At 38.3% G+C, this 72,089-nt stretch overlaps 4 protein-coding genes and 1 long non-coding RNA gene across 7 annotated transcripts; 2 read left to right on the top strand and 3 right to left on the bottom strand.

Annotated features, from left to right (window-relative positions):
• The first annotated feature begins 11,906 nt into the window (after window positions 1-11,906).
• Window positions 11,907-17,442, top strand: LOC141643108 (expansin-A4-like). The gene is made up of 3 exons (XM_074452141.1): window positions 11,907-12,142; window positions 12,427-12,745; window positions 16,907-17,442. The coding sequence occupies exons 1-3, from the start codon at window positions 11,995-11,997 to the stop codon at window positions 17,214-17,216; spliced, it is 777 nt and encodes a 258-aa protein (XP_074308242.1). The 5' UTR covers window positions 11,907-11,994; the 3' UTR covers window positions 17,217-17,442.
• A 121-nt stretch (window positions 17,443-17,563) lies between these two features.
• On the bottom strand, window positions 17,564-21,234 carry LOC141643107 (factor of DNA methylation 3-like). The gene is made up of 5 exons (XM_074452140.1): window positions 21,142-21,234; window positions 19,288-19,912; window positions 18,500-18,804; window positions 18,072-18,305; window positions 17,564-17,955 (listed from the first exon to the last, which is right to left on the bottom strand). Exons 2-5 carry the CDS (start codon window positions 19,880-19,882, stop codon window positions 17,731-17,733), a joined length of 1,359 nt encoding a protein of 452 aa, XP_074308241.1. The 5' UTR covers window positions 19,883-19,912; window positions 21,142-21,234; the 3' UTR covers window positions 17,564-17,730.
• A 4,414-nt stretch (window positions 21,235-25,648) lies between these two features.
• Window positions 25,649-33,037, bottom strand: LOC141643109 (protein INVOLVED IN DE NOVO 2-like). Its single transcript, XM_074452142.1, has 8 exons — window positions 32,644-33,037; window positions 29,616-30,574; window positions 28,886-29,067; window positions 28,571-28,660; window positions 27,446-27,733; window positions 27,140-27,349; window positions 26,413-26,650; window positions 25,649-26,060 (listed from the first exon to the last, which is right to left on the bottom strand). The coding sequence occupies exons 2-7, from the start codon at window positions 30,529-30,531 to the stop codon at window positions 26,420-26,422; spliced, it is 1,917 nt and encodes a 638-aa protein (XP_074308243.1). The 5' UTR covers window positions 30,532-30,574; window positions 32,644-33,037; the 3' UTR covers window positions 25,649-26,060; window positions 26,413-26,419.
• Window positions 33,038-36,652: 3,615 nt separating this feature from the next.
• On the top strand, window positions 36,653-42,174 carry LOC141643110 (uncharacterized). Of its 3 annotated transcripts, XR_012543640.1 has the most exons (4): window positions 37,405-38,036; window positions 38,180-38,257; window positions 38,840-38,922; window positions 42,079-42,174. It is a non-coding gene; the product is annotated as an uncharacterized LOC141643110 (long non-coding RNA). The 3 variants fall into 3 exon arrangements; XR_012543641.1 differs by lacking the exons at window positions 37,405-38,036; window positions 38,180-38,257 and adding an exon at window positions 36,653-36,780; XR_012543642.1 differs by lacking the exons at window positions 37,405-38,036; window positions 38,180-38,257 and adding an exon at window positions 37,175-37,292.
• Window positions 42,175-48,091: 5,917 nt separating this feature from the next.
• On the bottom strand, window positions 48,092-49,678 carry LOC141641445 (uncharacterized). The gene has a single exon (XM_074450104.1). It carries the CDS (start codon window positions 49,676-49,678, stop codon window positions 48,092-48,094), a length of 1,587 nt encoding a protein of 528 aa, XP_074306205.1.
• Between the last annotated feature and the right edge of the window lie 22,411 nt (window positions 49,679-72,089).

Below are 72,089 nucleotides of genomic sequence, written 5' to 3' on the forward strand. Positions count from 1 at the left end.
AATCAACTTCCGTGGACGAAGACGCTTTTGGTGCCTATTCATGGTTATTTACTAACCCTTGGTACCAACGAGCACAACGAGCACATAGAGAAGAAGAACCACCTTTAGAAGCCCCTATTGAAGAAGATCCTATTGACGTAGAGCCAATTGAAGTGCAATACCCTTCAATGGCGAATGATACTAGAACTATTAGGGAGCTCCGGGCAAGGAATTATGACACTCAACCTCTTTGCATAGCCTACCCACCCATGGGGGCTAATGCCAACTTCGAATTGAAGGGCTATTTCATTCACAACCTCCCAAGGTTTCATGGACATGCGGGAGATGACCCAAATCGCCATCTTTCCGAATTCCATATGATGTGTGAGGGTGCAATTCCAAATGGTGTCACGGAAGATCAATTTAAGTTGAGAGCTTTCCCATTTTCACTTCAAGATGCGGCAAAAGATTGGTTGTTTTAACTTTAACCGGGTACAATCCATACTTGGAAGGACATGAAAGCGGCTTTTCTTGAGAAATACTACCCCGACTCAAGACATAACCATGCAAAGAAAGCCATCACCTCTCCGGAGCAAGATGCAAGTGAGAGCTTATATGAGTATTGGGAGAGATTCAAAAAGTTAGTTGCTCAATGTCCTTACCATGGCCTTAGTGGTGATGACCTTTTGGTCAACTTTTGTGATGGTCTTACACAACAATACCAAATCATGGTTAATTCCGCTACGGGTGGTGGAGTTGACAACTATTCCGTGGCGGAGGCAAATGAGATCATAGAAAGGTTGGCCGCTAGCACAAGGAACTATGGAAGAAGCCGAGGGTCAAAGAATCTTAACTTCATTGAGACACCTTCTCCTTCTACCCACAAGCTTGAGAAAACCGTGGATGATCTCACAAAAATGGTTGCTCAACTAGTGGGGAACAATCAAGGAGGAGCACAAGGATCCAATGTGGAGTGTAATTTTTGTCAAGGGCCACACCCAATGGAAGCTTGTCCCATCATGGAAGAGCAAGGAATAAGCAAGGAGAATGTAAGTGCAATGGGGTATGGGAATTACAATGCTAGAAATCCTCAAGGGGGAGGATACTACAATTATGACCCTAGTGGCAATACTTACAATGTTGGGAGTAGAGACAATCCTAGACTTGGTTGGGGTGGTGACACCTCAAAAAGTTTTGTGAATGGTCAATTCAACCACTTGAGGGACCAAAATTCTCGACAAGGTCAAGGTTCAAACTCTCAAGGAAATAGGAATGGGAATTTCAACAACCAAGGTAGAAACCAAAACCAAGGTCAATCATCCCAATTTGGCAATCAAGGTAACAACAACAATTCTCAAAAAGAACCAAGTGTTCAAGACTTGCTTAAGACCATTTTGCAAGAGCAAGTCAAAACAAACAAGAGGCTTGACAAGATTGATGCCGACAAGAATGTTAGTGATGCCAAGGTTGCCAACCTTGAAGTCCAACTTGGCCAAATTGCCCAAGAACTTGCCAAGAAAAATCAAAGGACCTCAACTTCTATTCCCTCCACTACATTTCCCCCTAGAGAGAATGCTAGTGCCATGACATTGAGGAAGGGGAGAACTTTAGAATCCCCTCCCAAGAAAAAGAGAAGGGGCAAGTCACAAGAAAAGGTTATTGAGGTTGAAGATCAAATTGAAGAGGAACTTGTGGTTGAACAAGGGAAAGGATCATCTTCAAAAGCTAATGAGGAAAAAGAGAGGAGTCCTTTGAGCATTGACAAAGGAAAGGAAGGAAGCACCAACACAAAGGATTCACTCCAAGAGATTGAAAAGGAATATGAACCGGAGGTACCATTTCCTAGTGCCCTCACAAATCCCAAGAAGTTTGATAAAGACACCGATCTTTATGAAACTTTTAGGAAATGTGAGGTCAACATCCCTCTTTTTACTATCATCAAAACCGTTCCTAGGTATGCAAAGTTTCTCAAAGAACTTTGCACCCCTAAACGGAAGCCAAGGAAAGGAGTAGAAAGGGTCACGGTTAGTAGGCATGTCTCGGCCATTTTCAAACAAAATCTTCCCAAAAAGTGTGATGACTCGGGCATGCTAACTATACCGTGCTCAATTGGAGGCAAAGATTTTGCTAGAGCTATGCTAGACTCGGGGTCCTCTATTAATGTCATGCCTTATTCCATTTATGAGACCTTAGAATTGCATCCCTTGTCTAGGACCAATGTTGTGATCCAATTGGCGGACCGTTCCACAATTCACCCTAAGGGTCTTGTAGAGGATGTGTTGGTAGAAGTTGATAAATTCATATTTCCGGCCGATTTTTATGTTTTGGATATGGAACCGGACTCTAAGGCTACACCCCTCTTGCTAGGGAGGCCTTTCATGAGAACCTCTAAAACCAAGCTTGACATGTATGATGGAACTTTGACCATGGAATTTGAAGGGAAAGTTTTGAAATATAATGTGTATGAGACGATGAAAAAGACCGATGATTTGAGTTGTTGCTACTTTCTTGACAAGATTGAAAGTTTGGCAAATCGGGTTTACCAAATTGGTCATAGGGACCCACTTGAGGTGGCCCTCACTAACAATGTCGAGAAGGAAGGGTTGCGGTTTTTGTTGTCTCATGATGTGCAGGAAAGTATAGAAGCATTGGAAAAGGAAGAACCATTAGAAGAATTAAAGGAAGAAAAAGAAGTGCAAGAAATTGAGGACGAAATGTCGAGCGGAGCGCGCACTGCGCAAGATACCCAATGCGCGACTGCGCAATCTTCGCGACTGCGCAACCCCTATGCGCAGCCTGCGCAATTTCCAGCCCCACTAAATCGTGTTTTTCTTCCTATTCCTATGAAAATCCATCCACATTTCTTCCTTTAGAGGCTTCCCTTGAGAGACCCCTTCCATCCATCATTAAACCACCCACCCCCAATCTCAAACCACTCCCCGACAATTTGAAATACATCTTTCTTGGGGCAAATGACACTCTACCCCTCATAATTTCAAACCAACTTGAAGGTGATCAAGAAAGGAGATTGGTGGATGTTTTGCACAAGTACAAAGAAGCATTTGGATGGAGCATCGCGGACATCAAGGGGATAAGCCCAAGCACTTGCATGCACAAAATTCGATTGGAAAAGGATGCAAAACCCGTTCGGCAACCACAACGGAGGCTTAATCCACCTATGATGGAAGTTGTCAAGGAAGAAGTTATCAAAATTCTTCAAATGGGTATTATCTTTCCAATTAGTGACTCCCAATGGGTAAGTCCTACTCAAGTTGTGCCCAAGAAGGGATGGGTGACGGTAGTCAAAAACACTCAAGGGACATTGATCCCCACCCGTTTGCAAACGGGATGGAGGGTGTGTATTGATTATCGCCGCCTCAACCAAGTCACTTGGAAGGACCATTTCCCCCTACCCTTTCTAGATCAAATGCTAGAGAGGTTAGGTGGGAAAGAGTACTATTGTTTTTTGGATGGATATTCCGGGTATTTTCAAATCCCCATTCACCCGGAAGATCAATCCAAAACAACCTTCACTTGCCCATTTGGTACTTATGCTTACCGCCGCATGCCCTTTGGATTGTGCAATGCCCCCGGCACTTTCCAACGATGCATGATGAGCATCTTCTCGGACTATGTGGAGCGCATTTTGGAAGTCTTCATGGATGACTTCACCATCCATGGGGACTCATTTGACTCGTGTCTAGACCATCTCGCTATGGTCCTATCACGGTGCATAGACTCTCACCTTGTTTTAAATTCTGAAAAGTGTCACTTAATGGTGAGTAGTGGAATCGTGTTAGGACACATAGTGTCGAAAAGAGGGATTGAGGTGGATATGGCAAAGGTGGATGTGATTAAAACCTTACCGTATCCATCTAATACTCGAGACGTGAGATCATTCTTGGGACACGCGGGTTTTTATCGAAGGTTTATTAAGGATTTCTCCAAAATAGCTAACCCCTTGTGCAAACTTTTGCACAAGGATGTGGAGTTCGTGTTTGATGATCATTGTAGGGAAGCATTTGACTTGTTGAAGGAAAGACTTGTATCGGCCCCAATCATTCAAGCACCCAAGTGGGATCGGCCTTTTGAGATCATGACCGATGCAAGCGATTTTGCCATTGGAGCCGTGTTGGGACAAAAAGATGACAAAGCTTCATATGTGATCCAATATGCTTCTTCACTCTTGAATGACGCTCAACGGAACTACACCGTCACGGAAAAGGAATTTTTAGCGGTGGTGTATGCCATTGAAAAATTCCGGGCTTATCTTTTGGGTGCAAAGGTCATCATCTATACCGATCATAAGTCTATAAGGCAACTTGTAGACAAGAAAGACACCAAGGCAAGACTCATGAGATGGGTGCTTTTGTTGAGCGAGTTTGACATAGAGATCAAGGACAAACAAGGGAGTGCTAATGTGGTGGCCGACCATTTGAGTAGACTTCACATCAATGAAGATCTCGTGAAGACTATGGGGGTAGTTGACGGTAGCTTACCACATGAATCCCTTTACTCCATGAAGGCCGTTGAGCCTTGGTATGCCAACCTTGTCAATTACATGGTCACCAAGAAGTTTCCTACCTCACTTTCATCTAGTCAAAGGAACAAGATCAAGTCCGATTCTAGATTCTATATATGGGATGAGCCATATTTATGGAAAATGTGTCAAGACCAAGTCATCCGACGTTGTGTGCCGGATGTGGAAATTCCATCCATCCTAAAGCATTGTCATGAGTACGCTTGTGGGGGTCACTTTGGGCCTCATAGAACGGCACATAAAATCCTTGAGTGTGGTTTCTATTGGCCCAAGTTGTTTAAAGATGCTCATATTTTCGTTACTACTTGTGATAGATGTCAACGTTTTGGCAACATATCACGTAGGAACGAAATGCCCCAACAACCGATGCTCTACTTGGAAATTTTTGATGTATGGGGAATAGACTTCATGGGGCCATTCCCTAACTCCTATGGATACATCTACATCCTCTTGGCGGTCGATTACGTGTCTAAGTGGGTGGAAGCCATCCCCACGAAATGTGATGATGCAAAGACGGTGCAAGCATTTGTCAAAAGCAATATATTTTCAAGATTCGGCTTCCCAAAAGCCATTGTGAGTGATAGGGGGACTCATTTTTGTAACAAGGTGATCTCAACCTTGCTTCAAAAATATGGTGTGCTTCACAAAGTTTCTACGGCATATCATCCCCAAACAAATGGCCAAGCGGAAGTCTCTAACCGGGAGGTTAAACACATCTTGGAAAGAACGGTCAATCCCGACCGAAAGGATTGGAGCAAGAGGCTTGAAGATGCTCTTTGGGCTTATAGAACGGCTTATAAGACCCCAATCGACATGTCCCCATATAGGCTTATTTATGGAAAGGGATGCCACCTTCCCGTAGAAGTGGAGCACAAAGCCTATTGGGCAATCAAAGCTTTTAATCAAAATGTCGATGAGGCGGGATTGCACCGGAAGCTTCAAATACAAGAATTGGAAGAGCTTAGGCACAATGCCTATGACAATGCTAGCATCTACAAGGAAAAGGCTCGGTCTTGGCATGACAAGATGGTCACAAGAAGAGTTTTCAAAGAAGGAGAAGATGTGTTGGTCTTTCAAAGTCGCCTCAAGAATTTTCCCGGCAAGTTAAGGTCAAAGTGGTATGGACCTTACAAAGTTAAGAAGGTTTTTCCCCACGGAGCGGTGGAGGTGGAAGACCCGACCTCGGGGAAAGTGATAAAAGTAAATGGGCAAAGGTTGAAGAAGTACTACAAAGGAATCGAACTACAAGGTGAAGAGGATCTTCTTTTAGAAGATCCAATTTATAAAGATTGATTCTCCAACATTGACTAAGTCGAGCCATCGACGTTAAATAACGGCAAATTTGTAAATATTCTATCCCAATTTCATTGCTTTCTTAGAGTAGTTTATTTCCGCAATTTAATTCCGCAATTTATTTACTCGCATGTTAATTTTCGTTGAATTAATTTCATTTGCATTTGACATGTAAAAAGGCACTTGAGGTTTGTTTAATGATATAGTGATTTGCAAGAGCCCTCTTGGAAGGCGTGCCCAAGAGGAGATGAGAGTCGGGTTAAATAGAAAAGATCATCGGAAGAAGTGTTGAAGAAGAAACAAAGGAAAAAGAGCAAAAATGAGGGCTAAGGAACGAAATTGGAATTAAAAGAATCAACATCAAAACTGCGACACCATGCGCAGCCTGCGCAAAAGGCTTGCGCAGGTGCGCAATTTTTTGCGCAGCGGGAACGATGATTGCGCGACTGCGCGCAGTCGTAATCCCGGATTCTTTATCTTCTCTTATCCCGTGTTTTCCCCTCTATTTTACCAACACTTTTTCGACACAAACCCCATCTCCTTCCTCTCATTCACTCAAAATCCAACCAAATCACCTTTTATCAACAACAAACCTCCTCCTCATCACCAACTTCTTCCTCATATTCATCCTTGGAATCAAAAACACCTTTAAATCTCCAATTTTCTGACAAAAATCCCCCAATCTCCCAAACCCTAGAATTTTTCCGGGTTGATTTGAAGCTTGTTCAAGTGGATTTCTGGGTTATAAAGAGGTTTTTATGCAACATTCTTCCGTATTCAAGCAAGACTGAGGATTTTTTTCGGGAAGGTATAACAACTTTCTTCACTATCCTTGTCTTAATTTTTTTTCAATTCGATTTCCTTTGAGTAGTTGAGTTGATTTCTTGCTTGTAATTACTTGTTTGGGGATTGTTGGCAATCAATTTCTGTTAGGGAAGGCAAATATTCAACAAAATTACCTTAGCTACACCATTTTGTGCTAGTGCTCACAAGGTGTTTGTTGAATTGCCCCTTAGAAAATTTTTCAGATTTTTGGTTGTTTTTAAGTGGTTGTTTTTGCAAATTTAAAAGAGAACAAGATGGTTTTTGGTCTTGGCAAGGGAAAATCTAAGAAGAAGGGTGACTCATCCAACCAACCTCCACCAAATGCACCACCCAAACCTTTTAAGGGGGATGAAGGGTTGCCAAACAACCTTAAGACTCACTTTAGGTTCCTTGAGAGTAAGCCCCTACCGGTCTCCAAATTTCTTCACCCGGAAACCTTGAGGGATTTGGGTATTTTCGACCACACCCTTGCCTTCCTCACCAAGGTGGGGTTAGAGAGGTACATTAACCTTCAACCTCGCACATACCCCGCCTACACCTTAGAATTCCTCTCGACCGTCCAACTCACGGGGGAAAGGGGGAGTGAGCAAGTGAGCTTTAGGTTGAACAAAACATGGCATACCATACCCCTTGAGAGAGTGAGAGAAATTTTGAGAATCACCAAACCACCCTCCTCCTTAAACCTACCGGGTACGGCCTTGGATGATACTTGGTTTGGGCTCACAAGGAAAGCACCCCGGACGAACAATGACAAAATTTCCTCAATCACAAACCCCCCCATCCGGATTCTTACCCGAATGATTTCATGCTTTTTCTTTACGATGGGGGAGCCTACCAAGCTCAATGATGGAGTCCGTGAGTGTTTGTGGGCAATGTTGCCCGAGGGGGAGGGAGTGCCGGATTGGGCAAGGCTTTTTGTGGTTGGTGCGACCAAGCAACGTGAAAAGAAAGGAAGTATCAATTGTGGAGGTTTGGTCACTCTTTTTGTGGCTAGTTTGGTTGGGGATATTCCGGAAGAGCAACCTCAAGTGTGGGGGAATCACTTATACAATGAAGCGGGGTTGATAGAGACTCACATGATTCTTCCATTGGATACGGTTCCATGGAGTTGTTATTGGTTAGGGGAGGGGAAAGTGCAATACATGAAGCTTCCTTTGAATGGCCCCCTCCCGAGTGGACCACGTGCCCGGGATTTCTTTTGTCCTCCCGAGGGCAATCTCCCCAACCCGCCCCCACCAAAAATTCGGAAGAGGAGATCCGTTGAATTTTCTCATGATCCCCTACATGAAGAAGAAAGAGAAGTTGAGATTATTGAGGGGGGCTTCCATGAGACCCCCCACATTCCTTCCTCCTCCCATCCGCCTCAAGACACCCCTATGTTTGAGGCCGGAGGTTCCTCAAGTCCGCCTTTACTACCTTGGCAACACCAAATGTTTAAGTACTTTGAGGACACCCGGGGGACGTTGGAAGCGATTAGTGGGAGGGTTGATAGCTCTCATGCTTGGCAACAACAACAAGCGCCAAGGCTTGAGAGTTTGGATCAATGGAGGGTTGCTAGTATGGAGCACCAAAAGTTGAGTGCGGAGGCCGAAAGAGCCCAAATGAAGATGCTTCAAGAGATGGCTAAGAGGCAAGATGAGGCCTATGCTTGGCAACAACAACAAGCCAAGTACATGGAAGAGCAACAAGCCATGTGGAAGGCCCAAAATGAATGGAGAGAGCAAGCGACTCAACAATTCGGGGTGCAAAATGAGAGGCACCACCAATATGTTGACGACTCCTATGAAGATGCTCAAGCTCACGAGGATTCTTTTGGACTTATCCGTGGCCTTTTCGGCATGACCATCCATCAAAATGACCCCACCTACCAACCAACCATTGCCGAGCCACAAGTTGAGGAGGCCTATGAGAGGGCCAAGAGAGTGAGAGAAAGAAGAGAAAGAAGAAAGAACCGGGGGGCATATGAGCAAGGCGAAGGCTCGGGCCCCTCCAACTAATTTTTTGAAGAAGTTGGCACTCCCTCACATTGAGGACAATGTGAAATTTAAGTGTGGGGGAGTGAGAATTGTAACATATGTAAATTGTCTTTCAAACAAATGCAAATGCAAATGCAAAAAAAAAAAAAAAAAAAAAAAAAAAAAAAATTGAAAATTTCGGCTAGGTGAAAACCCACAAGGGTGGGCGCCTAGGCAAGATTGGGAAGGTGGCCGAGGACGGGATGAAAACCCGAAAGGGCATTCCGGGCAAAATGAAGAAATGAGTTGCGAGTCACCATGAGAGGAAAGGAAAAGCTAAGGTGAAAACCCGAAAGGGCACCTTAGGCAAAATGAGGGATTTTCACCAAAAAAAAAAAAAAAAATATTGAAAAATTGAAAATTGTAACACCAAAAAGATGGAGGGATAAGAAGGGAGTGATAAGGAGGGTCTTGGAAGGAGGCTAGATTAGGATTTAATTTCATTTTGAGTCACAAAACTTGTTCCAAATCGGTGGATTTTTGTTTTGGCTACTTTGGTTGTTGATTTGCTTCGGAGTTTGGCCAACCAAGTAGCATGATCATACTTAGTTTGGAGTGATAAGGGGGTGATATAAGTGGTGAATTAGGATGTTTTAGGAGTTGTGTAGGCCACTTTGCTTCCACCTTGGGATAAGGTGAGAGTGGCCATCTCTTGTAGGTGATATAAGAAGGGTGGAGTTGCGTGATGAGTCGGCGTTGGTGGTGTGTCGTGTCTTGTTCGAGGGAGAAATAAGGAGGGTGAGTGAGTGAAGAGTGTGTGCAAAAACTTTGAGTCATGTCTTTTTCTTTTTAATCGGTGGTTGTGTTTGAGGGAGGCATAAGAAGGAAGAGGAAAGGGAAGAGAGATCATTCCCTCCCACACCCTCTTGTAGACTTTACGGTTGCTTGTTTCGGGTTTTGCTCGGGACTAGCAAAAGTCTAAGTGTGGGGGAGTTTGATAGCATTGTTTTGTGTCGGTCTAAGAGGGTGATTTTATCACCCTCGTGTCTTTTAATATGGGTCTTTTGGTTCACTTTTCCTAACAATTGGCAATCGGTTATATGGTGGTAACTTGTGCATTTTTTACTCGGTTGAGCACATAATCCTTATGCATGGAACCCGAGCGGCAATAGAGCACCTTTCAAAGGTCAAGATAAGGCACAAGAAGATCACTTGTAACCCGGAAACAAGTTGGGAGAAGTAGGAATGAAGACTAGAAGAAATGAAGGCAATTGAAGAGGTCTAGCTCGTGGAAAATAGAAATCCCAAAATGCGAGCCAGTGCGCAGCCTGCGCAAACAGGGTGCGCAGGTGCGCATTATTGCGCAGCAGTGGAACAAGATTACTTGCGCGACTGCGCAGCTACGCTTTGCGGGTTTTTCTAATCTCGTTTGTGGGCTTCTTAAGTGGAAATCTTTCTAGGTTTTCGTGAAGCCCTATATATACCCGAGAAGTTTGAAGACACGGGATTATCACCTACCATCATATCATCTCTTTTAATCTCATTCTTAGGGTTTAATCTTGTAATAATTTAGAAGACTATTTGGATGCAAAGTTGTAATCTTTCTTTATTTCTTTGGGTTTTGAAGACTATGGAAGGCTAAATCCTTCCCTACTTGGTGTAATCCATTGCAAGTTACCATCTTTATCATTGTATTGACTTCTTAATCTCTACTCTTTCATTTATTTCAATTTCTAAGTTTTAATGACATGATGAATGTTTTGTTGTGAGAAGTAATTACCCTTGCATCTTTTTCATTCATCTATTGCTTGTTGTTGCAAAGTTGCTTGCTTTTGTAATAACTTGTTGAAGCATCTCATGATTGTTGTTATCTTGGTTTAAAGTATCAACCTTTGTGAGTAGAAATTGATTGTATCATAGGATTTGTTGGTTTAAACATATCTTTGTGATATTCCATTTACTTTCCTCTTGGTTTTGTTCTTCATGCTCTTGGTTACAATTCTTACATGGTTTAATGTTAGAATTTGTAGTTGAAGTAGGATTATCATTGTTGGCTTAGATAGTGGTAATCACTTGCTTGAGGATTGTTGTTGGGCAAATGAAAACTAGAGAGAAAAGAGTCTTGCTTTGAGAAAAAGTTGGAACTTGTAGGATTGCACCAAGTTCTCCTAATTATTGAACCATCTTGCTCATCAAGTGCTTGTGTTATTGCTTGTTAGAATAGGATTGCAAATTTCACTTTGTCTCATGTCACAAATCAACTCTAAAACCCCCCTTTTTATGTCTCTCTATTGTTTGCCATTGTGAATAGTCATTGTTTGTCTATAGCTTTGTCTTTAATAGTCAATAGTTTACATTTCAAGTTTTTAGCTTAAAAGATCTTCTCTTGGGTTCGACCCTTACTTGCACTATATTACTTTATCATTTAGAGTAGTCTAGAGTATAGTTTGGTTTTATAAATTGTTAATTTGATAGGGTAATTCTAGCTTTTTACGACACCTAGTTTTGTGCTTATCATATTGTTTATAGCACAAAGCTAATGATTCTAATTTATAAATTCTCTCTTTTTTTGTTATGAAAGTAATCAAAGCGATTTATAATTTTGTTTATACATAGTATGAAGAGTATGAGTCAAGTCATTATCAAATAATTACATCAATAAACAATTTAATAGTTTATAGTTTTATGATATGTATACTTTAGTTAAAATATTATAGTTTAGTATTTAGTGATAATTATATAATTTGATGAAAAGATTAATTAATTTTAAAGAAAAGAATTATATAATGAAATACATTATAATTATTAGTTTCCTTATTTAGTTAATACAATTAAATTATCAATACCTTCCTTAATTAAAAAGATGCTTTTTGGAGGGAAAATTTGTAGGTTCACCTATTCTTTTAGTAGATATGGGATTATAGATATGAGATGACGTTACCAAAACTCAACACCATCTAATAACGCAACTTTATTTTCCTAAATTTATCATGTATCTAATTTAAAAATGTTAAAACAAATCCCCTATAGACTAAAAGAATAACAGACCCGTGTTATTCCCGCTCAACTGCCCCCATATGAAATATTCTCTTCTAAAATATCCCCTTTTAAAATATTGTACTTAATATATTGTCACATAATTATTGTCAATCTATTTTAAACACGGGTTGTATACTAATAAACTAACAAAAACAAAAATCCGAAGAAAATTAATCACACACTGGAACTTAAAAAAAGAGTAGAGTGACCAAACCGCATTAATTATGAGTAGAAAATCAAGTCTAATTTCCCCCCTTATAAATACTACTCTGCCTATCCCTTGTTCCCACCATCTCATACCTTGAACTCTATACTTCCTTTCCCACTCCCACTTTGCTAGCTTACTTACTCCCACTCCTATCAATGGTTACCATCGTCCTTCTTATAACCCTCTTTATCTCCTCACTTTTCTCTCTAATTTACGCTACAAACCCAACCCCTTACGCCGGAGGTGCTTGGCAAAGCGCCCATGCCACTTTCTATGGTGGCTCTGACGCCTCCGGGACCATGGGTACCTTCTTACTTTCTTTATTCACACTTTGATACTTGTTTCAATTTTGATAATAACACGTGAAAGAATGATATTAAAATTGATGGAACGCATTCTTTAACACAATTACGTCTGTCTGTTTTGGAATGTCTTAATCATCATTTCTAGTGGCCCGTAGGACGTACACGTTAATTAAGACATTCCAAACCAGAGTCTACGGACCACTAGAAATCATATATACTCTGTATCATTCTAACGAGTATTGAACTAAATTTAAGGTAGTATTTGGATGTTGGTGTATGTAGGGGGAGCATGTGGATACGGAAACCTGTACAGCCAAGGATACGGGGTTAACACAGCAGCATTGAGCACTGCCCTGTTCAACAGTGGGAAGAGTTGTGGAGCCTGCTTCGAGCTCAAGTGCGCAAATGACCCGCGTTGGTGTCATCCAGGCAGCCCGTCAATCTTCATTACCGCCACCAATTTCTGCCCGCCCAACTATGCCTTGCCTAGTGATAATGGTGGGTGGTGTAACCCGCCCCGCCCTCATTTTGACCTCGCTATGCCAATGTTCCTTAACATCGCTGAGTATCGTGCTGGCATTGTACCCGTTGCTTTTCGCCGGTATCAACAACTCTCTCTGTTTTTTTTGCTCTGTTTTCTGTTTTCGACTTCTTTTGCCATTTATGAATGTTAGGAGATTACGCTATAGTATGATAATCAGAATAATATCGATATTATGCAATAAGTTAATTATCTTTACCATGGTTAAGATATACTCTGTACTATTATTATTATTATTATTATTATTATTATTATTATGTTCAGATCTTAGAAGTACTATAAAATGCAAACCATTGTAATGAACCTAATAATAATAGTATTTTTTAACAATGGTAAAGATAATTAACTTATTGAATAATATCGATATTATTCTGATTACGGTATATCATACCGTAATCTCCTAACAATGAACTTTTTTTTTTTAAAAGATGCCAATAATTTTGAGAGACCATTTTGTTTATATTGTTAAAATCTATTTACTCCGTTCCGATCATTTGTTTACCTTTGATTTTGACACAAAAATTAAGGGGAGTAAGGGAGTATATCACAAATAATATGAGTGATAAACATCATGTTCTAATTTCTATGTGTATCGTGTATGTATGATAGATACTTCATCTCCCAATATATTACTCTCTTATATTCACTATATTCTTCCCCTTTACTTTTTGCACAAGAAATAAGAAAGTGAATTTGGACCACACAAAACACACTACCCCGCATGCAATTTAATTTGGACCACACAAATCAACCCAAAAAAGGAAATAGGGAAGAAAACCCGAATAATCCGAATAAGGAAATAGGGAAGAATATAGTAAATAGGAGGGAGTATTTATTTATTTATTTTTCATAAGTAGTATTACAAAGATAAACAATAATTGGAAGGGAGGGAGGGAGCGAGGGTAAGGATTTTTTCATTTCTTGATAAGAAATTTAAGAAATAGATGTCTATTATTTTTTAATGGTTTAGATTAAGCTTGGTTAATCGGATGATTGTAGATTTAGTTGAGAATGAAAAGGCAAGTGAATGAGATTGAAATATAAAATATAATAATATTTGTGAGAGAAAATTGACCCATAAAAAAGTGAAGAGGATCCATTTTCGGGAGTGAGGGAGTAATAGGCTCTGTTTGATAAACGGCAGAATAGATTTATGATAGCAAATACAGTTAGCAAAATACGGTTGACAGATTTTAGTAGCAGATTTTACCATCATATTAAATTAAGAGAATTAAGAAAACGTGTTTGGTAACTAGCAGATTGTACGTCAAGGATACCATTTTCATATATAAACTCAATATGTAATTACAATATGCTACTGTTAGCGGTATATTCAACAACATTAGATTTCAGCCAATAAGCCAATATACTATCTGAATATATCATTAATCAAACACATGAGATTAGTAAATTAAATGATCAAACTACTACTCCATTTAAGTCAAAATTTACTAGTTTCATCTAATATTCTGATATACTATTTACCAAATCAATAAGTCTTGCTTGCGACGGGTCAAATATTACACACATTGGTAGATAAGACAAAATAGAATGTTATTCCCTAGGCAATTTGCTTTGTCTTATCTCCTCATTTGGCTAGTATTTAACCCGTCGCAAGCTTGGGACGGGTATGCCCGTCACAAACGAGAATTTGTGATACCAAATAGGGCTTAGAGCATGCACAATAGAGAGGATTGTGCCTCCTCTTAGCACACTCTCTCCTCTTAGAGGAGATCCTCTCTATTGTGGAACTAATGTAGAGGATCCTCTTAGTAAGAGGATAAAGAGGACTTCCTTTAATTTTAGAGGAAGTTGTATCTTGGCCCTTGTGCTATTCAACCAATCAATATTTTTATATATTATTATTTTTTTATATTTTTTTAAAAAAATTAAAGGTTAGAGTGTAGTGATTAATATAAGAGGAAGAGGAAGTTTTTTTCTTTATTGTGCAAAAATATAAGAAAAATATAGAGGAAAAGAATGAAGATAGTGGAGAATGAGGTGGTTAAAAAGTGAATGAGGTGTCAAAAAAAATAGAAGAGGAGAAAAAAAATTGGATCGTGATCAACCCACGTCATCTAGTCTACCGTGATAAATTGGCCATTTAGTGCATGACATTTGGAAATAAATGCCTGATATAAATGAAATTATCTTTTTTTAGGGAGATATAAATGAAATTATCATTTATTTTTGAATAAATTTGTTAATTTAAGTATAGTGTCAGTGTATAAAATGAATATAAATACTGCTGATTTTATTGGTTGATGTTGCATTAACTCTATGGCAAAAATAAATGATAATTTCATTCATAAATTGAGAGACTATTTTACAATTGTAAGAAAAAGTGATACTAAAAATAATAAAATAAGTACAAATCATGATTAAAGATAAAATGGGTATATTTATTATGTAAATAGGTACGAAATTATTATGTCACAATCAATAACAAAAGGGTTACGAAATACAAATAAAAGGGTACGAAAGACTGATCTCTCAATATCTTATTGAAAGACCGTCTTTCTAAAGTTTTAGTGAAAGCCTAAATGGGGAATTGTCTTTTTTATTGTCTACCAATTCTTATGATATATTTTTATTTGAATTATTTTATTTTATTTTATTTCATTTCTGATGTTTTTTATGTGTTGTCTCATACTCGGGATTAATAACGTGACCGATATAGTCATATAGATGAAACAAAGTAAAAGTATTTGGCGTAAGGAAATTATTTAGGCTCCCCCTTCCTAATAAGTTAAATCTCGCACTTGAGAATGTTTATTTGTGCAACAAATTTTGCAATTAGGATTCTCTCCATTTCCTAAAAGAATGGAGGGTCTATTTCCTATCAACGGTTAAGATTTCATCTCACGGCGATCTAACGGTTCATGTTTTCAATCGATAAATAAAGGAAAAATGCAAAAAAAAGAGAAGTGTAATATTATATTGTAATGTGAGAGGAAATGGAGAGGATCTTTGCTCCGAATTTTGTGTAGTTTTCAATCATTTCAAAATTTACTTAAGTGATCTTGTCATTTTATTGAATTGATGACAATATCCCTACATATAAACAACACGGTTTTATATGCGAGATTTACAACTTATTTGTCTATTATTTGTGGTTATAGTAATTTGTGACATCGCATTCTCTCTCTTACTTTCATTTATATCCACATATCACCATACTACTAAATTTTACCCCAAAACTAATGTGGAAGATTATAGTGAATAGAAGGGAGTACGATTTAATTTTGATACAACTCGAAAACGTCTCCTTTTCCATTATTGTCCTTTCTTTATTTCTCTTAGACATCCTAATTTTGTTTGGCATTTCCCAAATAAAGCAAATAGGTTTATGTTAGAGCAACTCCAATGGCAAGCTACGAGGTCCTTGTAGCTTGCCTTGCCACATCGTTTTTTAAGCAACACGGCTTTTAAGCTACAACGTCCTCCAATGATAAACTACAACAAATCTGACTTAAAATGGCCCACATAACAAATAAATATCATAATTTATTTTATTTTATTTTTTTCTTAATTACTAATTTATTCCAAGCATGTAGCTTGACAAAGCTACACCTGCTTACAAGCAGAGACGTATTTCTATATTCCAATGGTGAGCATACCGCTTGAATATTTAGAATAATTGCAAGCAGATCCCTAAATTCAACCATTGGAGTTGCTCTTAATGCCTTGTCTCTTGTTAAGATATGACATTAATTTTTAGCCTGACCTAGAATATAGACAAATTTAAACGTGTCCTCCATTATACTGTGGTCCGTACCCTATATGGTAATGGTATCATCCCTTAATAATTAGATACTGATGCATAATGAATTAATGATGATGAAAGACGCAATTTGGCTACGTTTATTCAATGCTTACAACTCAAAATTCAAAAATGTTAATATGACAAGGTTAATATAACAATGGTATCTTATGCAGTTATGCTTAATAAGGTATATAGCTTGGAAAATGACATGATCTATTACTATAGTCTCCCTTAAGACGTGATTATTCGTTTTATGTTTAAGATGGGTCAAATGCATACTACTTGTATATACGGAGTATTGAAATGCATAAGGAAAAAACAACATATTTATCTTATATACACAAGTGGTAGAATACTTGACCATCCTTAAGTTTAGGACGAATAGTGTCATCTTAAATGAGAATTTGCGTTTTCATAATTACACAAGTTAAGCAAATTAATTGTGTATTATGCAGGGTCCCATGCAGAAAGCAAGATGGAATTAGATTCACAATAAACGGCTTCCGTTACTTTAATCTGGTTTTGATCACAAACGTAGCGGGTGCGGGTGACATCGATATGGTAAACGTCAAAGGTTCAAAGTCACAATGGACGAGCATGAGCCGTAATTGGGGCCAAAACTGGCAGTCGAATGCGGTTCTAATTGGTCAAGCACTCTCATTTAGGGTCACAGGCAGTGACGGACGCACTTTAACTTCTTGGAACGTCGCCCCGGCCAATTGGCAATTTGGACAAACCTTCATTGGCAAGAACTTTAGGGTTTAAACTTTAAACTCATGTTAGTCATCAATTACCAAATAGACCCCTTATGTTGTCTCTATTTTTAACTGTTTTTGGTTCCCTTGGCTTGAGGATGGATAGAGGGAGGATATGGGGGGTGTTTTTGTCTTTTCAATTATCTTCTTCTTATTTGTTTTTTATATAGTTAATTTTAAGGGAAATATAGTTAATGAAATGAAAGTGGCCAATAAAGGTTGGTCACATTTAAGAATCTGTGATAGCCAATATACTTATACATATACTCCCTCCGTCCGAGACTCACGGTCATCCAGAGTAATACTAATATATAGCCAAACAATTGGGAAAGTAGTCTAGTAATGATTCATATAAACAACATTGCCTCAAAGGTTCTGACCGATAATAGCAATCTTGTCTTAAGTATTCGCTAATGACTCATGATGCGCTAAGAACCAGGAAAAGAAGTGCAGTCAGTTGCACAGGCTACTTTGGTTTATTCCATCATATGCGAAAATGGAAACCTAATCAGGATTCTTGCACCTCATTTTTTCTTGTGAATTTTCCACTGCTTGATCACATACTGTATCACCTCTCCCAAAGTGGCTCTTCTGTTCTCTTTATAGTTCCAAAGCTCGGAAACAGGATACCTCCCACTTGCATTGTATTCATTCAGTCCGAGTAATGCCTCAACTACTCTTTTGTAGGCTTCTTCTCCCCATTCTTCCTTCAGCTCTTTCAAGGTTTGATCATTATCATCTATCACCTCCTGCATAGGATATACATCACACACAAAATATTAGTATCATCAAGTGATTGCAAGAAATTAGAACGACATGCGTAAATACTCTAAAACAGGTGATTGCAAGAAATTTAACAACATACGGTTAGTTTGCCATTGATGTCTTCATGCCTGAAGGGTTGCCACCCAGGGTCACTTATTTTGTTTTGCCACAAGGAGCATAATTCCACAGACTTCTCTTCCCAGTTTCCAAATTCATCGTCCCAATTCCCGTCATGAAACCTCTTACAACATGCATCTCGGAAAGGTTTTTGGCAGATCTCTCCAACTCTTTTGATCCCAATATTCGATCGTGGTCTCTGGATGGTTTGAAAGCTCTGTACAGAGACAGAAGATTCAAAGTTAGGCATAAATTAATGCATGAATGCTTTGTACAAATGAAACAAAGAAACAAAATATTGGAAGTCTATGTTCTACAAAATCATTTTCCATTGAAACTTGTTTTCTCCTGAAAATATTTCAATCAAACCAAATTGAGCTTTAATGAAGGGAGTGATTGTAAGAACAATACTTCAACAGCAACTCTGCGAGCAGCTTGTAGCTCTTGGTTACTTCTGAGCTCTTTGATCATCATAATTCGATTGTCCGTCTCCATGCTCTGCAGTAATTCTTCCTTTTCCTCCACTTCTTTTCTAAGTAACCTAACCTCGCCTCTCAATTCTTCCGATTCTTGAATCTTGAGAGGTTCTACGGGTTCAGTTTCTTGCACAATTTTGTTATGCTCTTTCTTCAGCATTTCCAGTTCTTTCTTTTCAGATTCCATGTGTCGCTGAAGCTTCCCAATTTCTAGCTTCACACTCTCATTCTTTATAGACTCTGAAGAACGGTGTAGAAAGTATATAGAGTTAGTCACTGAAACTGTTCTACCAACATCATAAATACTAGAGAGTGCATTCAGCAGATGCACTGATGGGCAGAACAGTTTAAATATATTATTAATCATTCATCAAAGAAATATTCAGGATATGACTATCGAACGTGCTAATATCATCAATATCATCAAAGTTCAGGCCAATAAGTTTTCTTGTTCAGTAGATAATTTGTTCGTTAATTCTTGGAGCCAGTCTTCTATTAGACGGTCTCACAAATGAATCAACCCAAATCCTCATCTATTCTTCGTTTAATTATAGGGCCCATGAAGTCATGGGTAAGTGTCAAATGTAAAGCCGTCTCATGTATACATTTTTTCGGAATTTCTTAACATGGTCTCAGCAAAATGCAAATTTCATAATAAGGATAAAAAATAATCAAACTCAATTGTCAAACCAAGGGAATAACAGTTTCAAATCAAGTACTTACCTTTTAGATAAGCTTCAGCCCAGTTATCCTTCTCCGCCATAAGGTCTCTAATAGCAGCAGAAATCTCCTCAATAACCTTCTCTTTCTCTGAATTTTGTACCATCAATGCACATATCTCAGCATCTTTTTCGCTACTCGCCTTTTCTTTTTCCATTTTCAACATGTTCAGAGATTCTGATATTTCGTTAAGCAGTCGTTCTTTCTCTGCAATCACAATGTCTTTCTCGGAATTCTGAGCTATCAACAAAGTAATACCTTCAGAAATCTCATCAAGTTTCTGTTGCTTTTCATTCAATATATTCATAACTGTGCTTTTCTCGTGAACTAGCCGTTCTTTCTCTTCTGTCAGCCTAGTAATGGCTCCAGATTTCTCATCAATCAATTTACTTTTTTCTGCAACCTCAGAAAGCAAAACACTGACAGTAGAAGATCTCTCAGCCAGTAACCTCTTTTCTTTCGTCAAGCTGTCCAAGAGATTAGCATTGTTTTCATCTTTTTCCATCAACACAAGGTTTTTGTAGTCAATCTCCCCTGCAAGTCTCACCACAAGGCTTCTTAATTTTTTAATCTCATTCTCATAGTCGATGTCCGCCATCTTCAAAACTTGCTTGTAATACAGAATGAACTGCAAAATATATTAAGTGAAAGATTATAAAGTATAGAACTTAACTTTATTATAAAGTCAGGAAACATCAAGTCAGTTCACTTAAATGGCATGAAGAAAGCTTAAAAAAAGGACAAAAATGGTACAAGGGCAAAAGAAATAATGGGCTGAAAGAAAAGCATTTACAGTACAGCAATGACTGACAATTCAGAAAATCAAGTCCAGTTGGGAAAATATGTAAGTCGTGAGGTTTTGATTCTACACTCCTTAGGCTAGATGTGAACACTTGTGACTATATAGGCACCCATCTTTCATAATTTGAATGGCTGTAATCAATTTCGGAACAATTTTTGTCAGATCATCTGGCCGTAGAGCAGCTGCATTTGTTCAGTTCCCAAGAGAGGGAACTATTATCCAAACTGCTCTCTATATACGCGAGTCTTGTACGAGATGGTTTCATGTGTAAGACCAATCCAAATCCAGAAAGGCGGAAAAAAAAAAAAAAAGAATTATAATAGTAACCTCGTCTTGGGGATCTACCATTAAACCCACCATGATACGCCATACAATTGCTATCTATAATGGACCGTATGGTTTGTCATAAACAGGAGAATTCGCGCCAACTTATTTAATTAAAGGGTTAATGTCCTAATGAATTGGTCTCACAAAAGACTGTGCATAATTAAAATAACATTACCCCAAAGCCTCAAAGGCTCCCGCTTATGTTGAGGTAAAGGGGGTTGATTGTACGCAACCTTACACAAGATGTTTTTTAGATAACTCTATAATGACGTTGCATCAAAAGTAGCATTAATAGACTGCTACTTCACAATATATAAAGTGCAGTCGGGTATTGACTCATTTAACATTATTCCATCAAGTTCCGAGGTCAAAGAATAGCGAGTCTCTGGCTTCATTGAAAATAAATATACCAGAGAAACAGAATAGAAGGAGAAAATTATAGGTTGTAAGATGCATGGCCATTTCAGTGGAGATTATACTTTGAGTAATGACAAGATGGGATTAACAAATATTTTTAGCCATCGATTCTTAAACTGGAAAGCGTAAAAACAATGGTTCAGCAATACATGATATCAGCCATAGACTTCTACAATACATGTATTAATAACATGCAACTCACGCAGTCACGCTGTCTTACAAAGATTTTGAAGATTGAAAATTCTGAAGAAATGCTGGTACAAACTTTCATAAACTTTCTTGAATTCTCTTTACTCTTATAACTATGTTACCTTAGAAATCGCGTTATTACTCACAGCAAGCTCGTCCTTTTCAAACTTTCACACGTCCTCCTTCGGAACTCCATCTCTTCCACCACAAGTAGCCTGCACCCACCGATCAATTTAGCTTTTAAATTAGAAAGACGGCAATTTTGAACATAATATGAGTTCTTTATCATGTCCTCAAGCTTTTCCAACAGGAAATACTATGAACAGTGAGTCATATCTTTCCCGAAACATTGAATATGATAGAGAGATGATTTGGAAAGATATGGCTTAGCGCTTCAGAGCTTGGCTTTATTTAGCACTTTACTTCTTCAGAGACACAAATTCTCATATAAGGCAATCTTGATGAGATCATCACAAGACTGACTCGTATAATGGGATAGTTATGGGATATTATTATTATTTTTATTCAGTTTTCTTTTTGTGGGTAAGTGAGTGGATTTTTTAGTCAGTTGGATTTGTCTCACACTTAAATACCATGAGACGATCTCTCAAAAGACGAATTGCTTCTCAAAATGGCCGGCATAAAAAATCTGGTTAAGCTTGTGTTATGGAGTAGATGGTTAGGAAATTTACCTTTCCCTTTTCCATCACTGAGCTAGTTTGCTCCTTGGCATTTTGAGACTTTGAATCCTTGAACTTCTTTCTGAGTGGCTCCACTGGATAGGACGGGGATCCGAAATCATAGTCCAAACTTTCTGTCTTGATCACAATACTCAGATTGTCATTTCTATCCTGGAGTTGCTTGGTTTGCTTCTCGAGCTCCTCCAGTTTGTATGGCGGCTCATTACACAAGTAACAGAACTTCTCAAATGGTTGCTTCCTGCACTGAATTTTTCTCTTCCCTACAAAATATTATAAATGTGAAACAACAAAACACAATGATTAAGGGTTAAATGAACTCTTCTTATCAGTAGTAAAATTTATTCTAAATGACAAAAACATAAATAAAATATGTTCAGGGGTTAAATGAACTCTTCTTATCAGTAGTAAAATTTATTCTACAAAAAACTGTGTAGTACCCTAAATAATATTGGAGTATCAATTGGCCCCCTATTATATCTTTGAGATGTGTTGCTAAAACCGCTGACTCGTAAAAAAACACATCATTTGTGTTGGGTTTGGGTCGGGTCATTAAGGGTTGAGTCATAATGGGTGCACTTTATCGAGCCCTTTTGGATACAGATCTCTTTAAATTCATGTATTTTCGGTCACTGGTAACAGGTCAGGTTAAACGGATCATTTTCAGATCATGGCTATGAAGGGTTTTGTTTCAAATGAGTCAATTTGTGTTAGAGTCTTACATGGATCAGGTCAATTTGGGTCCGGACAGTTATGTTCGGTCTACCAGTGAGTTGTCTAGGAGTATGAGACATCATACTCCTGAAATAGCTCACCTACCCGAGTATGTAGAAGTAAAACACACTCTTCTTTCGGTAATGTACAAGTACATGCGCGAAAGATTTCCTAACAGCTTATCTTTCTCTACGACTGGTGCCATCAATTTGCCAATGGTAGCATATGTCTCACTAAGAAGCATGTCTTTCTCACCTGTCAAAACAGTGCCCTTTTCCAATTGCTTTAGTGGCCTCTGGTTGTCTTCCGTCGTGTTAATCATAGCTTCAGACTGCTCACTCACTTTGTCTCTGATACTTAGACAGTTGGTGGTCACAACTCCTAACCCCTCATTAGTGTCTGCCTGATATTTCACTAATTCCCTTGTTGATTGATTCTGTTTACTCTTTTCAACCTCCAAATCATGCTTAGCCTTCTTCAGTTCTAGCTTAACATCTTCAAAATTTTGCTTCCCTGGATGTTCAGAGCAACAACATTACCTCAATGAACAAAAGGGCTCCCACAAAAGGCGGGGTAGGTGGGTCGAATATATGTAGCCTTACCCTTGTGCCAACAACACAGAGGTTGTTTCCGAATGACCTATAATGAGAATTCTAGAAAATTTAACGAGTCATTTTACTTTAATCCATCATAATTCACAACCAAAGAATAGAGTCTTCATAGAGAAAGAGAAGACGGAAATAGGCTAAACAAGCAGATCAAGATATAACACTACAACCTGGTGACCAATTTCCTTCAATTTCAAAAAGCTGTGAAATATTTGTGTCCTTGACACAGTATCAACACAGATGACAAATTTCAGCAGCAAAAAATGCATCAAAAACTCATGATTGCGTCTAAGACACAAGAGAATAAAACCCATATATTAATTTAGATACACGGTGGTGCGAATAGACTCTGCTTTCTTACAATTACACCAAGTCACCCTAATTAAAAATTGCAGCAAGGAAAATATTTTGAAAACTAACAGAACTAAAACTTCTACTGCATCCAGTTGGTTTTAACCATAGAAATAAGGCAGACAGCTAATGAGTAATAAAACTGCATTATTAAACCCAAGATGTGATGAAGACTTGAACAATATACATCCTGGTTATCATACAACGGAGAAAGAAAAAGTTAAAGATAGGATCAAACCTTCGATATAAGCTTCATGCAGCCTGTATTTTTGTGCCATCAAGGAACCTATCACTTGAGATCTTTCAGCAAGGAGTCTATCTTTCTCTTCCATTAAACACGTCATCGTGGCAAACTTTTCAAGAGTTAAGCCTTCCTTTTCCATCAGTAAATGGTTCTTGTAGTCAATCTCTTTGGCAAGTTTGACCACAAGACCACGCAGGCGATTTACCTCTTCATGATTGTCATCTGCCATGATGTATTCTTCTGAAGAATCCAAGAAAATTTAGACATTTAGTTATTGAAACATGGCTGAATATCATACTCATAGCCAGTCTAGGCCATGGTAATCCCAACCCAAAACAATGTACTTTAATATTGAAACAAAAATCAGCAGCGGCCAGTGGGACATCAAGTAAGAGATCACACAATATCAGAATTAATATCGCAAAACCAACAAGTTGTGTATGAGTAGCGAGCTTACTTAAAAAACATCTAGAGACTTAAATTTTGTAAGAATCTTCGAGATTATTCTTTTCTGGCGTTCCATCGTATGAAAGGTACAAGTTGTGAGAGAAAACTTTCAATAATTCATTCATTTGCAAAAAGACTTGCAAATTTGCAATTCCTGTTCATACAATAAATCACTAACCATCCCCCATTTCAGTAATTAACAATTGCCAACATATTCGTCAGGAGGTCATCAAGCAAAAATCCATAGGACTACTTCTATCGTTATATGCCACGTGGGTGCGTGGTACACACTTACGATCCTCCGGACTTTTTCTAGTCATTTTCGACACCTTGCTAAGAAAAACTGGCTCATGCCCGTATTTGTAGCCTTCAATCACAACCGTCTCAAAAATAACAACATATCCTACAACCTATTTCAGTATAAAACCATCTTCAATCTAAAAATTTGAAAAGTTTCACCATGATCAAGACTTTTTCACCCAAATTCAAACTTTAGAAATTACCAAAATTGCCATGACTAATAGACTTGGGCCACATAACATGAATCAACCAAAAAAGAGAAAAAATACAGTTTGTAATAGGTAGTTGTTGACATGATCATTGAAGAAACAAAATGCAGGGAATATAAAGAATAACCGCATTAGAATCAGGTCCAACAAGAACAAAGGTGCCATGATACAATAATGCAAACCCTCAAAATCAAGAATTCCAACCAACCTGGGTACATGCTACTTACGAAGCATATACTCCCCCGTCCCAATCATTTATTTACGACCCCTCACAAATAATGTATAAGTTAAACCAAATGACCGGGACGGAAAGAGTAAATAAACTTGAGTAAATTCAAACACAAAATAAAGTAATAGGCGCTAGAAAATAGAAAGAAATTGAGAAAGATTTTACCTGGTGAAAGCAGGGAAATGTTTTAGGTTCAGAGAGTTGGACATGGTGTGAATTGTGAACTACTCCAATTAACGGACAGTACAGAAGTACAGTTGGGACACTTGTGAAATTGGCGCTATAGTAAATTATTTGTCTCAAACGGTATACATCTATGCATAGTCTCTCCTAAAAATATATTCACATCTACTGTGTGGCGTGGTCGGTTTTAGAGCTTCGTTATTACTTCCCTTGATCTAATACGACAACTCATTCCAGTTAGGTGATCGATAAAACGTCTTGCAATAAGTTGCTACTGTATACTTTACATGGAATTAAGTCATCAATTCTTGTTCATCATTCATTTTCATTACCACTCACTAGCCCATTTAGGCATTTACTACATAGATGGTCTCTGCCAAAAAAAAATACATTGAGGTACAGGGCAGGACAGAAGCAGACTCCTTTACTACTTTCTAATCATGTAATCAATCATCCGCACAATTCTTCCCAATTTGTGATAAATTCCACGAGTAGTTATCAATAGCTCAACATTCAAACTATATTTATCGCTTTCAGAAAGACATCAAACCCAAGGTCGATTAGCGATCCTTCTGTTACAGAATGAATCCTTGGTATTAAAGCCAAGGTTACTGGCTTAGACTGAGTCACTTGCGTTGAACTCAAGTTTGCATTCAAATGGTACATTCGCATTCCTCATAAAATCATACATACAGTTTTAGCTCTCAAAATAGAGCATCCAGTGCATCTAATAGTCAAATACAGCCGCATTTTCGGGTCTAAAAAGTTTTCACAGACCTTAAAAGTAGACAATGACTCAATAAGTTGACTAACTACTAGCACATAGAAAAGCTAACATCCAAATACATGTAATCTAACGTCTCTTGCTAGAAGTAGCAATTCCCTACGCCAACCCGGCCACAGTAGAGGTTTTATATCCAGCCCACTAAAATACAACATACGGGGACTGAATCTGGCCGGGGGAATAAATTGATGGTATTTTATTCAATTCATAATAATAATACTGTGGAATCATTTCACTTCCAAGCCCTAGTGTTCAATTGATCAAATGCTGCTCCCTGCACCAGAAACAGAAACACAAATTCCGAGTTCAGTTAATCATCCAGTCAGTGTTGAGTTGAAGATTCTTTCTGGATAAATTAATCTCATACAAAAAACTGTGGCTAATGCATCAGCAACTAGTGCAATTGCAAACACCAAAATTGATCAGCCTTTTTCAGTTCATTACTCTTGCGAGCCAAATAAAGTCGTTGGCTTTATAGCTAACGTGGCACATTTTCCACTCTTCCCAGGTGAGTTCAAAGTGGATTTCACTTTCAGATAGTTGGTGGTATTATAGAGGACCAGCCTAATTTCCTCAACAGATTTTAGTTGAAAAAGAAGGAAAAATTAGATATGAATCATCCGAACCTTCAAGTCAGCTTCTTTTGGGCCTGTTTTCCTTCCATTTGTTGAGAATATAGGAGACTCCTTCCTGTAATGTAGCCTTCCTTCCCTCTCTGTTGTTCCATAGTTCAGTAACTATGTACCTCCCACTAGGATTGTAATCGTTAATTTCCCTCAAGGAATTCTTCACGGCATTGAATACATCATCACCCCACTCTCTTTTCAGGTCACTTAGTTTCTCATCTCCGTCATTTATTACTTCCTGTACCAAGCAATACAGAATAAAGCATCATGTGCTCATTCTAGTCATAAAAAATATAAAGCATAATACTACACATATCCAAGGGTAAAACAAGCTTAAATTTTATTTACGGAAAGTTTCAAGACTAAGTTGTACTTGTGATCAACAATACAGTTCCTATTTTCCTTTTCCAGCTGATCAAATATAAATTCATCTGTTATTTGTGGTCTTTATGGTTTTTGACGCCACATATTTCCTCAATTTACCTTTTCCATCATGTTATCGGTTTCCTTAGTTCTTGTGCCATGGAAGTAGGAACTTTATATTTGATTAGAGGGTGTATAAAACATGAACATGCCAATCAATTAGAAAGGTGCAAAAGTAATATCCTTGAATTCTTTAAAGGGCAGTTGGAAAATGCAAATATTCTCTATAGCTCAAGTAACAAAAGAAGTCTATCATTACCAGTTTTGAGAATGAATAGAAACTCAAAATTCAACAGTGACATACCTTACGGTCTTCGTCAACACCAATCATCTTAAACGGATGCCAATCCGGATCCCTAAGGTAATCGTCCCACAACGAGCACAGCTCCGCAGCTTTATCTTCTGCTATATCTTCGGGGTACCTTCTCTTGCATGCTTCTTGAAAAACAGTGCTATCCAGTTCTCCCATTCTCTTGACACCAATAAGCCCGCGATTTGACATTTCTTTGAAACTCTTTATTCATGTACCATTGTATAGATTATATTAGAAGTGAGCAAATGTTATGCAAAAATTGGAATAAGTACATACAACAAGTTGATCAGTGCATACATTAATCAGTTCCTTGCGCGCTTCTTGGAGCTCTTCATTGCTCATGCGCTCCTTTACAATGAGGGTTTGGTTCAGAGATTCAACCGCCTCTAAATTTTCCTCCTTGTCTCTCAGATCTCTAAGCATTTTATCGACCTTCTGTATAACCTCCATATCTCCTTCATCTTCTACATGCTTCATAACGTTTAACTTCCCTCTGAGCTGCTCGATTTCCAGCTCTAGTGCTTGTTTTGCCTCTAGCTGAGTTTGGAGCTGCAAGATTCGCCTGTGAAGACCCTCCTTCTCTTTCTGTCATGAAAAAAAGTGTCAAACCTTTTATCTTGGACTCTAAATTTCTAATGAAGAGCAAACTTAGTACAACTGTCCTAGCACTACTTGTAGTTTGACCATGTTTGTTTTCAAATTGAATGAGCAAAGTTCTACATTGTACCCCTAAACTTCTTACTTATTTCTCCATCATGACCCCCTTCAACTCTCCATTAACGTAATCGCTTATCAAACAACTGTACTTCTGACTTTTATTCTGACTCATTAATGTCGTATCAACATCCTCTATGAGAAGCATCACAAATCACTTTTAATAGGCACAAACTACTATTAGAAACCTCCATTATGAGGCTTGAAATAATAATGGAGATTTCATGATTTGTAGTTAGAATCATATACTTTTGGTGGATAAATGGGTAATTCGGGAAACTAATAAGTAAATGAGTAGGTTATAGAGTAATTGGAATGGCAAATAGATGATTATAGATCAATTATGAAACTACGTTAGCAAAGACAACCAATAAGCTCATGGTATAGACTAATGTATTGAGTTCAGAGGTACATCATAGAATATCAAACACGAAGGAGTACAGCCATACAGCCATACAACATAGAAAACCGAAAAAATTCGGGGGTACGACGTAGAATCACAAAAAAAATTGAGAGCTTTACAAATTTCTTAAAAATGGGATCTTTATAAACTCGGCCTTATATCTTAAAATCACCACAACATTATAACCACCATTGTCCTAACTCCTAAGTCCTAACGCAAGCAATGGCGATATCGTCTTTCCCCAAGTATAACTGTATAAGTGTCAGGAAATAATTGTAAAGAAGCAAAAGGACAAAAATTCTGACCTTCTGTTCTTCTGCCAATTTTAGCACATTCTCATCAGCCCTCTCTTGGACCATTGACGCATGCTGAAGCGAGTTATTTTTCATGGCATTCTGAAAACAGAACGAAAATATAATGTCAGAACAGCACACTAGAACAATCTACAGATGAAGACTCTATCAGGCACTTAATGTACAGGACAGATACTGACAACTTTTTTTATAATTATTTTTAAATTGCTATTCTTAATAATATGAATGAGTAATAACTTTGAGGTCGAGCAGTATATTCTAAGAAAGAACCGTATAGTAATTTGCAATAGTGTAAGAATTGAACACCTTTTCAATCTCTTCAGAAAGTTTTTTCCTCTCATTTTCATTATGGGCCTCACGCTTCTCCAGCTCATGCACACGATGGTCAATCTCTGACCGTTCAGATTCCAGTTGCATCTTAATCTTAGAGTGATCATTGAATATCTTCTGGAAATGGTCTCGAGCATTTGTTTGAATCTTTTTTAACTCTGATGAAGACAAACAAACTCGTGAAACATTGCAGGCATACAAACATTACAAAAACCAATGCAGTAAACAATCATTTAGAAATAAGAACTTGTGTAAATATGGAAATGATTCGCGTTACAACAATTCAAGGAACTGTAAGTAAACCAGAACTAGCGTTTGGTAGTAAATTTGATGCAGCAGATTTAGCGGTGTAATAGCATACTGTAAAAAGCTAGGAGAGCATCCTATTGCAATAGCATACTAGACTAACCTTGGTCTTTGGGTACATAAGGGGCAGTTACAGCATTACAATGAACTCATGTTTTTTGACATTCTTGGCAAGAAAATTGTTTTTTGCATGCACATATTCACATTATTTACCTTTGTATTAAGAATGCAGTAACAGAAACTCTGAAATAACAACATGCTACAGCCTATAGATATCGTTGTGGTGTGTTATAATGAATGCAAGACTAAACGGAACTCCGAAATAATGTAGAAACAGCATGTCAAAAAGATCCAGAAACAGTGTGTCTAAGAAATGAAGAAATAATATATGACTACATGCCTTCATTATATGCCTGATGAAGCCTGTCTTTTTCTTCTGCCAGCTTGTTGAAGGAAAGAGAGGTTTCAGTGAATCTTGACTCAGCTTCTTGCAGACTCTTATTCTTATACTCAAGTAAATTTGTCAGATTGGACACAAGTTTATCAGCCTTTCGATCTTCTTCTGCCTTCATTTCAGAAACAGTTTTCAAGTCTCCAATCTTCCGCAAATGGTCACCAATAATCCCAGCTGAAATATAATCATCAGCACGTGCAACCCAGCCATAAAGTCCAGATTTCTCGGTATCCTTAGTTTGCCAGTGCTGCTTTCCATGTTGGTTCAATTCATAATCCTTCTCAAACGCTATAGCATTGTCCAGACCCAACCAATCTTTGTTGAACTCCACCACAGCAGTACCCGAATGGCCTCTGAAATTCCATAGTGGATGGACCCTCTTAGGGTTGAATCCCCTAGCTCTTAGATCATCCCTGAGCTTTGACCCACTTTCCCCAACATAACGGCCATCCTTGTAGTGAGTTGGAATGTTCACCACGATTCCTATCCAAGGCCACACGAGTTTTTCATCATAGTCACAACTCGACAGAGGATCCTCAACAGCAGCAGCCTGGTTAGGCTTTGATGAGCTCGCTCCATTTTGCACCTCCTTTTCCAAGAATTTGGCTAAGCCAAGGTGGTTTGCCTTCTCCCTCGCCCTTCTCTTATTTGAGTTAGCATTCCCTATTCCAGATGCATGCTGAAATAACTCTTTGTAAAGGTAGTCTCGCTTCCTCTTCTTTGGACAATATGGACATGTAAACTTGTCTTCTGATACCTTCAGTTCACGCTCTCCCTTTTTGAGCTCTTCATAAGTTTGTTCCCCATAATCCTCTATCTCAGATTCACTAATGTCAGTGTCCTCTTCGGAACTGTGACCCATGGAATAAATCACCCTCTTTTGATCAACCAATCAGTCCAGAAATCTGTAAGCAAGGTAAGACATTCAATGTATTACAATTATAAGGGACTAAGCACCGTCACACATACATAGCACGTCATGGCGTCAAACAGATTCCTTAAATCACACAGTCAACTAAAAATCACCCTGATAGCTTTAAGTTTTACGGGTTTAACCTGAGTTCTCTTTTCACCATAATTCATTCATTTTTCACATTTTAGAAGAGTAAATACTTGGACATGCTCATTAGAACAGATAAAATGTTAGAACATCAAGGACAGCCATTAGCAGCACCAAGATCAGTAATTCCACTGTATAGAACCCTAGCTATGAATCAATGTCAAATGTCAATTATTGTAACATCAACATACCCTAAACAACAAACGGTCATTATTCATTTGTATCCTAGAACTATTTATGAAATTCGTTAGAAGTGTTGACAATTACTCCCTTTTCACCCAGATTAAAATTGCTACTAACAAATGATAAACAACCTAAAAAAAATCTGTAAGCAAATATTACATATAGCAAACAATTAATGATATACTAACTCAGACAGCCAGCCAAAAAACCTGCAGCACTAAATGATCAAATGATCTGATCAGTCGTACAAACAGTTCCTTGGACATTTTTATTGCAATGAAGTACATATCTTATAATGTCAACAACAGCCACAAATACCAAACGATCAATAAACCCACTACACATAACCATAGCCATGGAAGTCAGTTATCAGTTGTCATTTGTCAAGTATCGCAAAACACTCAACAGCAATATTTCATTCATCTCCCAAAACCCAATTACGAATGAAGTAGCAAATATTGATGATGTATCCCCTTTTGCCCAAAAAAACCTACATTTTGCTACAAATGATGGACATAGACTTCAAAGGTCAAATTCTTTCTATTGAAACCAAATAAAAGAAACATGGACATTGTCAAAAAATGGATCAAAGCAGCTCTTTACTACTCCATTATTAACTCAAATTCAGTTTACTTTTTAAACCGTTTTACCTATTTTCTTGTATCTCACAGCTCTTTACTACCCCATTTTTAACCAATTTCTACATCTTTAATTCCCTATAGCCAAGGAAGCAGGTTCTTGGCATTGCAAAACATTAAAAATTACGCCCTTTTAAAATACAGTTTTTTAAAATTACTCCCTTATATAATTTTTTCCTAAAATTACTCCCTTAAAATGGATTTTTATCAAAAATTGCTTTAAAACCTCAACTTAAGTTACTTATTCCGTCAGTTTATGAACTTATTTCGTTTGTGATTTAGCCAATTTATACTTTGAAACCTAGTTCAAAAATTGACGTAATAAGTCACCTAAATTGGAGTTTTGAAGCAATTTTTCATAAAAGTGCATCTTAAGGGAGTAATTTTAGGAAAAATTATATAAAGGAGTAATTTTAAAAAAACTGTATTTTAAAAGGGAGTAATTTTTAATTTACTCTTCATTCATCTCCCAACATCCAATAACAATGAAGTCATCACCTTTCACCAAAAAAAATACAATATTTGACAAATGATGAACATAGACTTCAAAAATCAAAACAGCTATTTAGTACTCCAATTTAAACCAAATTCCACATTTTGAATGGAACCAGCTATAGCCATGGAGCCGTCAATTTTCATTCATTCAACTCCCAGAATCCAATTACAAATGAAGTCGTAAATATCCATGATTCATCACCATTCACCAAAAATACAATTTTTTTTAACAAATGATGAAGATAGACTTCCAAAATCAAAGTTTTTTCAACTGAAATCAGAACAAAAAAGATGAACATTGTCCGAAACAGATCAAAACAACTCTCCACCACACCAATCTTTACCAATCTCAACATTATTAACCGTATCACCCATAAACTTAAATCAGATCACCGCATGCACAAAACCAAACAAGTGGGCACCTACCATTATACTGATACATACTCTCTCCGTACCAATCATTTGTTTATCTTCCACTAAAATACTCTTTACAAAGAATAAAAAAACGTAAACAAATGATCGGGATGAAAGGGGTATTAAAAAATTGAATGAATTATATAAAATCACACTAAAATAAAGAAAAGTTGAGAGCTTTTACCTGAAATAACCCAGTAAAAACGTTGATAGAAGAATGTAGATTGGGGAAAAGGGGTTGCTAGGGTTTGAGAAAGACAAAAAAATGATGAGAGTAAATATAGAGAGAAAGATAGTGTGGTAAAATTTGGGTAAAGTTAAAAGGAAAAAGGGTAAAAAGTTAAGATTCCTGGAAATAAATGTGAGAAAGAGGTGGGATTATCAAGTAAGGAAATTGATTGATTGTTGAAAATAAGGGAGAAGTGAATCCAAGTAATAAGTGGACTGAACAAGAGAGCTGTGTAGTGTGTAGGTGGGGGAGTTGGCGACATTGATAAAAGACGCACTTTTGGGGGTTTGAGCGGAGTTTAACGTACGGAGATACTCAAATAACCGATGTTCATCAGTCTTCACATGTTACTTGTTACCTCATCAGGGTACCTAACTTTTGATTCCTTTTACCAATTCTGACTTGTTGTGGTAATTTAAGATATTTGCAATTATTGTGTGACGTAAACTAAGAGAACGGTTAGTAATGTTGAATCTGAAATATATACACAAAGTTATTCTATTTATTTATAAACATTTATATATACAAACAACACACATGGGATATATTATACATTTATTGGATCCCTATAATTATTTACATTATTATATTATTAGTTTTGAACTGGCGTGGAGAAGGTTGGCAGTCAGTCGTCGTCCGAAATGGACAGAAGCTCAATTTCGGGAGCGATTTCATGCCTGGTAGTTGTGTAGTACTCTTGTTTTAGCGTTTTATAGTTTTGCTCAAGCATCTTTAGGCTGTAGTAGTTATAATCGACGACATCAAACCCATATAAGTCCTTAAGAAATTTAATAGCTTTTCTTGAACAGCTCTGCTGCGACATTCCGACAAGCTTTGAAGGCGATCCTATAAATTTAACACTTTCCGAACGAGAACTAAGTCCACGTATTTGAACGTAGGCTCTTAATTCGTCTTCCGTTGCTGCGTAGATGCCAAATTCAGCTACAGGTAGATGGAGTTGTTTAAGTAAATCGTTTAATATAATCTTCAGATTTACCTCCATCGGACATCGCTCGATTTCTGATGCATCTGAAACATGTAAAATATTTAAAGTGAGTCTATAAACAAAAAAAGTAAACCAAACTGTAATATTAACGCATGAATATGTTAAAAGAAGGAGTGTTTTTTAAAGTTAATTTAAAAGGATTTGAGAATAAGTTTTACCCATAGGAAATGATCTTCTGCAAGTACTTCTTACCTATCTGTGAGGCTTTGTTGTGTATTTATAGAAAAATTCTTCTGCATGTTAAATGATGTGGAAGGTATTTTTTTTGGCATCTGTATGACACGTGGAAGGCTTTACATTTTAAGTAAAATGACGTGTTCGAAAAAACTATTTTCGAGATAAAGCACATATATGTGTAACGCCATATGGATAACATGTGTATCTCTATAACTTTCGCAACAGACCGATGTCTACTAATAGATAAGGTTTCATTTCCATTTCAGATTTATCTTTATGACTATAACTAAGAAAATGTGCTCCAAATAAATCTGTATGATGATGTGTACATTATTTTGTCTGTTTATGATATAAAAAAAAATTTTCCGAATAATTATTTGATTAAATATGAATTTGCTTTTATTTTTTGATTTTAGGTGTGAATGCATGTATAGCTCTCTGCACATTCGGGAACACCCCTCTCCAAAGCCCTCGGATTCCCTCGACTTGAATGAGCTTTCTTAGGGCATCAGTTGGGCCGGAGTATATGCGCTGTAGACGTTGGCTTGCCCGGGAACCATCAGCTTGCAATCGCACTTTGACTAAATCAGCTGGACTTGCCACCACCTGCAAGCCTTAGGGTATGAACTTAGGTGTTGCTAATCTTTACGTGCGACATTAACACCAAAAGACGATGACATACAGATCACCAAATAGCACATGGATACATCCGCTATCAGAAGACAACGTCACTTCAAAAAGCCTAAACAAACAGTAAAAGAACTCAGAAAAATAAAATTGAGCAAATTATGGAGTAACATATAAAGTCAAGATGTCGTTTCTATATTCTTAGAGTTACTTGCACATTAATGTCGTGCAGAACTGAAGAAAACATTGATAGTTTTGATATACAACTCAAAATTCAAACCAGATTCATTCGTCTCTAAACTCAATAATGTACTAAACATGACAATTGAGCAGTAATATTCAATCACAACAGTGTTTTCAGTACACAGCTACGCATCAGCGACATTGTATCAGCAAAGACAAGGAAGAAAATGACAGACCTAGCAAATTGTCAAGAGCTAACAAATATTCCTCACGGTTTATCCACAAGCAATCCATTAGGTTCAAAAGCAAAGCTACACTACAATGTCTTCACCTCAAATTTTCCTCTTTTCATTCATGTGATTAGCAGCCTACTCGATCTCCACATTTTCCAGTTGCCAGTTTCATTTGGAAAATGCAAGAATCTTTTGAAGGTTCGGACATTTGTTTGGAGTATTGGATTGGGTGGGATCAATAGTTGCAGCGGAAAAAGCCTACAAGCAGCATTTCTCTTAGTATTACATGATGTATCAGAGAAGTTGTAAAGGGTATCTAATTTTCCACAGTGTCGTTGCTTTATCTTTATGGATTCCACTCTCCTATGGAATCAATATTTGCCTACAACCTAATTATATCAAGCTAAAAATGAATAAGGAGAATAAAGTTCATTGGCATTGTGCTTACGGCAATACCAATGAACTTGACCATTCATCATCATTCAGTTTATTACAATGCAATAAACAAACCCTCTTCTCTACTCAATTACCAAAAATTGTACTCGGTTTTCTTTCGATCACCAATACAGTAGACTACCAACGTTTCTGGCAAATATTGGCAATACGCCGATACTTAATACTCCCTCCATTCATTTCAATTCTATACGTTCGCTCAAAATTCTCCTCGCATATCTACCCACCTTACACTAAAAGTCCCTAAGGGAGTGCACTGTTCATTTGAACAGTTTTAAACGCACCTTCTTGCGTCGTTTTGACCTCCTTTTGTTATTCATTCAGAGCCACACATTTTTCTCCTTTTTCATTTCTCCTTTCTCCCTTCTTATGCTCTTTCCTTTCTTTCTTCTTCTGCAATTTCACCTTTCTTTCCTTTTGTTATTCATTTAAACGCATCTTATTCTTTCTTCTGCTCTCTCCTTTCTCCTTTCTTCTGTTATTATGTAACTATCTCAATCACCGTCATCGTTTATTCACTCAATTACTTCGCCCTTTTTTCTGGTTCGATTCAAGTTTAATGTCAATCTAAAATTAGGTTCTCCTTTTAACCGATTTATTTCCTAATTTTTATTAATGTAGTTTGTTCTTTGTCTGAGTTTGATGGTGATGATCAGTTAATTTAGGGTTTATGTTTGATATCATTGTTTCAGGTTTAGTGTTAAGAGCAGGGAAGTAATGAAACAACAAGAGGATTTTCACAAAGGTGGCATACACAACAAGAAGATGAGGTACTTTATCGTTTGATTTGGTTAATTCCATGAATTATAACGAAACTGATTAATTTTGCTGGATTTGATTGCTTTAAATGTTCACAGTCATATAACTAAATGTTATTTGATTACTTTAGATATTCGTCGGTGCTTGCGGCATCATCACAAGGTTATGATGTTTCAAAACCCCGTTTCTTTTAGCATTACTTATATCGGTTATGAATGTCGTTTTCGTGCCGCTCGAGCATCTTTGGTGCGGAAAGGAAAAAAACTGTTGTTTAAATGGGTTCATCAAATAAGTTGATTAAATGCATTCATATGTGAATGCTTAATGCACTGATTGATTAGGCGACTTGGTTCATTAAGAACTTTGTGGTTTCATTAATTATGCACTCAATGTTGAATGACTGTTGCTAAATACTATTCGATTGTTTTTTTGGACCGCTTTTATTTTGTTCGTGGTTCCTTGCACAGCGAGATAGACTCAAATAAGATCTCAGTTGAATTTGGTGATTTGTTGTATGCATGGGCCATACTATACTATTGTAGTGTAGGAGCTGGCAAAAAAATTGGGAATGAGATAGTGAATGCTCGCTATAAGTCATGTTGTTTTTCTGGTATTGATTTCAGCGCCATTAATTGTAAAATTGTGCCTGGTCAGGTATCATCTTATTAACCCGCCCTTTCTTTACTACTTATACTCGGTATACTTCTATCTTGTGTCTCGACCTATGGTGTCCGACCTTTCGCTTACATAACAATCTCGGTCTCTAATGCTTTACTTTGATTGCACGTTCACATAACGGAATTAAAGTAAATAAATGCTGATAATTATAGTAATTGATCGCTTGGGAAGTTAGTAAATTGATTAATTGGTTTAGTTTGTTGACTTAAATCAGAATTATTACTTCTCAATCAGTTGGGATGTTAAAAGATTGCTTAATTGCTTTAATTAGTTGTTTATAGTGGGAATTTTAGTGCTTGATCACTTGGGAAATTAGGAAATTGATCTGTCGGTTTAATTAGTTGATGGACATGGCAAGTGTAGAGCTTGTTCACTTGGGAAGTTAGAAGGTCAATTAGTGATTAGTTGTTTTCAGGGGTAATTTTACAGAGGTTGATCACTTGGAAAGTTATAAGATGCTTGATGTATTCATGCAAGATAATTCGAAGGTAATTGAATCGTTGAAGTTGTTAATACACGCAGTTTGATTCATTTCGTGTCGATTTGTTGTTTTTGGCGCTTGTGTGGTTTTGTTTATGTGATCTTGATTTTATGTGTTGCGATTATCTTCATCATGTTTAATTTGGTTTATTCAATTAAAGGTTAATGCTTGTGAAATCATTTTGAAGCCTGACCAGATATAATGGAAGACATGTGAGAAATGGAATGAAATCGTTAGGGCCGGAAGACGGATTATTTCTTATTTTGAGGTGGATTTGTAGGGTCGCAAATGAAATGGCTTATCCGAAAAAGACCTTATTCTTTAAGATGAGAATCAATGATCACCAATTAAAGTGGATTATAGTGCTTAGTGGGTTTTATTGTGTTCCCAAATTTTAGATAAAACTATTTTCTGTTCAATTTCAATGGGAGTCACTGTGCTTTCGATCAAATGCCAACATGCTTAAACTCTAACTTTGCTGTCATATATACAATTAGACTATTCTTGCTAAAGTTTTCCATGGGTATGACATAATTTGCAGCTTTTATGAACGTGATTTTGGTTTTAAAGGCGATTTTTTTTTGTTTTCTTCTTACACAAACAAAAATACCCCCATCGACCCAGTTGGTCGAGTCAAGAAGGATGAATATATATGAGCCTCTACACCAGATCAGCTCGTGAGTTGACAGTTTTAGAGACGATGGCTGTATGAATGTATCTCCTGGAAGTGGAAGATAAAATGGGCAGCCTGGTATTTTTTTTACTCTTTTTTTTTGTTTTTTTTTTGTTTTTTTTAACAATGTGCTTCTCTCATAAATGATTCATATTTTGACATATAATGCTTTTTTTAGACTTTTGTTTAATGTTTCTGCTTTCTAAACTTGAAAACTGTAGTCAGAGGATACATCACATGGAGTTGTAGCAGCATTTTCAAATAAATACGACCAAGAAGCATCTAAACCTTATGATAAGGTAAACCATACACATGAATGCTTTCCTTGCTTGGGTGCATTATTTTTATTGTTTAGTGTTAAGGGAGCTACAAGGGTAGTTTTGATCTTTGTGAGTTTCAAACCCAAGTTATGAGTACCACCTCTCAATGACTTTACTTGGAACCGGTTAAACAGGTCATTTGGGTTGGATCAAATAATTTCAGTGATCCTTGCATTCAAGGTCGGGTTTGGTCATTCAAGGTTGAGTATGCTTCTTGTTACTATCGGTTAATTTTGGTATATGAGTGAGCTAGGGGTCAATAAAGCTCGGCTCGGGTTAGATCGAGTTAATTTTGAGTAAATTAAAGCGAGCACTCCCCTCATCTTTCCTTTTCATAATCAGACCTCTACATTTTTAGGGTTCTTTGCTCCATGCCACTCTTTACTCTATAGTTTTCAATTTCTTCATAATAATTTTGACTATCATCATCTTGTTATTCTTGTTTGTTTGACATCTTCTTCAGAGTGTGTTCTTTTCTCGCTCTTATCTCAGTTGTGAAGAGAGAAAGTTGTGTGTTGTACCTTTACTAATTTGTGGACCTAATCCATATCCCTGCTACAGGTTGGCGGCGATTATTTTAAGCTGTCAAGTTTGCACTCTGAGTGGAACATAGGCATTGAGCAACAAGTTGTTGGTGCTTCAGGGTACCTATATTTTCCTTTTCTCTTTTCTTTTTCCTTTATTTTGACAACAATAACATAGTAATAAACTTCATCATGTGTTGACATGATGCTGGTACATTGCCCCAGAATACTACAATGGAGGAATCATTACCGAAAAGCTTGATCTATATGCTTTCGATATAGTATTGATGTAGTTTATTCCGGGAAAGAGGATTAAGGAACTAGAACAGGACAAGCCCCTTCCCTTTCCTATTTTAGATTCAATTCAATTGACTGGTAATTATTTACTATATAGTTAGCTTTATATAACTATATAAGTATGTAATGCAAATTAGTGAGAATATATGATAGTGTGAATTATTTACTATGGTTTTGATGTGCTGCTCTGATGAGTTTGTCTATGTATAACTCCATAAAAGTAAGCCCAGTTAGGTGTACTGACTTTCTCCCTTTTTCCCGATTATTATTAATTCGTGTTTTTCTTGCTTCTGATTAGTTCTATTGTTTAATTCTAATTTATGCTCACATTTCTCCATTTTTAGCTTTTTGCATTTGTTGATGATGGATGAATTTAAAGATATCCTTTTTTCTTCCTTACATTAGTAGGCATTATGCAATATGTTTCCAGTATAGTAGTAGTAGTATTTGGTGTATAAAGTTTTTACTTTTTAATTAAACGGACTAATAGAAGCCTGTGCGTCTCTACTTTAATGAAGCACTTGATAGTTGGCATGTTCCGAAGAAGTTTCTTGCGCTCTACCCTTGGCCTCGTTATGAGCTCTAGCCTCTTAATTGACAAGTCAGATATGGTAATGATGAACAAATGTAGGCACTAGAAGTTTGAAGTTGCTACTTCGAGAAATTTGAATGTTTAACAACCAGTTTTTATGCGAAAAACAATAATATTAACCATCGATGAGCTTCACTATATCGCAGTTGCAGTTCATGGCTGTATATTTCTTTCTTACCTAACTTCTTGAGTGTGGTGTTGTTTTATCAGAAAATGAATGCTATGAGAGGTTGGCCTACTATGGAATGAGTGTGAATCTCGTGAACTATGTCATTGACCATCTGCTTTAAGGCAATGCTACCGTATCTAAGAACTTAAACAATTGGTCAGACTTGCTATATATCATGCCTTTAGTTGGAGCCTTTTTAGCTGATGCTTACTGAGGGTAGCTTTTGGGTTATAGACAATGTCGAGAGGAGGGTGATAGGGAGGAAATCAGGGAAGAGGTAATTAGGAAACATAATAGAGGAAAGGGAAGCAGAGAGGGGACAGGGAGGCATGACATGGAGAGAGTGATAGAAGAATAAAGTAAAGGAGACAACTGTAGTATCAAGAAAAAAAAAACCAAACCCAACGTTTTAGAGAAACCAAGAGTATTTTTTGCATACTGTTCATTATGAATAGTGTCCTCTTTTAGCCACGAAGGCGAAGGGTGTTGTGCTTGTGCCCATGATTAATTAGACATAGCTGCATCAAAGGTGGAATAAGTATTTTCATCGATCTTCTTTTTTGTGTTTTCGCCCTTTGTTGGTCGTGAGTTTCCTCCTGGCCTTTTCAGCTTCACTTTGCCTGATATATTATTCCATTTTGATGTTTAATTGCAAGTTTAATTCCTGTTGATGTATGCTTTGAGGAATGATAAACTCAATATTTGAGAAATAATCATACATTACATAGGTTTACAAAAATCTAACACAGATGGTAAGAAAGAACCATGTGAAATGAATTTGAAATAAGGGTTTACGAAAATTTGTCTAAATGCTTGATTCTCATCTATACGGTCATAATTGAATATGAAAATAAGCTTATCTATTTTTCTTATAGAAGATATTTTTTTACTTATTCGGAAACAGCCTCTTTGTGTTGCTAACACAAGGGTAAGGCTGCGTACATCCGACCCCCCCTTACCCTGCAATTTGTGGGAGCCATTGAGGCACTGGGGTAATGTTATAATAATGATATTTTTTTACTTGTAATATGGTCTCACAAGTCTTGAAAAAAAAGACTTTTCACTGATCCTTTATATGATTAAGTAGTTTATCATCGTTACCCTACCAGTATGCCTTTCGGTATTACCTATAAACTTTATAGTATAGATTATCAGAGCAATGGAGGGAGAAGGAGATGAAGAGGGAGAGAGGGAGGAAGGTGACTTTAACAGTTTGTTTGTTATCATCGTAGAAAATTCCTTTTGTAATGGCTAGGCGACATCATGCTGCCTCAACGGGGAAATGAGGAAATGAATTGGAAGTGCTACACGGAATTGTTCAATCTTTATTGATTTTCTAAACACTATGTTTTCTCAGTTTGTAGGTGTGTACTCATGTGGTGACGTCGTGACGAGTTACTTGTTATTTTAAGGTGATTGCAGTAGTGTAGGCCTGTTGGGCTTTAGTATTTTACACATCCAACTCCTCTACTAAATCTAACTTACTTTCTGTAATTTCATACTCCCCATCTATCTGACTGCTTTAGTAAACCGTAAATTTTTTCTTCTTTTTGGTGATCTGAGCCTTCATTATTTTTGTGTAAATGTAGACCTACTCAAGTAATTAGGAGGAATTTGTGGTTGATTAATTGGTTTTGGGTGACTAACGACTTAATGAGGCTAATCAAGCTCATATTGATACTGGTGATGATAGCATTGTTGTTGCTCCTTATAAAAGGGAGGTTCAAGTTCTTAAGTCCTTGTATTGGCCACTTATGTGGTTTTGTTGGTGATTGAAGAAACAGACTTTTACTATGGGATGCGGGGTTCTTTTTTTTTTGTTTATACCTGAGATTATTAATATTGTTTCCGTGGTCATCATGAACGATATTGGTCTTTATGATTTAGAGTACCTTTCTTTAAGAAACTTCAGGGTTCAAGCTCAAAATCTGTATTTTGTTGTTCTTTGTACTGATTCGTTGATTAGCAGTGATTTACAGGTCTCTTGCATTCTTCGACCTTGTATTAATTTATTAGTGATAAAGATGACTATGAGGTTTTACCGAATATTAGATGGAGAAAATATAGTGAGGCTTTCATCTTGATAGATTTTGTATAGGTACCAGTAATGATTGATGATTGTGTTTTGACTTTTGACTGAGTTTCTCTTGTTACATTTTGGTTGGGTTTCATTTAGAAAGATTTTCATTGAAAAGTGTAAATTGTGGTGCAAATTTAGGTGGAATTCAGGCGAAGTATGGACAAGAAGAAAGTAGAAAATGGAACAGCTCTAGGAGATATCGGCAATGTAGTGACAGTTAGAGGAAGAGGTCTCGATGAATGCGTCCGCAAAGCCGCAATCGATTAACCGCCTCTCACCCGGAGAGTTTCGTGCTCAACGCTTGCCAATGTTGGGGCTAATGTTGATAAAATAGAAGGCACATTGCATATAATGTAACTTTCTATTATTAATAGTATTAATTTACATGTGAGCAATTCAAGAATTTCATATCATATGCAGTAAACAAGGACATTAGTTGGTGAATTCTTATAATGTAGATGGAGTAAGAAACCCAACAGAAGTTGTGAGTTTGTGACTATCATGTGGTCATGTATCAACTCTATGTCATTGTCCTATATTTGCTTGATGTCAATGTTGACCGGGTGTAAACCTAGGCTATGAGTACCACATCTCAATGACTTTACCAACTAAATACTAGCTCTTGCTATATCGCAATACTCAGTACTACTATATCTTATATATTAAGAAATTAGTGCTTATATTGTTTGTTTATTATCCGCCTATCTATAGTTATGTGCTGATTTTTTGTGTTTTCATATCTGGTAGTAGGATATTACTATGAAGATCTTAAATTTTTCTTGGCAAGAATCATGTACTATGTGTGTTCTTCCTGCAAGTGAATTCAATAGCAAATGTGCCTCTTTGCCGGCCTAACTGCCTGGAGGGCACTCTTTGTCAAAAAAGCAGGATCCAGGAATCTCAAAGGTTGATATTTTTCATATCTGTGGAAATATGTCTCTTCATTGTATTCTATCTCCCAACTATCCAAGAAAAAAACTGAAAGGAAAAGCTATCACTACCTAGGAACTCAATGTCTCTTCATTGTATTCTATCTCCCAACTATCCAAGAAAAAAACTGAAAGGAAAAGCTATCACTACCTAGGAACTCAATGCCAGGCATTGTAAAGTTTCATTTTTTTCCACCAATTGTTGGTAACTTAAATGAGGTGGTTAAAATTTGGTCTGGATTGTTATTTGATTTGATCATGATCTAATTTATGTTGTTATTTTAACGTTGTTAGTGTGGTCAGAGTTTAATTTTTGATTTGTTTATTAGGTGGGTACTTTAGGGAATTGGTACAGTGCCTCTAATCTGCTTTAACATTTCACTTGTAAGACAAATAAAATTGTTTGTTTACTAGCCTACCAATCATGCTTGTGTCTCCATGATTGTGTCATGTCACAACATTTTACGTATGCTAATGACCATTAACATATGGCTACAATATATGGTCTCCGCTCACTTGTGGAATAGAACATTAAAATGTTAAATGCATGCTATAATAACATCACCAATACAAAACAATCTTTTATAATGCGGTTTAGCACTATGTTGTGTCAATATATTGCCAATTCCTAACTACACACTCATATTCATGATTGACCTTCAATTAGTTGCTAAGCCAACGATAAAATTTGTCTTGAAAAAATTAAACTACAATGAGCAAATAGCACTTTGTAAATAAAAGTAATATCAAATAGCACTTTGTAAATAAAAGTAGTATCTTTGGGTACTGCGCCCGAAGTAAAATGAAAGCAAAGTAACGATCGAATTTACGCACTCCGTGCAACAATTGTATAATATATATCCACCTAAAAATGTCCTTCTATAGAAAAATTACCGTCCTTGCTAGCTTCAATGACCATTCACAACATCAGCAACTAAAGTAACAAAACTAATAATCAACTATAGCGGTCATGAGGAAATCGCACTCCATACATGAAGCGATACTAATCAAACTAAACGAGTCATAATATCTTGGGGTATCGCGCGCAACGCGCGCGATACAACAACTAGTTTTTAAAAACGTATCTAAATGAAATAAATGTACATAGTATTACTCCTTCTGTCCCATTCATTTGTGGTCATTTTCCATTTTGGGTGTCTCAGTCAATTGTTGTCCTTTCTATTTTAGGATTGCATTTGATTAGCAATTTGATCCTTCATACTCAATTTGGTCTACCTGTCATCTTATAATTGACCCTATTCTCTTTACTTGGTCTTTGTGCCAAAAAAGACCAAAAACAAAGGACAACAATTGGCCGGGACGGAGGGAGTATACAATATCAAATGGCATTAACATAACATTATCACAAGACAATTAACCATATCAAACAATCAGAGATCATCATCAACACTCAGATATTCAAAATGTTAAATCCCTGTTCAAATAATCAAAAGCTACAACAATCAAAACAAAATTAGAGTCTTTTAATAAAGAAGAGTGGTACGATACTTTACTCGTCTTAGACAAATAGAGCTGTCTTAAATGAGAATTTGTGTTTAACATGTTAGCACTCAAATCAAAAACTCGATTCAATCAAAAGAATCAACCTTTACAACAAACCCCCGTCTTAAGTTAAGACGGTCTTAAACAAGAAATGGCGAAACTGAATACCTGAGCAATAACCCCAAATAACCCACCCACCAACAAAATCCTTAGAAAAAAAGAGAAACATCATCATCACTATCACCAATTCACCATTGAAAACAACAAGAGAATTCCTCTATTGTTCATAACCAACAATTCTAATAGGAGTATAAAATAAATGTGTAGTTAAAGCAGGTGATAAACCATTATATAAACCCAGAAAACCATCATTTTTAACAATGTTGAATGCTATTTTGAAAGCATTGGTGTTTGATAATGGCGATACTTAGTTATCATATTCACTACTAACACAAATTTTTCTTCTATTATAGTAGACTTGCTACATACTATTCTGAAAGAAATAAACGGCCGTTGGTGTTTTATAACGGTAACGGTTACGTTTACACAACTATAGAATGGATTGACTTCTCTGTTATATAATGTACCTATAAGTAGTCATTTAGGAGTATTTCCAACAACAAATAGCATAAATTTTGTCAAATTAGGTGCATACCTGTAACGATATAACTTAATCCGTCACTTGAAATCATTAATGTATCACGAGGGCATATATGAATGCTCATTTTTTAATGCGTATACGTTTACGATTAGCCAAACGACGATGAAGATCAGTCCGATGTTAGAGGACGACTGAAATAAAGCAGCAAGAAGCCGTTATTAAAATTGCAAAACCTGATACATATGTAAGTAAGCTGTGTCTTTCTAAGTAAAAAGAAAAAGGTAAACTAATTAAGAAAAGAGTTCACAGATGAAGTAGTCTTTTTTCCAACAAGAAACTAAACTTATACCGATTCGGAAAACGCTTTCGTTGCTCTAAACTTGTGTTTCTTTAATATGCTACGGGCGAAAGCGTATTTGTCTAACTGGCCCACCAACGTCGAATGACCACAGTTTTATAACAAATTCGTGATCCTTTATTCTAAGAAGAGCTTCATCGATTAAGGACAACCGTTCCTAAAAGAGAGAAATAATAGTAGTCAAAGACTATAGTATAAAATTGTAATAGATAGTTATAAATTAGTAATAGGAAAAGGTTTTCAGTATAACACTACCTCTGTTGACAGAGCTAGAACTTCAACGGTACTTTTTTTTAGAACTACTTCTACCAAAGAATCGAAAAGCGTTAAAACGCATTTCACCCGTGTTGTCGCTGAAAATAATTCTAAGAACGCAGCTATCATAAACGAAAAGTAATAATGTTAGACATTCTATATAGTGGCAGATTATAAGTTGTAACGAAAAAAATAATGCCTTTTACTTATGTGGCTTTTGAAATGCCTTCATGAGGTTTATCGGAAAGGGTACACTGAAAGGTTTCCCCAACTGGGACGGATGTTCCTTTTCTACAGACATTGCATGATGTGTACGCAAAGCCACCTGGATTTGTGATGGACTTTATTTGTCTTTGTATGAGTATAATTTTTTTCTCCTATAAATTGGTGAACAACGAAATCAGTAAATGTTTTGTAAAATATATTGTTTGGCAAGTGTCAGCCGTACTTATATTTGTGTAAAGATTTACCGCTTGATCCGCAAGAGAACTTATTGGGAGCAAAGTCTCTATGTTTTCAGTTGAGGTGCCGCGATTTGTTGAGCTTTCGCCTCGATTTGTTGAGTTTTCGCCTGCAGCATTTGCTTCATAAGTAATAGCAATACTTCTGAGGTTCTCTTTATTGTTATTTGCCCTGCATTTAGGCGGTAGTAAGATTGGGTTGAATATGAGCTTAAACCGCAGAAAACTAAATTTTATCATACCATATCCGTAATTCTGATGCGGCTGAAATATCGCTGTCTAGTACGATGCTTGAAAAACGGGTAGTACCCCAGCAACCCCCTGTGTATTGTATTGTTTTATCATATGCTTAATAAAGTTGATAATTATTTTAAAATACGGTAACATACCTCCAAATCTGGCTGCTCTAACCCGAGTGATCTGCACAACTGGCAGAGATTCTATGATACGTGCAATTTTTTCTGTAGGTTCTGAAGCATTCAAATGCCAAGCGGTTACAACGACAGGCTGCATCCTGTATATAGAGGTAAAGTGAAATAGAAGAAATTTTTTACATAATGGCCATTGAAAAACCGCATTTCTTAAGTTTTTTAGCTCTGGTCAACAACAACTATGTCTCTTGCTTGTTGGGTATCACCAGATGTTCTCGTCGTAACTGTTTTTAAGGATTCAATAGAAATAGCTACGCCAACTATATCTACATGGAAAAAAGAAAAAATTGTGAGCAACAAAATTTGCCAAACTTCTATAAAATAACAAATATGATAAAATATAGCGGCAATCACCAAATCGTTCTTTGCGATCTAGACAACTTGTTACTGCATTTACTGGAACCCAGTATGTCCTTTCATTTTCAGTGGGACCGATATCAACTACATCCATACCTCCTTTCAATGTCATTTGATAGATATTGTTTTCATATCCGAATTTTTCAGGAATGAGTTTAATGATTGGATTTGAAATTTCATACTCGTGACCTTCACGAAAAATGTCTTTATAATAAACAATATCTTCCTCATAGATAGTTGCTAACATTTCTATTCCCTGATGCATAAGTAAAAGAGCAAAATAAAAGTTAGAAAACTTTAGTAGTTCTAGCTGTAAACAATAAGTATATGTTGTATAATATTTTGATTTATACCTCTCTCTCACTGAAGAGCAAATTTTGAAGAGTTTTATCTCCTAGCCTTGCCTTTTTGGAAGCGAGTAAGGACTCCAGCCGTACGACTACTGCGAAGTTCCGATTACGATCAGTTGCAGAAGCAAGAGGGATTCTTGGAGGAGTCATTTCAATCTACAAAATAAGATAGTTTAGGTTAAGATATTGAAGCTGTGAATATATGTCAGAGAAAGTGTAAAAATGAAAGCGAAGTAAAAACAAATACAGTAGCACAAAAACAGAGGAAGTCATAGAAGATAGTGTTTCTATATTTTAGACACAACAATTATTGGCGGAACAAATTTTTCAATAGCTGACAGATGACAATTTTTTTTTTCCTTTTTAAGGGGTAGTGCAGTAGTACATGAATAAAATTTAATGATGACGCAAGAAATAGAATTATTTTAATACGAAAATCATAAAGAAATGGAGGTAACTACGTTTTACACACCGATTTTTTTGTTTTTTTTTTTGTAATCACAAAATGAAAAAAGAAATATAAAATGCCAAAAAAAAGAAAATTACATACCAATAAAGTCACAAACAAAACTGATAAGCATAAAAAATTATGTACAGAAACACTATTGGAGTAACAAATCTAGGAAAAAAATTAATTACATAAATTTTAGAAACATCAATTTAGTTTTATCTAGCATTATGTAGTACTTCATAGCATACAATATTTCTTGTACGTCTCCAACTGTAATTCAAAGTACAATGCGGAAGAACTGCTACTGTGACATCTGAACTTTGAGTTGCTCTTGAAAGAGCAACGTATAGCTGGCCGTGGGAAAATATAGGACGTGGTAGATATATACCAACTTTACCAAGTGTTTGACCTTGTGCTTTATTGATAGTCATTGCAAAACTTAATTTTATGGGAAACTATTTTCTTTTGAATTGAAAAGGAAATTTGTCAGTAGGGGATGGTTGAAGTGGAATTCTTGGTATAAAAACTCTTTCGCCCTTGTGGTGACCGACAGCAATTTCTGCGTCTATAACATTTCGATCAAAGCCTTTGCATATAAGCCGTGTACCGTTGCAAAGTCCAGAAGTTGGATTTAAATTCCTTAACAAAATAACGGGACTATTCTTTTTCAGTATCAATTCATGTGGTGGAAGACCGCTTGGCTGCAGTGTATTTAGAAATTCAATCGGATACTGCGCAGTTGCTATGTCTATTGCTTCGTCGAAGCTCCTGTAAGTAAATGGTTCACCTTCTTGTTTAGAAACTAACATAGCATTTATAGTCTGTGCATCATCAGTTTTTGGTGTCAATATTGCTCTTGACGTAGTTAGTGATGGATCTATAGTTATTAGTTGTATGTCTGGATATATTGTATCAATCAGTCGTTCTATTAGTTCATGTTCTTCCGTTCCAGATATAATGATTGATCTTGGTACTTTGATATCCTCTCCATTTTCAAAAGGATGCGAGCTGTCGCCAACACCTAAAATAAAATTACCAAATGCTGGATCGCGCATAGCACACATATTTACAGTCAAATGTATTTTTTCAAGTTTTGGCCACAGCGGAGACATCACAAAACTTGAATTGATTGCCTCTCGCAATGTAATTTTTGGTATAATAGGCAGCACCTGTAGGAAGTCTCCACCAAATACAACAATTTTGCCACAAAAAAAAAGGCTGCTTGAGCAAACATCACGAATGGTATTTTCAAAGTGTTCGATGGCTTGGTGTTTTGCCATAGGTGTCTCATCCCAAATGATTAACCTACATGCACGAATCAGTTTTGCTAGGGAACTTTGTTTTGAGATTTGCGAACTTTGATTCTCTTCGATATCAAGAGGGATCTTGAATTGAGAATTAGATGTTCTGCCACCAGGGAGATTGGCGGCAGCATTGGCGGCAGCAATACCTGAGCTTGCAACCGCAATTGCAATAATACCTTTGACTCTGAGATTCGCAAGCAATGTTTTATACAAAAAAGTTTTTCCTGTACCACCAGACCCATCTAAGAAAAAAGAACCTCTTTCATTTTTTGTAACCCTTCTGTAAATTGTGTCATAAGCGTACCGCTGTTCTGTATTAAGCATGTGCACAACATTTAATTCCTCAGAACTTATTGGAATATTAAGTTCTTCTTCAATTTCTTTAATGTTGGATCTGTCTACATCTATTTCGTCCAATTTCAAATCCCCAAAATCGAAAGTACTGAAGCTTTTACCCATTGATTTGACCATATAACAAATATGTTGAATAGTCAGTTGTAGTACTTTTCGCCTTTGCGATAGAAATGCATATGCATAGTCCTCTGAGAATACTGGGTAAAATTTATCCCAACGCAATCTATGATTTTTTGGATGACAGTAAATGAGAAAAGTTGAAAATAATCTACGAAGTGCACCTGGCATCTGATACCGTGAGGCTTCTTCTAAGCACTGTTCAATAGAATCATCTGCTTCAAGCAAACCTCGCCTGAATGCGGAGTCTTGAAATGAAGTACACATTATGCCATTAATGGATTTGAGGTCGTCAAAGGATGTAGGCCCTCGAACGTTTGCTAGAAGAAGACGTAAATAGTAGCGCTCTCCTTCAGATGGATTTGTGTACACCAAACGACCTAAGGCAAACCCTTTCTCACACGGAGTCCATAATTTATCTCTTTTTCAATCATGCCATACATAATGTTCTGGAAATTGATTGTATAACAACGCCTTAGCAAAATTGTCATTCAAATTTCGCTCGAAGAAAGCCGTTAACATTGTTCTTTTACGTGCGTCGTCATTTAAAACGTTGCCAAGGCTTTCCCAGGGGTGGAAACTAACAGTCTGAATGTTTGGTAGGTGCACTTATAATGGAACAACGTTAGGATGTATCTCATTCAAATGAAATCCAAAAATCCACCACGTAGCTTCTGGTGGAGTAATCCAGCGAGCAGATTGGTAAGCAGTAATCTCGTCAAACGAAGACTGGTTGCTAGGATCAGTAATAGCAAACGACACTCGATCGTGGCCCTTATAAACGTACTTGTACATGTATTTAACTACTTTAATGGTAGAACATATTTCTACGTTTAAGTGACAGTCATATTTGGCTAAAAGAAAAGGATTGTATGGAACTACCCATTGATTATTGAGCTCTGATCCTCGAACAATTACATGAACGCCGGTATTTCTTCTACGATATATAGGATATGAACCACGGCCATTAGTTGTCGTATATGCAAACTCACGAGGGTAGTGGTTTTTACATCTATCATTTCTCATGCAGAGATTTGAAGAGTTAGCTCTACAGCAAGGCCCGTGCATCATGTGGCGAACAACTGAAGAGTATAGATGTGGGTTTTCAGCATTGTTAGGCAACTCCGCACAGACGAAGTTGTCATATTGATCCAGAGTCCTTATTTTACTCGTCGAATCAAGAATGATTAGAAAATGGGCATGTGGCAGACCTCTTTTTTGAATTTCAACGACGTAAACATATCCAGCTACATTGCCAAATATTTTACGCACGCAGATGTCTTTCTTTAACTCAAACAATTTCGCTCGAAAGACACGCGAAATAAGGTCAGGTCTGTTCTGAGCTTCCTCAAAAGGCGATAGTTCTCACTCAATTTCTGGCCAACGGGGGTTGCATGTCATCGTCAGAAATATATCTGGCTTTCCGTATCGCTGCACTACAGCCATGGAAGAAAGATAGCGACGTCTAAAATCACGATCACATCCAATGAAGCTGGCTGGCAATATGAAGCAACGACCAATGTTCGCACCAGATCTCTGCCCAGTGGCATGACTATCTATAATTCCTTGATATAAGTCAGCTCGAATTATATTCTGATTATTTCTTATGTAATCGAGTCAATTAGTCTCAATTTTAATATACATATCAACCGTATATTGTTGCAGAAGACGACCACTTCTTAACAATATCGAAGAATCAGCGGAACGAATCTGAAGTCGATAGCAGTAATATTCTCTGCAGGAGACTTTTTTCTCTGACTCCGAAGTACCTGCCACTGTCAGTAGAAGGCAACGGACGGTATTGGATTGAGGAGAAGAGATAGGAAAAAAATATCTTGAAAAAGATAATATAAAGATGCGGACCTTGTTCTTCGTTCTGAAGCAAATTGTCCGCTGTTTGTATTAGAATTTCATTAACCGGAAAAGCTTGGCAATCAGGACGACGTCGACGATTGGAATTGAATCGATAGATACGACGCTGCCAACCTGTTTCGCCAAAAGAAAATAAAATAGGGTACTGTAATGGATCATAGCAACCGTAATAGTGTAGTATTCTGTGACTTGTTCTAGAAAGTACATGTACAACTACGTCATGTCGCGGAGGAGCTGATGAATTTTCATCATAAATCCAAATTGCAGCAACCTAGGATGTCGTCGGGGCATTATGAGTTCTTTGATCTTGCAAAGGATCTGATTTTATTATGATTCGGCTTTCGTCATCTATACCGATGTTCCTCAACGATCTAAAGAATCGCGTGTAAGGATTCAACTCCATAATTCCCATCAAAGCCTGAACTACGCGACGCTCTATATCTGATGAAATCTATAATCTGTGCCATAATTCTAAATCTGTATCGAAGAAATAGAGATGGATATAGCGCGGTCGCTCTACAGTAGGCAAAATGTCATTGAAAATGATACGCCTGTCCCTAAACTCTAAACGTATAGATGCCGCGATTTCTCTGCGCAAGTTCACGGTCCCTTTTTACTCCGAATGAAGTAAAAGCAAAAGAACTTTTGTACAACATCACGTACTTTCTGAAATTTTGGGATATAAAATCATTTGACAGGAATAGTAGATGGAGATTATTTGGCGGAACGGTTTGTGCAAGGCGTATATCTCCATGACAGCAACAAAAGCTTTGCGATTCATTTTTGAGCAGTTTTGCACCGCAGTAGCGAAACAACGACGATAAGGGAAGAACATATGGCTCAGAAGGTGGATTTGGAAAACCTTCAAAGGCGTAAAGAATTTTAGATAATGCGCATAGAATGAAGTTGTATACGATGAAGGTTAAATGATATTTACCCTTTCGAGTAATATTTGACGAAACAGGTTTTTTTTCTTCGGTTGCTGACTTGCACGAGAACACGATGCAACGTGCTTTAGTATATTCATACTAAAGAACTGTTTTACAAAGAAGAAGTTATTCAATAGAAGCAATAACTAAAATCTTACAAGGACCAAGTAAAATATAAAAAATAAACAAATATTAAAAAGCGACAAATTTCAAAGTTTTTCAAAAAAATGCTATCGAGACCGTAAATTTGTTGTAAAACAATATAAGTACATTTTTTTATTATTCAGAATATGCCTGCGGCAAATTTTAATATATTATTTTAATGAGTAATACCTACAGATGTAGCGTCAATAAAATTGTCCGAACAATTTGTTGAATAAATATTATTCTATGTGTTAGAATAACTTATTTATATAGGTTCCAATATAACGCATCACACAAACCACTACTTTTGAAGATGTCATTCCTCTGTCCGTGAAAGTTATGATCGTGTCGGCAGAAATAGAGAATTTAAGCTAAGATAGGAAATTTGAATTCCACAACAATGACAACTACAAAAAAAGTATTACTTGAATTATAATTATATAGAGGTACTAACCTTTGGATTTTGCGTACGGATTTGTTAAGGTAGTTTTGCTTTATCCCCAACAACCGCACTTAGATTTATTTTCAAATTCTACTTACTGCAAACAGAAAAAGTGAGTTAGAAACATAAACGACTGGCAGCTTCTTAACCGCAATATAAGGACGATTATTTTATTTTAAATAAAGCATATAAAATACATTCTACAAAGAAATAGTCTCATAGAAGCAAAAAAAAAAAAACCATTTATGTTAATAGTAACAGGTGTAACACATAAACTATAGTACTCTCATGCAAAGATTCGCTAGAAGAGGCAAGGACACGAATACAGGCTTTGATGTAGGGAAAAACGTGTTAGTCATGTCTTTTCGTTTACAAAGATTTAAACGCATAACATAAAAAAAAGGCGACACATGCATTCATGTGCAAATGACTACGTCCAGACAGACAGATACAGACAGATTATTGAGCAATATTAATCAAATTGTATACAGAAAAGGTAACTACCATTGAGCAAAACCATACCATATTTTCTATCGTACATCTTATTAATGGAGAAGCTTGACTTAAACTATAGTCCTAAACCACGAACTCTCACTTTGCTGTCCGAAAATGTACGCAAGAAGCCGTAGAAAAGGTAAAATGAAATATGAGACAGTGAAGTGATAGTGCGTACAGGCTAACTCTTGTATTGTATTCGATATATTTTTTTTCTGTGGCTATATGAATCTTGGATAATTTCTACAACAAGAGTATCAATTTTTGTGTTGCTTTATAGGAGTGATAGTGTGAATTCCAAGCCTGGCAACTTGTTTTCTAAGCTTGAGGCAAGTGAGGATGTGGAATATGGGGAGAACTCATTATATTGTTACTTCAGAAGCACATATTGTACTTGTCTTTGGCCATATGCATAGCAACATATTGATGTAGAAGAGACGATCACGGTGTTATATAAATAAGGTTTGTTTTCACAGAGAATTGAGAAAACAGTTGTCTTGAGTCTTCTGAATCAGTTTGCGGCATTTGTAGCCGCCAGTTATCACTCTTGGTAAACGTGTCTCAAAAATTGGTAAAAAAAATTAAGATATGAGAGTCATGACGGCAGCTCTGCAGCCTCGGTACCAGCTGTTAACTTGGTGCTGATCCTGTGTTTGTGCGAGCACTCTAGACAGAATTTAGGCTATGCTCCCTGAGTTAAATAATATTCAATTTATTTAGTTTAGACTGATATTTTGCTATTTCCTATACATTTTATTGGGGAAACTTATTTGACCTGTTTTAACCTTAAGAGGAATATTACGAATATATTCGTCTTAAGAGTCTAGCTGAACATCACAAATTAGAACCATCAGAGCTCGCCATGCATGTCTTTTAATGATTTGCATAATCTGTAAGAAAGAGAAAGGTTGGAGTAGTTAGGTGTAGGTGTCATTTTCCATATTATTGTTACTAATCAAATAATCAGCTGGATACTAAATGTTTAAGGGATTAATAAAAAATAGATCATTTGCTTAATTGACCAATGCTTCATGCCTTCATATTATTTCATTAAATTTACGGCATTGATCCAATCAGTCATGCTTATATAACTGTTAAACTGTGTGGTTGTTCTAAAATTGTAGATACCCAGTATCTGCTGAGACTCCAACAAACACCCGATGATTATCGGACTACAACATGTTTTGGAATCGCGGCGTTTGATCGACAGTTTGTGTACAACATTACGTCGGAAAACTTAAAACGATTTCGAAAATAAAATATTTCAAAACTTTTCAAAAGTACCTGGAGTGTTTAATGCATGACGACGGGGTCGCAATGACACTAACTAGAGTCAAAACCGACACCGAACCAAAAACCGACTCAAAAATTCAAATCCTGACTCCAACAACGAGTCAAACCGAGTCAACCACCAAAAACAAACCATTTCAAACCTTTTATACTAAGATTTCCCGGATTCATGAATGGTCAAGTATCAAACATGTGACTACAAATCCTAGGATAGAACAAATCATGATTGCACTTGTGTGAAAGTGACAGGACAACTCGAAGACCCGCGACGTGGCTCGCGCCTCTTTGAGCAGCCCAAGTGGCCACGTCGCTCAAAACTCACACAACCACTCATTTTCCTATAAATACCCCTCAAATGCCCCTATTTGAGAACTTACGCGAGTGTCCGCCCCCTCTTTTCTCCCTTAAAATTCTCGACTCGACTTCTTAAGTCACAATCCGACGCGTATTTACGACCTACCGATCGTAAATACAAGCCTTACACATTGTTTGGTACTGTCATCATGCATTAAATCACTTGACCGACCACTTCGACCACTACATCGTCACTAATCTTAATAAAACACTCTTTTTACTTACCAAAACGGTTTTAAACCGAGTCTTTTCCGACCAAACGAGTTGTTACACTTACATCGGTTTCTCGCCATAACCAAACATGTCAGTATGAGGGTGTAAAAATCCTTCTTTTAACTGAGTTTTGGCCTGAGACAGAAGCCCCTTATTGTGCACAAAGGCTCGCGCCTCAATGGGGTGCCCAGGTCAGAACTCAACCGTGTTTGTTCTCGTCTTTCCCCTTTAATTCACTTTCATATTTGTAATCGGTTTTACTATTTCAAATATTTTCAAACCCTTTTTTATTTTATTTCATTTGTTTTAACCATAAAACATTTTTCACCCTTGGTTCCTCATACCATGACGGTTAAATCCGTGTTTCGGTGATAATATTTGGTTAATAACATTTAAAAGGTATTTTAAAGCCTTTTATTTCATTCTGGGAGGTATTTTAAAGCCTTTCATCATTTCTTTACATTTTCAAAACAAGCATATTAGTCACCAATACAAAGTCATCCTTGGTTCTACATACCATGCCGGATTTTAACCCGGGTACGATGATGAGTATCGACTAATTATATTCAAATGAACTTAAAATAATTAGTTCATAATTATTTTCAAAACTATTCATGTCAAGCTTGTCAAGTCAAACCCGACACCGAATATCATCAAAATAATGATGATTATTCGAGTCTCGTTCCTCAAATCAACAAATGTGGTCTAAACGACTCTTTCAAACCAAATCGGGTCAAATACCCATTTTTCAATACGTTTTATAAACGTTTTTCAAAAGGTCAGAACACGGCATACAACCGTTGGTTGACCCGCGCCTAAACAGGCCCCTTCTTTCTTTTTTCCAAAACCAGGGGAGATCCCCTTGCACTGCCAACAGGCTCGCGCCTCATGTGGCCGCCTGGTGCAGGATCTGTTCCCTTTCCAGCATTAGTCTAGGACGATCCCGACTCCGGTTAGCCCGGATATAGGACGGATCCGACGACTATTTGCTCATTCAAAAATCATATTTGTAAAATGCTTTACTAAGACAAATGGATCACGTTATGCACCATAAACCTAATACGGTAAATGGATGTTTAATTTCCGTCTTGCATGCAAATCAACCATTAATCCAACTCGACATCTTATACTTGATATTTGGATCAAATCAACCGACTTAGAAAGCTCTCACATGTTAGGTTTAAATTATTGGATGCGCATTCATGCATTTAAACCGTTTTATCAACTTTTGCATTCAACCAACCAAGATCGATCAGTAGAGGCCGCTACCGCGGGCGGGATTAGGTGTCTGATTAAAGGGCTTCCCAATACGTACCTTCACCTCTTACTCAGAAACTTTGGATAGTGGACGACCTTATCCAGGGCGTACGAGAGTCATTCTAGAGATAGGATGCTAAAGAGGGACGATTTCCTTATCTTTAGTACCTATGTCAAACGCTGCTTTGTGCTTCGATTTGACCGAGGTATAAAGTGGATTTCGAACGGGTTCCAAGCATCCCACAAATGCTTGGTGGCGACTCCGAACATCTCTAATCGTTTCGAGACCCTTACCGAGACGAAACCGACCGATCTAAAACGATCCGGTCGAAAGCATTTTTACGCCGCCGAGCGTGGCTTTCAAAAGACCGTTATACGTCCGCAGATCGAACCGGACCTGCAGGTGGGCCATGTCCACAGATTGGCGACTTCGCTGGGGAGAACTAGGACACTTACGTCTTTGTGATCCCTAGATGGTGAGACTCGAACGATGTCTTGGTTGGAATGCATTAATTGATATTACGGTCACGGTCGGGTTCCTTGTCCGGGCCCACAACCTAACCTTCATTGACCAATTGGCTCGTCTCGTCGGCGTGAGTTTTCTCATCCCCGCGTTTTGAATCCCGATTGAGTCAAGCATACCATTGACGTCACACATTTCTGTTTCGTCAAAGAGCTTTCATCCCTTTCGAGCACGAGGCTAGGGTACCCTCCTTACACATTTTGTTTGGATTGATATCCCTCTCGCAAATCGGGGTTTGATTGCTTGGTGTGTAACCCACCCTTCTAAGCCAAAACCCGTGTCAGCATAATGCATAATATAATGAACTGTGAGTGCTTATATGCTACTTGATCATAAGTCCTTCCGTGTGATTTTCAAACTTCCAAAATCACCTTTTTGCGCCGTTATAATGGCCATTTCAAACCTCGGTCTTTTGTCGACCGTTGCACGCCTTTCTAGGTCGTCGTAATGACGATTTTCAAACCCGGTTTTTTATAACCATTTCAACACGCCTTTCTAGGCCGTCGTAATGACGATTTTCAAACTCGGTTTTTTGTAACCACTTTCAACACGCCTTTCTAGGCCGTCGTAATGACGATTTTCAAACTCGGTTTTCTACAACCATTTCAAATCACCTTTTACGTCGTTATAATTGCTGCGTCTAGACACAGACTTTAACCCATCTCACGCCGACAATGGCTCTTTCAAAACTAGAGAAAAGCACACACCCTTTTCTCGAGACACTTTCGAGATCCCGAGGACCATACACCGTCCCCGAGACCTCTTCAAACATTTCAAACTCGATTTTTAAAACATACAATTTTGAATTTCAAAAACCGTCTTGGGAGGCAATACCTTGTTTTCCGGGCCGATTCAAACTCAAACCGTCTTTTGCAAATAAACTTAAGACAACCCTTTCAACTGACCGACTTGCGGACATCTCTATCTTCGGAAGCCGTCCACAAAGCGACAAATGAATATTTTTGAAAATTTCTATTTTCAAAAACTTCAGTCCACCATTCCAATTCCGCCTCGTGTCTACCGAGTCGAAGAAAACGTACTTATGGGTCTTTACTTATGAGTCGTCTCACCACGAGACTTATCCAATGGCGTCACGCCGTTACGTTGGACTCATGTTAAAAGTTCGGTCAACACCGTAACGTCATAAATCGAGTCAGCACCGAGGAACCACACGCGGTCATCCTCGTCTTGTTGAGTCTGCTCTTTGTCTCGTCCCTTGTGTTGTCTGTGTTCAGTCTTCGAACCGTGTCGGATTAAGTTGTAATGTGAGCCATTTTTATGCCTCAGAGCCATGGCCCCGTCTTCAACTTCGTCTGTCAACAACAACAACAATGATAACAACAGAGATGTCACGACTGCTCAGATAGCCAGCCTGCTCACCGCTCTTAAAGTCACCCTGGATCGTGTCGAGACCCGTATCGACACCCTGGAAAATAAAGAAGCTGGAGAACATAACACTCCACCTCTGACTGAAACTGAGAAAAGGCTCAAGCTCTTGGAAGAACAGCTCCTAGCCCGGGGTAACAATATCCATCTTGAGAACAACCGAAGGTTTGAACCTATTGGGGATCAACTACCTGACAACTTTACCCTGACTGATGTACCTAAGTTCAAAGGATTGGAGGACCCGCTCAATCATATTCGAGCCTTCAAAGACTACATGGCCATAAAAGGGGTCAAACAGGAGCTCTTCACCCGGATCTTTCCGTCATCTTTGGAACCGATCCCTCGCCAATGGTACTACTCCCTCGACCCGAAGAACCTTACCACCTGGGATGAGGTCGCGGTTGAATTTGCTAAGAAATACGCTGACAATGTTGAAATCCAAACCAATACCCGTACCCTTGAGGTCCTAACCCAGAACGACAAGGAAGGATTCACCGAGTTCTTAACCCGTTGGAGGAGGGTAAGTACTCAGCTGGTCAGCAAGCCGAGTGAATCAACTTTGGTGGAAAAGTTTGTCAACAATCTCCGCCCAGTATATGCCAACTTACTAAGGTATCAGAATATTAAGACCTTCCAGGATTTGCAAATTCTGGGGACACGCATTGAAGATGACCTCCGAAAAGGTGTCCTAGCCAAGACCACTGGCAGAGGCTACCAGGGATCCACCTCAACCGGATCTCGCCCCTATGGTCAAACGAACAAGATCGATGAGGTCAACCTCGTTGAACCATCTGTCAAGAGAGCCGAGCGCCCCCAGAGAGTGTTCACTAATATAGGGTCAACTTATGCAAGTGCCCTGAAGAGGCTCATGGACCAGGGAAAGTTACAACCAATCGGACCCACCCCGGATCCGACCGATGCTAAGAAATCCCGCTTCTGGAATCCCAATGCCTACTGTCAGTACCATCAAGGGAAAGGGCATGATACAAAAACCCGCTTCAAACTCAAACACATCATCCAAGACATGATTGATAAAGGGGAATTGCCTCTACCCCCACCGGCTAAGCCAAACAACAAAACAAATCCTCTCGGAATCTACGCTATCTCCAATGATGAACCAACTCTGGACTGCTCTCACCTTATCCTGCCAATTGATGACGAGGTGAACACCTTGAAGAAAGATCCCTCGGACGGGGTATTTGTGTTTAGTGCCGCAACTATGCTCACCATGTTCCAACAGGTTGAGGAAGCCATAGCCAGCCTCTCCGAGAGGATTACTCGACTTGACGATGCCTACCGCCGGCTTATCTTCAATCCTCCACCACCACGCCCGAGGGAGAGTCCCCCGAGCGCCCAAAACTACCCTCACCAGGACGGATTGCTCCCGCGACCATTCTGACATGCACCTCACAATAATCATTCTCACAATAATTATCCTCACAATAATCATCCTCACAATAATCAACCCCACAAAAACTACCCTCACAGAAACATCCCTCACAAAAATTGCCTACCAAAGAATACCCCTCCAAGGCGCCTTCGAGATCCTGAAATCAATGGTATCTGGAGAGATGATGTTGAAGATGTCTATATCGTCCCAGGGAAAGAGAAACAGGCGAAAGAGATCGGCCACCTTACCCGGTCCGGATGCCCCTATCAGAACCCGAACAACTCAGCGGTCGCTCCAAACGACCAAGTCGTACCGGAAGTAGACACTCAACCAAGAGCTCCTGAGAATTCGATCCTCAAGCAGCTTCAGAAGGCAAAAGCCGAGATCTCGATCTGGCAACTGATCGCGACATCCTTTGAGCATCGACAGGCTTTGTTACAGGCCTTGGGAAAATTAACTGTGCCCTCAACCTCTTCCCCTGAAGAAATAGTGGCACATATGACGAGGGACGCCCCTAACTTGAACAACCCGGTCGTCTTCTCTGACGAAGATATCCCTCCCTTCGGAGCTAATCATAACCTTGCCCTGTACATTACCGTACAATGTCTCAAGAAGAATGTACCCATGGTCCTTGTAGATGACGGGTCCGCGGTAAATGTCATTCCCCTCAAGACTGCTCACAAGCTTGTTATTAAGGAAGCTGATTTGGACCCAACAAATCAAGGAGTACGCGCCTACAACGGCACTCGTCGCAAGGTCGCGAGGCTCACCACTCTGACTGTCGCAACCGGACCACTGGAAAGGCAAACCAGTTTTCAGGTGGTCGACATCGACGCCTCCTTCAATATGCTCCTGGGACGCCCCTGGATTCACGTCATCAAGGCAGTTACCTCAAATCTCCACCAGAAGATCAGGGTCCCCTTCAATGGGAAAACAATCACAATTCCTGCTTCCCCGATCAAAGCTGTCATGAGGAAGGGAATAGCCTCCCAGACCATTGAAGAAGATGATAATGAAATATGGGGATTGCAAGCTGTGAAAGCCATAACTGATGAATCAACACCCTTTGATTGTGACCCGTTCGCCAACCTTACGGTCAACCGCATCATGATGCGCCAGGGTTACTTCCCGGGCTTGCCCCTCAATCCACTGAAGAGCACCTTACCTCCCTTGAAACAGGCTAAGGTCCCCAACATTCCCTTCGGACTGGGATATGAGCCTACCGATGAAGATATCCGGGAGATGAACCTCCTAGTTCGGAAGCGTAAGAAGCACGGAGTTATCCTCCGTCCATATCATCTGACCCTCAATGGATACTTTGTCCCCGAGGGAGAATCAGAGCTCTACCATGGCTTTCCGGAGCCGATCTATGACTCTGTAGCCAAGGCCAGGTACCCGGGTGTGGAAGTCTTCCAGGACTGGTACTTCATCCCCGACAATACCGAAGCTGCATCAACTGAGTCTAAGCCGTCATCATGCCTCAATAGACAAGCTGTCACCCTCCTCTTTGGAGAGGATAACATTAAGCACCTCGACAATGAGGACATCATCAACATCGCCCTGAAAGACAATCAATTTGACCCAACTGCTTTGATCTCCGACACTGACCCGGAGAAAGCTACACAAGGCTAGAGGAAAACCGTCAAGTGGACTGATCGCCGAGGCCGCATTCTCAAGATCACAACTGGAGAAGGCCCTATGTTCAAAGAAGGAAGTGGAAAAGAATCTGAATCTGAGTCTGAGTCGGAGTCAGAGTCTGTCATAGCTCCTAACACTCCCAATGTCCCAGTCAAGGTCCCCTTCCCACTATTTTATCACAAGGTCGTGGCTGATTCAGAGGCTTAGTCTACTAGGGTCACCCCCACTCCCATGAATGGTGACAACCTGGAGCCTGTTCTAAGGGCCACTTCCTCTGTTGTGTCGCCTCTGACTGACCACGAGATGTCTGTCCTTTCCGAGCTTTTCGCTCGTGTCAACTTAATGAACGCTAAGTTTGCTTATGACTCGTCTCAATTTAACTGCAATGCAATTCTGAATGACTATGAGGAATTTGACTTGAGTGACTACCTACCTCACCTAGCCAAAGAACTTGACAAACGGGAAACCAGAACCCCCATTATTGAGGAGACCGAACCTATTAACGTAGGGACCAACAACACACCTCAAGAACTTAGGATAGGGACAACCCAGGACCCCTCAGAAAGACAACAGTTCATTGACCTCCTCCACGAATACAATGATGTATTCGCCTGGTCCTACAGAGACATGCCTGGGATTGACAGGGAAATTGTAGAGCACCGGATACCTATTAAGCCCGAAGCTAAACCTGTGAAGCAGAAGCTGCGTCGAATGCATCCTGAATGGGCCCTAAAAATCAAGGAAGACGTGGATAAACAATTCAAGGCTGGTTTCATCAAAGTGTCTGAATACTCTGACTGGGTGGCCAACATTGTTCATGTACCAAAGCAAGACGGGAGAATTCGGGTTTGCGTCGACTTCAGGGATCTGAATAAGGCAAGTCCAAAGGACGACTTCCCTGTGCCACATGTTGAAATTCTGGTGGACAATAATGCCGAACATGCTCTCCTATCATTCATGGACGGGTATGCCGGATACAACCAGATCAAAATGGCTGAGGAAGACATGCACAAGACTGCTTTCACTACACAGTGGGGTACCTATTGCTACACAGTCATGCCTTTCGGTCTCATCAACGCCGGGGCTACCTATCAAAGAACCGCTACCACTCTCCTACATGATATGATGCACAAGGAGGTAGAGGTGTATGTCGACGACATGATTGTCAAGTCAAGAGAACGGGACGGCCACATCAACGCCCTTCGATAATTCTTCGCTCGTCTGCGGAAATATAACATGAGACTAAATCCTCAGAAGTGTGCATTCGGGGTCACCTCCGGAAAACTCTTGGGATATGTCGTCAGCAAAAGAGGCATTGAGATTGATCCAACCAAAATCAAAGCCCTTCAGCAAATGCCTCGGCCTAGGAACGAGAAGGAGATTCGTGGATTTCTCGGTCAGGTCCAATACATCAGCCGCTTCATTGCTAAGCTCACCATGATTTGTGAACCAATATTCAAGAAACTTCGCGCCTACGATCACACCGATTGGGACGACGACTGCCAAAAGGCCTTCGACAGGATAAAGGAAATCCTATCCAAGCCTCTTGTCCTCATGCCACCTCAACCGGGGATTCCTTTATCCCTATAACTGACTGTTACAGACACAGCCATGGGAGCAATGCTAGCACAAACAGTCTACGACGAAGAACGAGCCATCTACTACACCAGCTGGAAAAGACATGTCTTGCCCTAGTATGGTCAACAAAGAAGCTGCGGCATTACATGCTCAGCTACACGGTCCACATCTACTCCAAGATGGATCCGGTCAAATACATCTTCGAAAAACCCGTACTAAACGGAAGGCTGTCTAGTGGACACTCATGCTGTCCGAGTTTGATCTCAAGTTTGTACCCCTCAAGGTTATCAAGGGAAGAGCAGTCACCGATTTCCTGGCAGAAAATCCCGTCAACGAGGATCTAACGACTGACACCTGGTCACTTCCTGACGAAGACATCCTTTGTGCCAATTCCGACGCATGGGACCTATACTTCGATGGTGCATCTAATCTGAGAGGCTTTCAGGTAGGAATCCTCCTAATATCGCCAGAGGGAGAACATGTTCCGATCTCGGTCAAACTAGACTTCGCCGTCACCAACAATGCCGCTGAATATGAAGCATGTCTCATCGGCCTGCAAGCAGCCATCACACTTGGCATCAAAAGACTGAGGGTCCACGGCGATTCCTCGCTCATCATCAATCAGGTGTCCGGATCATGGAAAATCAGAAGTGACAGTTTAGCTCCCTACCGAGCAAAAATTAATCAAGAGGCCGAGTTCTTCGACCAAGTCGACTACTTTCACTTGCCACGAGAGGAAAATCAATTTGCTAATGCCCTGACAAAACTTGCCGCACTCGCCAACATACCTGACGACATAACATCGATGCCTCTATGTGTCGAGAGAAGGAGCGAACTAGCTCACATTTGTGCCATCAACGACGACGAGGAAAGCCATGATGAACCTTGGTACCAAGCCATCCTCAACTACAAAACCAAAAACGAATTCCCTCCTAACTCTGACCAAAGAGGACAAAGAGCCATCCGTTTACTTGCATCACAATTCGTGATAAACCAAGACCAATTATACAAAAGAACACCCCAAGGGATTCTCCTCCTTTGCATTGACCATCACAAAGCCAAAAAAGTCATGGGAGAGGTCCACGATGGAGAATGTGGCCCTCACATGAGCGCTGTAATACTACGGTTTTATGAGCCTTTGGGTATTCTATCGAGTGGGCCTTACTCTGTCGAGTAAGGGTGTTTTGGTTTTTAAAACAGTATTCTGTCTGTAGGGTACTCGATCGAGTAGCCTTGGTACTCGATCGAGTAGGGGGCACTCGATCGAGTACGTTAGTTACTCGATCGAGTAGCTCGGTTTACGGGTAATGTTTTGTCGGGTTTTGTTAATAATGCGAATTAGTATATAAACCTTTCCGTCACTTTCATAATACACTTTTATCAAACCTAATTACTTCAAAAGAGATTTCAACCTACGTACTTCGCATCTTTCGCATTATTGACAAATCCCGGAGCTTGAGAGGTCGGAATTCATCATCCTTTACATTCTTGTGATCCTTGCGTCGAGGGTAAGATTTACGTACCGATTTTATAGTATTTTATTATGTTTGTTTAAACCCTAATTTGGGGTTTGAGGGTTTTGTTAGTTTTTATGATTGTTAGTAATTATGTGATCATATGTTAGGAGGAGGATTCGTAGAGGAGGCTTTTTGATAACAGCTGTTGAGATCGTCTGATTGTATTGCATTCCAGGTAGGGTTTCCCTACTCAGTATTAGTCACATGATGTGTTGGTTGTGCTTTGTGATTGTTGAGTTTTATCATACGAGTATTGTGACACTTGTTGGGTTTGATTGTTGGTTAGGAGTTGTGATTGATTGTATCTGTCTGTGTTCTTCGGGGTGCGTCCCTGGCTTAGTGGAGTCACTTGCGGGATTGGCTTCACGCCCATGATTCGCCTTATGTGGAACCCGCCACAGAAGGGATGTGCACATTAATGGATATGAGCGGGGCTTAGGTGGGAACGGCTGCGGTCCCCCACTGGCGGCGAGGAGTAACCTGTTGCGATGAGTGCTCTGGCAGGGCTACACACTTTAGTGTGTAGTCAGTATTGTGGAGTTGGTGATGGAGTTCGGAGTATATCTGTGACGATTGAGCTGTGTTGTTTGTTGTATTGTGGAGTTATATAAATTGTGTGATTAGTACTGACCCCGTTTAATTGTTTTAAAAACTGTGGTGATCCATTCGTGGATGGTGAGCAGTTGTTGAGCAGGTATGAGACGAGATACAAGGGATAGCTGGGAATTGTCGCCATCAGATGATAGAGTCTTCCGCTGTAGTTTTGATAGTTTTTAGACAATTGTTTTGAGATCATGTAAACCATATTTTGGCAGTTTGGTTTTGGATTGTATTCACTTAAACTTTATACTATTTAAATGTTGTTTCGTTATTGTCTTTTGATTATGATTGCCTCGGGAAACCGGGATGGTGATATCCTTATACCTGAGTGGTCCTGGTAAGGCACTTGGAGTATGGGGGTGTCACAAGCGCAATGATGCTTACCCGAAAAATCATGCGGCTAGGTTACTACTGGACGACCATGGAAGCCGATTGCCGTAACTACGTCAAACGTTGCCACAAGTGTCAAATCTTCGCCAACATACAACATATACCACCATCCCTTTTATACACCATGACGTCACCCTGGCCTTTCTCAACCTGGGGCATCGACATCATCGGGAAAGTTAACCCGGTGGGCACCAAGGGGCATTGCTTCGTCCTCGTCGCCATCGACTACTACACCAAATGGGTGGAAGCACAGTCATATGCAGTCTTGACCGCCAAACAAGTGGCCAAGTTCATCCAAAACAACATCATCTGCAGATATGGGGTACCCCATGAAATCATCAGCGATCAAGGCTCTCACTTCCGGGCGGAAACTCAGGCCTTGCTGGACAAATACAAGAGCAAATGATATCGATCATCCCCTTACCGTCCCCAAACTAACGGAGCGGTGGAGGCAGCTAACAAAACTCTTGTCACCATTATCAAGAAAATGCAAGACAACTACCGCGATTGGCCAAGCAAACTCCCATTCGCACTCTGGGGATACCGAACCTCCATTCGAACACCGACAGGTGCCACACCCTTCTACCTAGCATACGGTATGGAGGCAGTTCAACCGGTAGAGTTAGAGGTCCCTTCTCTACGCATCCTACTGGAGAGTCAAGTCCCTGAGGCGGAATGGACCCATCGAAGGTATGAGCAACTCACTCTTCTAAACGAGCGGTGGCTCAACGCCTTGCACAACGTCCAGCTATACCAATGACGTATACAACGGGCATTCAACAAGAGGGTCAAACCCAGGAACATCCAGGAGGGCGACTTGGTCCTCAAGTCAGTTCGAGCACTGCTACCCGTCGATCCGAGGGGAAAATTCAAACCTAACTGGGTCGGGCCATACCTGGTCAAGAAAATACTTTCGGGGGGCGCAGTGAGACTGAGTGACCTAGATGGGGAGGATTTTACAAACCCGACCAACCTAGACCAACTCAAGAAATACTACCCTTGAACCGTAACAACCAACGATCCAAGCCTAGTTTTACAACTAGCAACCGCCTTAACCCTTTTCAAGTCAAGTTCCTCAAACGCGTTCTGATTTGAAATTGCATGTTTTATCGAGTCTAAGTTGCGGCACCTTACCCGTTTTGAATGTCCTTTGATCTGTCAAAGGCAACATCCATTTGCACTAAAACAAACAAAAACCCCTGAACTACGAGCATGGTTTGATTTTACCTCTTCAGGTAGATACGTAGGCAGTCCCTCTTATACATGAGGGATACAACCACAAAACCCAATCAAAATTTACAAAACATTTCGAACTACGATCATGATTTGATTTCACCTCTCCAGGTGGATACGTAGGCAGTCCTTTCCTACACAGGAAGGATACAACCATCCCCATAATAAAAAAAACCCACGTACAAAAACATCCCCATCAAAAAAGGAGAAAAGGGAAAACCATTCCCTTTCTCACAAAAATACCAAAAATAAGTCTTTCTCCCTTCCTACAAAAATCCCACTTTCCCAAGTGCAAACGTTTAGGACGATTCAGATCGAATTGTCTTTACAAAATGGATGGAAGAAACGAGCGTTCACAATTTTTGACATGAGCAATCCTCTTATTTAATTAATAATGGGTGGGATTACAATTTCAACAACAAATAAAGCTCGACGAGTCTACAACTTGTCAAAGCTAAGGTGTCGACTAAAACACCTCACATAATAAAACTAGCACAAAACACACAATACATAACTAATACAACATAATAAAAAACTCACAACGCTAATACAACATAATAAAAAACTCACAACACTAATACAACATAATAATAAAGTGGGTAATGGAGGTCTTCACTCTTCCATTCTACCCTTGCCTTTCCCTCGGGGTATATCTTCCCCTTGTTCTTCTTGTTGGCCCGCCTAGCATAGATTTTCTCTTCGGAACGGATCCTCAACGGATCTACAACGGCAACGGCCTCCGGTCTAGTGCAAGACCCCATGTTCGGCCCAAAACGAGCCCATGCACGGCCCACCATGTTCTTGGGACCCGAGATTCTCCTCTTTGGTGGTCTCATCATATCCGGGCTAGCTCCATCAACATACTCCTCGAAGAAGGCACGGTTGGCCTTGCCAACCTCTCGATACTTCAAGTCGACAACCTCGTCCTTACGGAATTTGGACCTCTCTTCCAAGGACGGAGCTCTTGACCACTTGACATAGGCGGGAGTCACCCATGTCGTGGCAACGGGGTTTGGTAACTCCCAAAGCGGCCGAGTGGCCCACCATCTTTCGAAGACCTCCACAAGCTCGGAGTTCCGGAAAACATTCTCTTGGACAAGGGTATCTTAAGCGGACACCTTTTGTTGACGCCCCATTTGCCCCATTTGCCTCATGAGTCTTTCGGGATAAATGAAGGAAGCAACCTTCAAACCCACCACCATCAAAGAACGAGGACTAGCACCCGAAGCGGGCAACCCCGTGAATGACCTCAAGTGCCACCATGGCACCACCCAACGGATGTGAGGACCACCCTCCATTGCCAATCTTGCGGCCCAATAAGCCTCGGTAGAAGCAAAACTATCCGAGTACAACTTCTTCTTCATGGTAAGGTGACGGAAGGAATAAGAAGAAGAATCAACCGGAGGCTCTACATACCTTAGCCTCTCCAATAGCCACACTTGGAGGATCCTTGGGAACCCAAATGAAGGAACTTCTCCACAAGAGCCTTCCTTGTCCAAAGCTTGGATGATCTCTCCAAGCACCAACCATGATGGATCTCTACCATGTTCCATTTGCTCAACCACATGAACAAGGGTCATGCTACCATAGCGTTTCGGCCCCTCCTTCTTCAAAGCATCAACAAAGAGGTACACATGGATAAGGCAAAAGGCAAGAGCCCTTCTCCTAGCCACCTCCGAAACATTGGCATCTAATCGGTTGGAAAAGATGTTGATAAGAGCCAACATGTCCACACCATGTGGAGCAAGAAGGTGTTGGGAAATGTGTCCTCAACAATAGTGCGATCACATGATTTAAATATCATTATTAAATCTCATTAAAATGAATACAATTGGGAAGTAATATTGTTACTGTCAACTGGTCAACATATATCGGTAATGATTGGCTGACTAGAGTTTGACATTAACGTCGTGTGACGGTGGTGATCGATTGACCCCTAGGTCATACCTAAAGGGCAATACTCTTAATTGATTATTTAATTAATCGTATAACGTTGCGAGTTAATTAAATTACTTGAAAATTGACGGACGATTTTGGAAGTAAAATTTACGTATCAAATTGAAATGTGATTAAATGAGATACGGTCTGAGTAATTAAATTGTATAATTACTCGGATGAAATAAATTGTTTAATGTAACAATTAAATTTGAATGAATTGTTATAAATACAATCTGTTGTGATTTATAAATGATAAAATATTTTGGCATAAGTAATTATGAAATTACTAAGTCGATTTTGTATGTGACGTATTTTTATTAATACGTTGATTTTTAATATGTTAAAAATACATAACAATTTTATGTTACATATGACATGTGACATATTGACAATTGACAAAAATAATATGGACTCCATATTAAGTATAATGGCCGAAATAATGGAGGAAGATTAGGCTTAAATTATGTTGATATTTTAATAAGAAACATAATGATGAAAAAGCTAATCTAGCCATGCAAGTCTACTCACCTTGTGAAGACCACTATGGGCATGCATTGGCTCCCAAAAAGGGCTCCTCTCCACCGGTTTTAGGAGAGGTAATTAGAGAGTTTTCCTCTCTAATTATTCATTCATTCATTCATATTATTTTTGCTAGTGTTAGAAAGATAATATCCTCTCAACATTTTGAGTGTAAAATTAGAGAGATAAAATACTCCAAAACTCTTCTCCTCTACCCGGTTTTAGGAGATTATATACCAACTATTTTGGTTCAATTTTCACAAGATTAATATTATACTAGTAATTATAATATTAATTAGATTAAGTGAAAGCCTTGGGTATAAAGCTTAGGGAGAGATCTTATACTTAGATCTTTGTTCTTCCATTTGGAAAGCTCAAGAACAAAAGAGAAGGAGATCTCTTTTGTGCCCTCTAAACCGAAATCTACAATGTAAGGACATTATTTCTCTTCTCTTTTATTATTGTTTGCATGCATAAAATCCGTTTTAATTTTATGACAAATTAATTAGACATATATGAGTATGTTAAATATGTATAAAGATCTACATTTCCTTCAATTGGTATCAGAGCCACGGTTGTTTGCATGCAAATTGGTTAAAAGTTTTTCCGAGTTATATGAATAACAAAATAAAACTTGTAAAAATTTGTGTTATTATGATATATCACGAAATAATTACATGCATGTTAATATTTCTGGTCCTAAAGTGTTTTAGGATTTTTTGGTTAATTTTTCGGATTTTTATTGTTCATATTTAATAATAATGACATTTAAATGTGATTTTATGAGTAAAAATGTCATTTTTGGTCGAAAATTAGCTATACTTCGAATTTTCACTTGGTTTTTGGATATGTTGTTACATATATTATTTTGAGATAACCTGTAAATTTTCATAATTTTTGCACTTGTTATGCTCGAAAAATGAATTTTTCATTATTAAATTCGGATTTAAGAGAAAAATAGGTTAATATGAGTTAAATTTCGAATCTGGTCATAGAAAATTTATATGTTGTCACATGCAATTTTACAAGATGTGTGTAAAATAATTGGCTATAAAGAAGTCTTTTAGCATGATTTATGAATTTTTGAAGAAAAATGACATAAATAGTGACATTATTAGTGAAAATTAATAAAACATAATCTATGACTTAGGAAAAACGTCTAATGTTGCATTTTATTATATTTTTCAGATCTAAAATTGAAAAGTTAATGAAAATAATTTTTCCATGTTTTTATGATTATTTTATTAAATATCGATAAACCGCAACATTGTTTTTCCGGAAAATTTTCGGAATTTTTAACCTAAGATTTTGAACATTATGAGTGTCATGGAATTTTTCCAGAATGTTCATGAATTTAAATTTCAAATTTTGAATTTATTTGAAATTTTTGGATTTATTTGAAGTTTAATAGCTTATTTTTGTAATTTTTGGTCCTTTTATGAACAATTTTGTAAATAAAAGTTAATTATGGTCAAATTACTAGTGGAGACTATATTTTGAGTCCTAAGAGGTTAGGGTAATTAACTTATGCATAAATATGAGTTTGTGCATTTTTGTGATTATAAAATGTTGAAATCACGCAAATCCGTAAAAACCGAGTAATATACGATATTGGCTAATTAAAGGCGATTTAGCATAAAATGAAGCATGTTCATACATATTATAATGCTGCATTTTTCTTATGATTGTCATAATTTTAATTTATGTAATTTTGAATTATGTAATTTTACTTAGTATGGCCTTAGATTTTAATTGGTATTTCCCGAAATGTATGGGAATATCGATTCGGTTGTAATTTTTATTGTGATCTCGTATCACCGTTTTGTAATTTAATAGATTTATTTTATTTTAGTTACAAATGTATAATAGGAATTATGTAATTTATCATGTAATTCTATTCATTCCGGAGTTCCTAAAGACGGATTTCTTCAAGAATGACGATACATAAAGACGGTGTTACCTCGAGATGCGTGCCACAACCGAAGTTCAAGGGACCAATGGAGTTGGTTTCCGAATATGTAATAGTTAAAGAGTTTTTCTATTTTAGGAAAGGCCATACTAGGATTTATTTATTTTTATGCTTGCATTTTATTTTATGTCACATGCATCGCTAAATCGCCATAACTAAACATGCATTGTCTTATCGAGTTTATCGACCGTGTCAATTAGAATTATCGTAGTTCACCGCTTTAGTTCACTTAAAACGTGATAGATAATAAATTGACATGACCTCTCGCTAAAACAATCAATTGAGACTAGCCTTACCAAATAGTAGAAACCATGAAAACCTATTTCGCGAGGGAGTGCACTCGGCTACCCCGGGGTACAAACCTTGTTACGTAGGGGAAGTGGGTGATAAATGTTAATCCACCGAATTCATGTTGATGAGGGTTTCATCGGCTACCCCGTGCCTAAGTTAATGTGGGTTTGGATAATGGACACATTTATTCGAAATTTGGATTGAACTCAACAAAAGTAATTGATGAGGGTTTCATCGGCTACCCCGTGCCCTTGTTGATGTGTTTTGGGCTATAGATAAATATTAGAGTAATTTTATCGACCGAGAGTTCTAAAAGTAGAATCGATTAAAGAGTTAATCCACCGAGTTATATTGATAAGGGTTTCATCGGCTACCCCGTGCCCAAGTTAATATGAATTTGGATCTTGGAATCATTTATCATAGTTGGGTAGAGGTCACTATGTAAATGCTATACTTGTTTACAAGTATTAATATAACGATAAATGTTTTGTTTTCCACTATTCCGTTATCATATTGTTCTATTTCTTTACCACAATTCATATACGATATCATTTCGTTTTTGATTCAAATCTCCATTAAAATATCGTAACTAAAGACAAAATTTGAATTTGCTTCTAAAACCTCAAATGAACCATTGCTAAGGATCTCTTGTAAAGAGTATAGATTAAAGTTATTCATTATCAAACAGGTTTTTGATTCTTGACTAACAC

Source organism: Silene latifolia, chromosome 2 (assembly GCF_048544455.1).
Source record: "Silene latifolia isolate original U9 population chromosome 2, ASM4854445v1, whole genome shotgun sequence".
NCBI lineage: Eukaryota > Viridiplantae > Streptophyta > Magnoliopsida > Caryophyllales > Caryophyllaceae > Silene > Silene latifolia.

What these genes read in the sequence shown, in the direction of transcription:
- LOC141643109 (XM_074452142.1), bottom strand. Translation starts at nt 30,531, where the DNA reads ATGGGTCACAGTTCCGAAGAGGACACTGACATTAGTGAATCTGAGATA. An exon ending in TCATCAGGCATATAATGAAG is followed by an intron (nt 29,068 to 29,615) that starts GCATGTAGTCAT and finishes TGTCTTCATCAG; the next exon opens with AGTTAAAAAAGATTCAAACA. An exon ending in CGCGCAAGGAACTGATTAAT is followed by an intron (nt 27,350 to 27,445) that starts GTATGCACTGAT and finishes ACATGAATAAAG; the next exon opens with AGTTTCAAAGAAATGTCAAA.
- LOC141643108 (XM_074452141.1), top strand. Translation starts at nt 11,995, where the DNA reads ATGGTTACCATCGTCCTTCTTATAACCCTCTTTATCTCCTCACTTTTC. An exon ending in TGACGCCTCCGGGACCATGG is followed by an intron (nt 12,143 to 12,426) that starts GTACCTTCTTAC and finishes TGGTGTATGTAG; the next exon opens with GGGGAGCATGTGGATACGGA. An exon ending in GTACCCGTTGCTTTTCGCCG is followed by an intron (nt 12,746 to 16,906) that starts GTATCAACAACT and finishes TGTATTATGCAG; the next exon opens with GGTCCCATGCAGAAAGCAAG.
- LOC141641445 (XM_074450104.1), bottom strand. Translation starts at nt 49,678, where the DNA reads ATGTGTACTTCATTTCAAGACTCCGCATTCAGGCGAGGTTTGCTTGAA.
- LOC141643107 (XM_074452140.1), bottom strand. Translation starts at nt 19,882, where the DNA reads ATGGCGGACATCGACTATGAGAATGAGATTAAAAAATTAAGAAGCCTT. An exon ending in GGCTGAAGCTTATCTAAAAG is followed by an intron (nt 18,805 to 19,287) that starts GTAAGTACTTGA and finishes ACCGTTCTTCAG; the next exon opens with AGTCTATAAAGAATGAGAGT. An exon ending in ACATCAATGGCAAACTAACC is followed by an intron (nt 17,956 to 18,071) that starts GTATGTTGTTAA and finishes TATCCTATGCAG; the next exon opens with GAGGTGATAGATGATAATGA.